The following is a 72,089-nucleotide window of genomic DNA, read 5'->3' on the forward strand; positions in this document are numbered from 1 at the left end:
ATATAATGAGTTGGAATTGTTTATGTATTGAGCATGATAATGCTTAGAAGGCACTAATTAAGAGAGAATTGCTTTTGTACCAAGGGACAGTTGTAGTTGATCCCATTATAAAATCCCCCTGGATTTTAATAATCATCTCTTTTTGTGGAGGGCATATGTTGATTCTAGACAAACAAATAGCAAAAGCTGAAGAACGGGTTTGCAAATAAAACCTAAATAGTCAGACATGTTGAATCCTTCATGGCACTTGCTCATCTTGCACCTTTCCTCAGACAGCAGACTTGTCTTTTCCTGATTGTACATTCATGCAGTACTTGGAAAGGAGCAGAGAAGTTGGAAAAGCTTACTAGGCTAGAGGAGCATTCCAGGTGCAGTCATTGTTTACCGTGGGACTGAATAGCATGCCAGTTCTGACACCAACTGCAGAAGAAATGTGCCTGGTGAGTACAGGTATTTTGTAAGGATTTTTCAGAAATGAAGTATTTGTTTAATTCCAGACAAACTTTACTCAGCATACTGTGAGTTGAGAACACTTACGATCACACAAAGTCATCAATGTTGTTCACTTGAAACAGAAAAAAGAGAATCTCTTAATTCTGGATTCTCCAATCTGCATGTCCCATAGAGCTACTGATAGTAAGTGCGGTAGGATGTGTTGCATATGCTCAGGTGGCCTGTCTCTGGGAAAGGAAGCAGATGGCAAGGTCCTTACAGGAGAAAAAACCACTGAATAGATTGGCTTTTGCACATTTGGAGGTAGCTGGAAATAACTGGAATGGGACATGCTCCTTTCATAAAACATCAGTCTCTTATCAGTGAAGTTTATGAGTTTAAAACACAATGTCAACATATATTTATGTGATCGTAAGCTGCCAAATTGCATTAAATGCAAAAAAAAGGGAAAAAGAATGAAAAGCAGACCGAATTCCACTTCTGCCCTCCTTGCTTCAGACACAAGCTTCACTTTCTTCCTTCCTTAGCATCAGTGAGCATACAGTCTTCTCATTGGATTTTCCTGTTGAACTTCCTGCAGAGCTTGTGTAAGTGTAGGATACACAGTTTTTTTCTCTCTCTGTTTTTAAATCTTCACAGCAGCCTGTGAGAGGTGGTTGTATTTCCGTTTTAATTTCAAGGAATGAGCATCCATTGCATCAGCACCTGTTCACATGACATTATTCTTTATGACATACCTCCGGACATTTCAGATTTGGTGTGCAGAATGTGCATACCCAGCTGAAATTTCAGAAGGGATGTGGTGTAAGCATTAATTTCATGATAGGAAAGGAATTTAATTCTGGAGAACATTGAGCTGTCTTAGCAATGGATGCTTCTTTCTTTTCTGAAGTTCCCTGCTGTGCTGCTTTAACTGCTGCAGAAAAAGGGAAGTGAAATGCTGCATGGGCTAAAAGGCCTGTGATTAAAAATAGTTCAAGCGCATAATGGAAGATGGTATTGTAATGAGTGTACCTAGGAGACTGAATACGTGTTGCACAGGCAGCAATTTGATGTTTCTAATAGTTTCTGTGCAGTTTGTGGATACAGACTGCTTTCCAAAAGAATTCTTTGAAGCACGTTCTAAGGTGCCATGGTGAACCCTACTTTTAAGTAAACAGATTTTAAAGTTCAGTATATCGAAACAGTGGGACAGAGATTTAGTGTAACTTCTTGCTGCTTATACCTATAGAGCGAACTGCAAAAAGGATAAGAACACCTTGTTTTAAGTTAAAGTATGTTTTAGCAAGACCAGAAATGTTGAACTCATCTTTGTGCATTTCCATTCAAAACCAATTGCAGTTACAATTTTCTCCCCTTTGTTCTGGGTGAGCCCTTTCCTTCTTCTTATTCTGCCCAGTGTTGGCAGTAGCAATACTGGAGATCACAGGCGAGGAATTCTTCCTGCACTCAATATCATGCATACATGAGGTTGTAGTGGCTTGGAAGAACCATTGCAGTGAGCTTTATTTTCATGCAAATCTTTACTGAGTGACTTCCGTAAAATGCAAATACTGGAGGCAGTGTGCAACTTATCTGCAAGAATTTAATATGCAGTTTTGTTTAAATGGTACTGATCTCAACATCCAAACCATCTCAGCTGATACGATTCTCACAGAGAATCTGGCTGAGGTCAGACACTGAGTATGGAGCGTTCCGCTTCAAACAGCAGGAAGAGGTTAGAGGGAACTGAAGACAATTTCATCAGCTGTTGATGAGCAGCTCCACAAAATAGGTTGGAGTTGCTGTTCAGTTATCAGCCATTGGCGCCTCTATTTACCCAGTGAAACCTGGAGCATAAATGATTCTTCCTGTAAGACAGCAGGTCAAGCCTATCAGTTAATATTTTATTTATCACTTGATTTTCCCCTTGAACACCTAGCAGTAGTAGCCGTTCTTAGGGCTTCCCCATGTTTCTTGTTTTCTTTGGTTTTGCTGGCCATTAGTGTACAATCAGTTTGCTTCCAGGTGGAGGAGTACTAGCAAATATGTTCTTCTTATTTTTTTCTCCTGCACATATTAGAAGGAGTTAGAAAACCATATATAGCTGAGGAAGCCCAAACCTGCAGCCCAGCAGCAGCAGCTGTGAGGGATCCTGCATCTAATTAGAAAAAAACTTCTCCTTGCTGCCTTTTCTTCTGATAAACTTTTATCTTGGAGAGCTTGTGCTCTCCATGCCCTTCTCACCAGTCTCTGTTGCAGGACCGTGCTGTAATCTAGCTCAAGTGGCAAGTGTCCTGGAAACTGCTGCTGGGAGGCACTTAAGGCAGATTTCTTTTTTACAGTGTGAAGGATTTCTTCTCTTAAATAAAATGACATAGTTAAATGCAGAACAGACTATTCCTGTTGGTGACTTTAGGCAGGTTCTAGATCTTGTGCGTCAAATAAGAACAGTGTGGTGAGATGCCTCTGAGCCAAGCTAAGCCTTCCAGCCAGCTGCACACACATCTTCCAAATCTCAACTAAGTTGTCTGGTGCAAGTGCTCCATGTTAGTGGATCATTTGTACAGGAGAGGCTTTAACATCTTTGTAGTATACTAATCTATAGATAAACATACAGGTGAACTTTTGCACATGATGCCTCAACAATATTAGTTTTTCCTTTGAAAATACATGAAGTCTTTACAAAGTAAGAGAGCTTTTAGCTACATACAGCTAGGTAATACTACATAGACACTTCAGCTCCAATGTCTTTAAAGGGCTGTGTGTGTTCTGACTGATATCACATCTGTGGTGAATTTCATTGAACTAAAGTAGTCCTAATTGGTTTTGAATCTAGTTTTTGAAACTAGTTTTTATCCTGCTGTATATACTCGCAACTTACCTGTTGCTTTGTTGTGAATGGTGTATTGAAAAGATGAAAGCTGTGCACTAAGTACATTGCACACAGATACATTGGCCTGTTCTCTGCCTGGAAGTTACATTCTACCTGCATGATAGAGGATGAGTTCTTGTCTGTCAGCTTCTGAAAAGCTGCTGAGCTTCTATCGGGAGTACTTTTGAAACAGAGCAGGGACTTGTCATGCTGGGGTGTACAGACAAACTAACTGGCAGAATCTCCAGACGGGCAAGAAGCAGATTTATCCTTGTGTTTTTAGAACCATTTAAATAATTTCTATTCTTGTGTATAGAAATTATTTCCTTAGAACACTGCGTAAGCAATTGCTTAAGTTTGTTGGCAGAACAGTAACAATGGCATCTTGAAAATACTTTGTTATAAAAAATTTATATGGTTGGGCAAAAAAGGCATTTTCTTCTCCTAATAAGCTTTATTTTAAGAACCTCCATAAAAAACTGAAGGAATATAAGGCAGTTTAGTAATTTGCAGTTTTTATGCACTAGTCTTTTTCCAGTACCCAGAACTGACTACTGGGAGTTTTAGTGCCTTCAGAAAGAGGACTGGGTGAACCTAAATTCTTGCAACTTAAAAAAACAGGTCTTGAAGGACTTTGGTGTGGTTGGAGAGAGAGGAGACCATACTGTTGGGAAGAATCAGGCCCTCAATTTTACCAGTGCCTGATGGTTTACAGAAGTCTGTTTCTAGTCTGTCCTAGTTTCCAGTAGAGTTAATTTCTTCTCATTAGCTGTTACAGCACTGTATTTTGGATTCAGAATGAGAAGGGTGTTGATAACCCACTAATGTTTTGGTTTCTTCAGTAAGTTAAATTCATCCTAAGTCAAGGACTTTTTTTTTTATTTCCTTGTCTCATGTTCTGCCAGTATGGAGGTATGCAAAAACCAAACAAAATGGGAGGGAGCATAGCTGGGACAGGTAACCCAAACTGACCAAAGGGGTTCCACACCATAGAATGTCATGCCCAGTGTATAAATTGGGGAGAGTTACCAGGGAGAGCCAATCTGGGTTCTGGAAGGGGCATCTGGCGTTGGTCAGTGGGTGCTGAGCAATTGCATTGTGCATCACTTGCTTTTTTTTTTCCTTTTTATTATCATTATTATTATTTACCATAATTATTTTATTTTATTTTAATTTCAATTCTTACGCTGTTCTTATTACAACATATAAGTCTTACTTTGATTCTCCTCCCTATTCCACTGGGGTGGAGTGGGATGTGAAGGGGGTTTAATGAGTGAGTGGCTCTGTGGTGTTCAATCTCCAGCTGGGCTTAAAACCACCATGTAGTCTAACCCTTTTTCAGGGCTTTTCCAGTTTGAAAATGTAGCAGTTTACTAGCTGGAGGTTCCTTGTCTCAGTTGAAGCAACTTGGGAAGTTGGGTCAGATCTCTTAAGTGATACTTGATGGCCTTAGACCTGAAACAGTCATGGATTGTTTTTCCAGTTAGTTAAATTAACATTTAGTGCTTGCAGTTGTTAAAAAAAACCAAAGACAAAACAACCAGCCCTTACAAAAAACCCTAAATTGCAAACAAGGAAAGCCGGCATGGCTGTACCCACAGCACCCTGCAGACTGGGCACCTTTTCCTTTTCTCCCTGGGAAGAGTGGAGGAGTTGCAGTAGTGTCCTTGTAGGTAGGTGGTACCTGGTCAGGTTTGAGAAACACCCCACTAATGCAGCAGTTTAGGAACAGCTGGATCATTTTTCAGTAAACATGAGTTATTGGCAGGGATGGCTCTAGTCCAACATCACGTCTGGGGCCTCTTACTAAAGTTTGCTGTGTGCCACTCCAGGAAGAGGAAAAGAACTGTCAATTCTTTTTGCTTTCTGTTTTTGCTGGTATGGCCACTTTCCAGTATTTTATAAATCTGTTTGTGCTGCAGTGTGCGGTCTCTTCCCACCTTGGAAGTATCCTTGATGCAGTGTCAGGAAGGTCAGAGTTAAAAGGACTGTGGTGACGTGTTCACGGAATTCTGCTGGGAATCCAGAGATCTTGTACAGTGGTAAAAATTAAGCCAGGAGAATATTAGCACACTAACATTCCTGAGGACAGCAAGTCATGTTCAACAGGGTCAAAGACTGGAGGAGTGTACATCATAAAAAGGTCCTTTAATAGCCAGATAGCTGAGCAGTAAGCTCATAAATAAGGACAGTCATGCTTACTCCAGAAAGTTGAGCAGCCACCTTTATTCTCCTGTTTCCAAACAGTTCTGGATTCATTTAAAAATTTTTGGTGGACACAACTTTAAAAATTACTCTTAATCATAACCATTTCTGTCAAATTTGTTTTTCTGCCCCACGCATTTTCTTTCAGCTATTATTTAGGGGTTCACTACAAAAACCCTATTAACGAATACCTGGTCAGTCTTTATGCCATACATGTTGTTTTGGATTTCTGTAGCTTTGGTTTTCCAAATTGTTGTACCTTTGCAGGATGCTAATACATTGCATTACATCTAATAAGCAGTCTTTAGGCTTTTTGATAGAGCACTGCTGAGCTAAACACATAGGTCAGAGGCAAAATTAAATTTCATATTGAAGAGCAAGTCTTGTAGCAGTATCTCCTGCTGAATTTGCCAGCAGGATTTCTCAGCTGCTTCTCGTTCAGATTCAAAGTGATACTTGACCATCAGTGCTGTTCCCCTTGTTACAATGAGGCTGCTCTCTGGAAGCAGTTCTTGCTACTCTGATATTGTACAAACCAATGAATACTAGTAGAGACATTGAATTTAAGGTTCCTGAGAAATGAGGACGCTTAAACCCTTAATGGTAGTGTTGTAGCTTCTCGCTTCTACTCTTCCTTTCCTCTCCCATTGTGTGGGTTGGATGTACACCCGTACTTGTCTCCTTATGCAGAGAGAAAGAGGAGAAAATTTGTTCCCTGCAGTGTGGATGTGTTGAGCCAACAAGCTGCTGGTGCAGGTGCAAAGCCCTGTTGCAAGGTTTGATATTTTTTTGAGTGGACCTTGCTGTTTTTCAAATGATTTTTTGATGTGGTATGTAAACATAAAAATACTGCGGGTTTCTTCAGATTTCTTTGATATTATTTCTTGTCTACATGAAGTATGAGAACTTGAGTTACTAATTTTGTCAGTATTTCTAGATGATAGATGTTGCACAGAAACGTAGGCATATGCTTAGGAGCTAATTTGCTCGTAAAATCATTTTGTGCAAAAACCATTCATCATTCCTCATGTCTGTGAAGCATTAGAACATATATTTTCTTTAATGTTCTGGTAAACATTAAATCTTCTCTATGTTTCTTTCATGGCAGTTCATAGAAAACAAATGTGCTTTTTTCCCTCTCATTTTTTGCTTGACTGACTCTTGGTTGTAAAGTTTTAGCCTTTTCTCTCATGTCAAATAGATGTTTTTCATCTACATGCCTTAGGAGTCGATTCAGAAGGTTTTGCAGTGTAGCATGTAAAATCTAAAGGTCACAAATTAAATCTATTTCTCTGGGCCAAAGTGGGGTCCGTGCAGTGAAGGCTGCACCTTCCCCACTGTGGGAGGCTGTGTGGCTGGAGAGGGAGGTATCACCACCAATGTAGGTTGTCTTTTTTCCTTCATTGGAAATAGCTTGAAAAATCCTTTTAGCAGCGAGGCTGAGGTTTAAAATAGAAGCAGCTAAAGAACATCAAATGTGTAGCTGTATCAGTAGAAGTTGCTGAAATGAGATACAAATGTGCAAGTATTTGAGTAGCTCTGTGCGATTTTTCTGGTATAAGATGTGTGCAGTGTGGGATGGGCAGAGTGTTTCTGTTTATACATATGGAAGAAAACTAATGTGGTTGTTCAGCTCGTAATTACTGTGATTAGCTCCACCCCTTCTTTGACTGAGGAATAAGTAATAATGGAAATTTGCATTTAAGGAATACATGAAAAGCAGTGCTCTTCTGTTATAGCAGAAAGTCTTAGAGTCTAGCATAAGGGCTTAGTGTCCAATTTTGCAGTGGGAATAATCATCCTTCTTCTCAGAGGCAACACTTGGAATGTTTAGTTCTTTAACTTCAGTAATTTTCACTCGTTTGAACATCTTACATTAATTCTGTGTTTTCTGTTTTCTAATTATACAATAGCCATATATTTGAGTTCTTGGGATTCAGGTGTGATAACCTGACTTTCCATGAAGATTATTTCTGCAGGGTAGAGTTTTTTGGCATTCTGAAGAAAATTGCTTAATTTTTTTGTAGACTTACCTTGTTTGAACTGTCAAGTGCGACTGCAAGCATGTGTCTGCAGATATGATCTGAGCATTTCCTGCTGAGATAGGCTATTTTCAGTGTTGTTTTTATGTGAGCAAAGAGTGGAAGTGAATTAGCTCAGAAAGTTTTCTACTCAATACTTCTACAGAATGGCTGATCTTTGGAAAAAGAGGGGACATCAGACATTTAGGAAAACAGTTGTACATTAGACCAGTATAGTCAGTCATCTTCACTAATGGACTTTATTCTCCCTTCTGAAGGTCTCTTAGTAGTGAAGAGTGGAGTTTGTCTCAGAGGTCTGTAATTTGTTTGAGCTGGCTGAAACAAATATTTTATGTTTGAGTGCACACAGGTCCTTGAAGTCAAAGCTGACTTCATTAATTTCTCACACTAACACTCTGGTTTCTGGTTTGGACACAGTGCAGGTTTTGTTTAGGATTGGGAATGAAAGCTAGGGAAGGGCCAGGATACTGCTTTTTGTGTGCTTGAGGTAGATGGCTGTAGGAGAATAAATCATACAAAAGGGTTAAGTATGGTGGATCCCATCATTTACCACATGACTTTCCAAATGAGAAACACTTCTGCTAGTCTGATTTTACTGGGAGAGTGTTGGTTACATCTCCTTGGTATTATGTGTGGCCATGTTTCCATACTAGGCTGGCAGCTATTCCGTGCCAGAATGAGTAGCTACATTAAAGGAACCATAAAGAAGTTTCCAGGAAGTGAGCAGGAAGGCCAAGACAGTGAAATACATGAAATGATTTCAGGTGTCCATCTTAAGATGTAGGTGGGTAGTGATGGACCATTCGCCAGCTGAGGGCAACTGCTGGCAAGTTATTTGTAGGTTTTCCTTTCAATTAAAGTAATCTGGTGATAATGTCCATATACAAGGCTAGGAGAAATGAGTGATGCATGTGAGATGCAGATAGTGGCTGCTTCTACTAGCTGTAGACAGGGAATAAAGCAGGTGACACAGATCTGTGTGGGTGAGCCGGGGAATTCCACCCAAAGACTGGAAAGACTTGTGCATTACAGGATCTTGTTGAAGGACTGTTCTGTCTAAGTGTGCTATGGAGTTGTCTGGCAGGCAGCATGCTGGAGACGCTTGCTGTTTGACTTCAATCTCCCTGTAATATCTCTGAAGAACACATTTGGGCTGTGCTCCTGGAGTGGGTCATCTTGCTTTCCCGAAAGTGTGCCCATCACGGACCGGTAGACTCCACTTCTGAGATGTGCATATCCGGCAAGTAAAGTCATCTTTGGTTTTTGAAGCAAAAATGTATATGAAGTCTAAAACCCTGAATTGAAGTAAAAGTTTCCAGAGGAATTTTGCATAGGCAGTTAAAGGACAACTTGCAGTAATATCAAAGTTGCATTAAAAGAAATCCGATGTAGTCTGGTGATGTGGTCTCGGTCTTCTGTGTTATATCTTAAATTTTTCTAAATGTGATGACTCAGTGCAAAGTAGCAGTAGTATTTAGGTAGGGAGAAGAAACCTGGTAAAGTTGCTGGTTGTTTTTTAAGAAAGTAACATAAGCCTTTTTTTTGTTAAGAGAATGCTTGCAGTGGGCTGTATCTTCCCATTTTCATCTTTTCCTCTCAGCTCGATTAGCCCCACAAGGAGTGCACCCTTTGGAGGAAGGATACAGGATAAAACTGCTTTACAAGTGTATGGCAGCAGTGGAACAGCTTTTTCCTAGCATGAAATCCAAATCCAAGGTAGCGACTTGCTTGTAGTCTGGGTAACCAGGAGAGGAGTAGGAAGTACTAACACTAAATGATATCTGTGCTGTCTTCTGTGGCTGTTTCAGTTTGAGCTCCTAAAAGCTTGAAATGCAAAGAAGTTGAGTGTTTTACATCTTTTTAACCATTATGTATTTCTTACAAAGCCTCTAGTAATGAGTTAATTAATGCAGGACAGACCACAGGGATGTTTGGTGTAACTTTTTTTTCTATTCATAAATACATGTTTTTCAGATACTGAGCTGGATCTGGCCATAGAGATTGTGAACTTTGCTCTTGATGTAACAGAAACATGGGGTACATAATTCACATTGATTCTCTATTGTCAGGTACTGTGTTGGTAGATGAAAATTAGATAATGATGCCTGAATTGATTAATCCTCTGGGCCCTGAGAAACTACAGTGTATAAATACGTAAGAAGACCTCCAGGAGGAAGCGTGGGATTGGCAAAGCTAGGTGAATCTCAAGCAAAGACAGACTCCTTTTTGATGCACAGAGCCTCTGCTTGTGTTAGCAAAAAATTCTTCTCTGTTCCAAACTGAGACCACAAAATCTTTGGTGAGAAAAAACCCCACAATTAGACTTGAATACCAAGAGCCTGAGAATGATTGCAGTTACTTACAGAGATAGGATTGCTTGATGAAAATTGAGATATAAGTGTGATTAGATGTTCATTCCGTGTTGTTACACTCATGGTTCAGTCCTGTCGTTAAAACAGTTCAGCCAGTGCAGGTGTCTTACAGGCTGCCTGTAAGAAGATGGCTGATGGCAGAATGAAAGGAGAAGCAAAGCCTGGGGCTGTGTAAATGTGCACTTTTTTTTTCTCTATTAGTTATCTAAATAAGCTATTTTAGAAACTATAGTTATTAACAGCAGTCAGAAATCAGGCTCTGAAAAAGTTAAAACTCATTTTTATATCCTCAGTACACAAGTGCCTGGACCCCTTTATCTACTAATAATGTTTTAGCTTCCAATCTCGTCTCATCTCATCTCATCTCATCTCATCTCATCTCATCTCATCTCTCATAATCCTTGAAGAACATTCATGATACTGTATGAATTGAATTGGTAAGTTACCTCTCCTTGTGCATGTGGAGAAGTTTGATTGTTGGCTTTCCTGAAAGGATTTCAGGACTTCATTTATGCCATCTGGTCTTACAGCCTCTACACACACACTAGGATACTAAAGCTGTGTCACAGTATCAAGTCAGTTGGAGCCTGGATATGCTTTTAAATTTACTAAAAACTAGCAAAATTCCTATTTCCCTGTAAGTGACCCTTCGCCTGTGGCAGTGCTGTGGGTTGTAGCCTGCAGGGCAATGCTGCTCTTCACCTCCTGACTGATGCAGCTGCTGGCTGATGTCTGGCAGAGCAGGAAACAGGTGGAAAGGGATACAATTACATCCTGGATTCTTGGGCTGGGTACCATGCTCTTAAACTTGTTAGAATAGTACCTGGAATAATCAAGCTATGCTCCACTACTCGAATCAAGTTTATTTTTAGCCCAGTGGTTTTTGAATTGAAACTGCTCAGGCAAAACTTGTTTTTGAAGTATGTATCATTGCTTCTTACAGTGTTGCACACAAATTTCAGCTGAATCTGGACTGAAGGAATTTGGGCATACCAGTAGATGGCTTCTCGGTGCCTCATTGTGACCTTACACTGGGGAAAAATGAAAAAAAAAAAAAAAGAAGAAGAAATAACTGACAAGTAGAGAAGTTGACAGAAGATTATATGACTCCTCAGTTTCTTTTCAATATTTATTGTTACATTTTTTCCTTTTCTAGGTGTTTTCTACGTTTCCTGGACTTAGGCTTTGTCCCTCTCAATCTCTTATGGTTCATCATGCACCAATAGTCAGCGTGGTCAGAAGGCTTGGCTTGTACTTACCTCACAGTTTAGAACTGATTCTCCTTGAAAACATTTAGGAAGCAAAAAAAAAAAAAAAAAGAAACTAGTAGTTCACATTTTTCTGGTTTTCTATATATTAAATTGAAGTGATTTGGAAGCTGGGTTTTAATGAGCTTTTAGTAGAGGTGAGATAGAGAAGTTTTTGTGAGACAGAGAAGTTTTGCTCACTATATTTGTCTGAAAACACCTTTCTGGGTGTCACCTGACTCAGTGCCTTCTCAGGTACCTGCTGCTTTGCAAGACTCAGGTAGAATATTTGTGAGACTGACACAACAAGAGAGGCAGAGTAGGATGAAAATCAATTGCGTTCTCAGAAATGGGGCTCAATGCCTGCTTTTTTCACATGTGATTTGGGTTGGGAGAAGAATTGAACCAAATAGTTCTGGTGTTTTGTTCATTGATAGCTGATGAAGAGCAGCACAGAGCTGCATGACCTGGCTGAAGGAGGGCAGCCCTTGGGAGCTGGAGAGAGGTAAGGCATTGGTACACCTTTTCCTTGTTCAACCCTTGCTTTCCTTGTGTTTGACCTATGCCCATAGCCTCTCTCTCTTTGGTCACAAAGGTGTCAGGCCCCATACACCTGCATCCTTTCCAGTTTCTCTCAGGGAAGTTCCTGGTCTTGCCAAAATCCAGACAAAAAGTGTAGCTTTGCCTGCAGCTTTTCAGCTGTTACATGTTTTGTTGTGGAGGTCTGTGCTTGGCTCTTTGTGTTTCCACTGTGTGTGACTCTTTCCCCTTTGGGCTCGGACCTTTTTCCCTTTTCATGATGGCTCTTCAAGACTTGGTCTTCCAGCCTCCTACCCAGCTTATGTTTACAATATGTAAAATATTTTCAGTCCTTTTATTCATTTTGGTGGGTTTTATCCATGAATAGGACCTCCTGACATCACTCAGAATTTAGGGTAATGTCTGAGGTGTGGAAGTAGTAGGTGATGTTTGAGGTGTTGCTGATAGAGGTGATTCTGCTTCATTGACTCTAAAAACCTTCCCATTCTGTTGAGGTGTTCCCATCTCTGTAGTACTGCCTTCCTAGCGCTGCTGAGTTGGAAGAGTTTCCATCTTCCAGAGCAGGAAGGACAAGATCAAGCCTTTTTTGGCTTTAGGGCTTTGCTCTGTTGTCTGAGCCCTTTCTGATAAAAATTGCACGTCTTGTGACCCAAGAGTTTTAGGTCCAGAAGTCAGCTTGGTTTGAGTGAGCTTTAGAGCTTTATATCGGCACACTGATGGCAGGACCCCATCAACCTTCCCTGTTTCTTGCAACAGTGTTATTTGTTGGTTGCATTTGAGGCGAGTGATTTTTGTCTGGGTTCTTTGGTCTCTGGAGTGTGCTGGATCATCAGCCTGGCTTAGCTAATGCCTCTTAATTTCTTCAGGGTTCATTCATTTTTTAGAGAAACAGGACATTGTGATCACAGTTCTTGAATCTTAAAATCTCTGGTTTCTCTGGAATTGGTGGCTGTTTGGTATTCATGGCTTTTGGCTGTTGGTCTTAGAAAGTGCTCTTGGGGAGCATGGTAGTGCACTGCCTCCCGCAATAGCACCTTGTTGGTGACACCTTGACAGGTATCATCACTTACACTTGCATAAGCAACATGAAATCTTGCAGCCTGTTTATTCATCATTCATGTGAGTAGATCAGAGTAATTTAGGACTTCAAATCCTTGCCTTGTCTTGAAAAAAGAGTAAGTAAACACCATTTAATGTCACTGCTGCACAACGTTATGAATTGCCTGAGCAGATGTTAGTGAAGTGACTGTTGCATTTTATTTCATCTGCAGGATGTTCAGGTTGATCCCTCTTTGAACAGTTTCTCTCTCCTTAATAGGCAGTTTGGAAAAGATCATGATCTGTTCCAGAATAGCTGGGTTTTCTTTTTATTATGCATGCTTAAGAGAAGCATCTAAAAAATTGCAGGAGGAACAGAGTTAAAAAGAAGAAAGCCTTACTGCTAAACTCAAGAAACATGGATATACATTACTTACCATGGACCAAACCTCCAAACTGGTATTCAAAAACTGAAGTGTCAAAATAGCTGAAATCAGCTCTGGCAGTATTTCTTTTAGTGACCTGAAGCAGTAGCTCAGGTGAGCATCACCTGCATTCTTGTTTCCAGATTGAGTCCTAAGTTTTAGCTTATAGATAATTGTACAGGTGCAAGGAGTTGTAGCTTATTTTGAAAAAAAAAAAAAAAAAAGGATTTTTCCAAGTCTGCCTCAGTAATTTGGGACATTTGGTGGCATGTGAAATAGGTGACTTTGTTTCACTTACCTTTGGTTTTATAGAGAGGCAGGAGGATGGTGTAACACCTGCTCATGCTCACTGCAGTTCTGTAAACAAGTGTGTGTGAGAGTTGATTAACTATTTGCATAGTAATATTACTACCTAGCAGTCTCAGATAATTCACCATGTTAATGAAGAGCCTTTTCTGAGATTGTGAATTCTATTTTATTCATGTTTGCTGCTTTTGTATCTTCTAAATGCCAGCTCTGTCTTTTCCATGGGGTAGGATTGCAAGATCTATGCTCTTTGTTTTAATAACTGTCTCCTCCTTGAAATGCCATTATTTCTGGTCTGTTTTTAGATGATGAAGGATAGACACTGTGATGGGCACTAAAGCATGGACTTGAAGTGTGCACTCTGGTGGCAGGTACTCTTATCTGGTCCCGATGGTCTGACGTATGTGCGGAAGGCTTAGGTGCTGTGTGTCTTAGCTGTGGTTTTCTCCATTTATTAATTTCAGTGTTGATTGAAATATTTGTCTTTATTTATAGCATATCCAACAGCTGTGTTGCAACAGAGAAGGTAAGTTTAGAGCTTGGGATTGGGGGCAAAGGGGTTGACAGCCAAGCTCTGGACAGTTAATCTGTTTCGAATTTTTTTCTGATACAATCCTTAAAGTTTATGGACAGATGTTGGGTTTATGGGCATTTGTCAGATTGATCAGACAGCTGCTAAAACTATTACAAAATGGCAAGAAACAGGGCATTTATTATACATTATATGGGGAGGAGAAGAGACTAATTTAATAAATTAGATTTTTAACCATTCTTGAAGTATTTATTTGTCCTTTAATTTACAGATGCAGATGCAAATTCACCAATCTGTTCAGTGAGATATTTTTCTTGTTCATTTTCCTGATTGAGAATTAGCATTAGTGTCGCACTTGTTGCTAGAAACTATTGAGCTGGTCGTGCTCATTTTTCTCTGTTGAGCTCAGTGAGTTGTGCTTCCCACTCTGTGATGGGGAATTGCTGGTTGCTCTTAGCTTTGCTTTAAAGATATGAGTTCCTGGGTTTGGTCAAGTTTAGGATATGTTTTTTCTAAAGCCTAATAAAATTAGCTAATACATATCTCGATTCTTTGATGTGGGTTATAAAGGACTTGCCTGTGAATACGTATGAATTACCTTGTTTTGACAGGTAATTAAATCTGGATCTCTTCCTTAGGTAACAAAGCAAACAGTCTCAGATATGCTTTGCTAGGCTGAATCATGTGTAGACAGCAAGGTTTTATTACCTGTGGGGAAAAATGCATTGTAAGAACATGAAATCTGGATGACCTTGAATGAAAACAAAAAAAGAAAGTTTTATGAGATACAGTATATTAATGCCCCGGCTTGGATGTAGGAATTCCTGAATATGAATTTTGTTTTAACTGTCATTAAAGCTCTGTGTACAATCTGTACTTCTGCAGGAAATGTGAAACATCCCAGGGATTGGCAGGCTGCCTGAAGAACCCCAGCACCTGCCTTTCATGGCAAGGGACCTGAGCATTGACATGCCCATGGTAGCAGTTCCAGGTGGGTGTGTTATCTGTATTTGCAGACTTTTCTTGTTCTCTGCATTGTACAAGAAACTGCACGTGCCTTGTACAATCTGTTTGGTCCTCTTGTAATGTCCAATTTTCCTAATAAACATCTTTTGAAGTCTTTGCTTTGTGGCTGATTTCCAAGGGTCCAAGTGTTCCCATGTGTTAGGTACATCCTTCTGATGTATTCTTTGGATCATGCATGCTTCCCTTGAATAAAAACCTTATTTAAGGCTGCTACGTCCACACAAGACCTTTGCTAGTAGTTTCTCTGTTTTGAATATTTTCTTGGAGTGTCCTGATGCTTAAGATCAGACAGAAAACCATTGTAAGCAAAATCAAAGAGATTTCTCATTAAGAAAAAATAATTCTGAATTTGTTTGGGAAATGATGGTGAAACAAATGGGAAGTTGTGATCTTGGGCTTTTGTTCCTGTGAAGTGCCAAGTCCTGTGGGAAAACTTCAGCCATATGAATGTGAGCTACCTTGCACTTACATGAACACCTAAGAGTTTGGGTTCATGCTGGCTTGCTAGTTTTTGTTTCAAAGGAGGACTGAGAAGAGAGCAGAATGCACCCAGTGATCTTTAATGCACTTCCCTGTGTTTTCAATATGCTTCCGTTTGTTTCTTTCCAGGGAGGAGAGAAGGTAGCCTGTGTGCCTGTGCAGATCTGTTTTCAAGAGGTGAAAATTTGTGTGTGTGCATATGTGTATTAACTTCAAAATCCCTTTCTTCTATAGCAGTGTTCTGGCATGTCCTGGAGTTCAGTTTGGCTTTGTTTTTCAGTTCAGCTGGGCAGACATTACCAGAATCCCTCAGAAAGACACTCTTTTTTCCCATGCTTAATCCTTTTTACATGCAGTATTGTACTAATCTTGCTGAATAGCAGGAATGTACATTTCCTAACAACAGCTACTACAGAAGTGTAAATTAAGAAGCTGGCATGAGATTATTTTGGAGACTTGGTCAAGAAAACAGGACTAGAGTTAATCCTGTAACAAATATGTATGGCAGCTTAAAAAAACATCCAAAACTAAACATGTTTGTCAACTTAAAATCCAAAAGTTTTGAAGTTTGATCCAGCTCTAACCCTCCTCAAACAAACAAAATCTTCTCAAATGTCTCATTTTGGCACAGTGCGGTGTCAGTGCTGTGTGTGCAGTCCCTGAGCACAGCTCCCTGCTCCTCCCTGGTGTGGCCTGATGGCAGGCAGCTTGCTCCCTGGGAACAGGATGGTGTTGATGTTGCAGTCAATCAAAATTCAGTGAACATCTCCTATTACGGAAAATGCTTTATCCTGTGAATAACCAAGCAAGTCACTTTCATGGGGAGAGGGGAGACACTTTTCAACTAGGAACTGGCCTGAAGGAGTCATTGGCTACAGATGAGGAGCCATCCCCAGCCCCGCGAGGCCACCAGAACAGGAATAAACTTGCTTTATGTTTGTGTTTGATTGTGTGAATTCCTGCTTTTTCTAAAGGCACCTGTGATTTGGAAATTAATCTCGTGTGTAAGTTGTATTCATGTGAGACCCTACCTGCAGTGCTGCATCCCCATCTGTGAGGTCTCCAGCACAAGGAGGACAAGGAGCTGCTGGACAGAGTCCAGCTCTTGAGATGCTCTGAAGGTTGGAGCCCCTCTGCTCTGGAGCCAGGCTGGGAGAGCTGGGGGTATTCACTTGGAGAAGGCTTGGAGGAGACTCAGAGCCCCTTCCTGTGCTTAAAGGGGCTCCTAGAGAGCTAGAACAGAGTTATGTTCTCTTTTTTTTTTTTATGTTCTCTTTTTTTTATGTTTACCTTTTTTTTTGCCCCCAACAATTTAACTTGGTCAGTCATAGCCAAAATTCTTCATGGCATGCAGCTCTTGCATTTTAAAAATTAAAAAGCAGTGCTTTACAGGGGATTTTATTGCCACCTGCTGGAGTTCAAATAAAAATTCAGATTTTTTTTTTTATATTTTGGCTACCTGAAATGCCCTTGGATGAGGGATGTACTTAAAGAAATGCAGGCTAACCTGTCCCTTTACCAAACCACTCATTGACCCATTATTCTGTTTGTAAAGATCAACTGACAAAACAACCGAAGGCAATATTTGCATTTTATCTTTATAAGGAAATCCGAAAAACTTGACAGTAGACAGAACTGGAAAATAGTGTGCAAATGTCAGTGCTGTCAGCTGAGGTGGCAGATGCAACTTGGGCTGCAGCATTGGGAATGGGGACAGCACAGAGACAGGGCAGTGCTGGGAAACTCTGACCTGCAGCTCCAGAAACAAATGTTTCCAGACAACTGCAGCAGCCTTGGTGATAATTTTGGGGATTTTTGCATTCCTGGGCCTGCCCTTCATCCAAGAGGGGCTTTGGAATGGAATTGGACAACTCTGCAGTATAAATTTGTTACTAATCCTTTCTCCTGATTTGCTGCTCTTAACTCCGCTGGTCAGACTCTGCAGGAGCCAACGCTGCTGGCAGCCTGGGTCACTGGGAGTTGGTTATGTTGGTGCCGTTGATTTTTGGGTGGCTGTGGAAGATGTGCTTGGAAAGCACGCTCTAGCCAGGATCGCTAAAACTTAGCTTGTCCCATTGTGACCTGGGGGCATACCAGGAGAGTGAGTGCAAAGTTTCGTGGCATGGATGGCTTGGAGAAACCTGAACCACCTGCAACTGATGTAAAAACATTAAAGGACAGCAGCTGACAAGGATTACTTTTGTGTTGATAATGTAATGAACTGTCAGTTGTGATCTGGTTTAAACATGTGCCCTGTGATCACTCCCAGTGCTCCAAAAATTTTATGCTTGGTTTCTGCCTTAGACTTCACTGTTTCCGCTAATGATTTCTGATGCTTTTTCATGTATTTTCTCCCTATGCAGCTTCTTTTTGCTTTATGATGAAATTGATTTCCTATAGAGTCTTGCAAAACAAGAAAAATAATTAAAATCTCTTTGGTCATGACCCCCCCAGAACACACCTCAGGTTTTAGCTGTAGCTACTACAGTCCCCTCTACCTGTCCCTCATGGACTGTGTTTCCAGAAATAACTGTGAGTGGGCTGTGCCCAGAGATGGGCTGGATTGGGCAAGGAGCTGGTGTGAAGAGGGAATGCAGATGAGGCCACAGAGATGCTCTGAGGGCTGGAGCACCTGTGCTATGGAAACAGGCTGGAAGAGCTGGGGCTGTTCAGCCTGGAGAAGAGAAGGCTCCAGGGAGAGCCCCTTCCAGAGCCTAATAGGGCTTCAAGAGAGATGAGATGGACTTTAGACAAGGGTCTGGAGGGACAGGACAAGGGGAATGGCTTCCCACTGCCAGAGGGCAGGGTTAGATGGGCTGTTGGGGAGGCCCTGGCACAGGTTGCCCAGAGAAGCTGTGGCTGCCCCATTCCTGGAAGTGTTCAAGACCAAGCTGGATGGGGCTTGGAGCAACCTGGGATAGTTGAAGGTGTCCCTGCCCATGGCAGGGGGTGGAATGAGATGATCTTTAAGGTCCCTTCCAACCCAAACCATTCTGTGATTTTATGTGGTACAGGAACTCCGGGGCTCTCCTGGATGAGGAAGGCTTTTGGAGATTTGGAGTATGTTGTGCATTCTTAGGACAAATGCATAAGGCAGCAAAAACAAGGACATGGCATCCTAGGGCCCATGCTGTGATGCAGGGTGGGAACTGGGACCACATCTGCTTTCCAGGGCTTGCCTTGTCCTGGCACACAGCCTGCACCCTTCCTGCATGGCTTCCCCTTACCTGGAAGAGAGGTGCTGGAGCTGGGTGTCACTGGGCCCTGCTCAGGTGCGGTGGAGGGCTTTCTGTGCCCAGGAAGGCACTGCCTTGATAAGATATATTGCTGGGACTGATGAAAGATTGCAGGGAATGAGCTTTGAATTATGAAAAAGAGATTGAAAAAGCCTCATTATGTGTGTTAATTAATTAAAGTGGGAGTTAAAAGCATTCCCACCAGAGCAGCCAAGCCATGGGAGTGTTGTGCTCTGCTTCCAGAGCAGTATCACACTGCTGGACCCAGCTGTAGGATGCAGACTGGTCCCATCCTGCCTTTGGGCTAATGGGGAGGGATGGGGGCTGCAGGTGAAACGTTGGGTGGGAGTTGGCTCTGCAGGGCCCCCCACACATGCCCCCAGGGATTGCAGGCTCTCACCATTGCAATTCCTCAGGATGGTGTTTGTTCCCCCTGTGCAGCTGTGCAGCCACTGCAAAGAGCCAAGAGCAGGGGCAGGAGATCTCCAGGTGCCCACCTATCCACCTGGTTCAGGTCCAGGTAGGACACAGAACCATCAACTCACATTTTTAGTTGTCTCCTGCTTTGTGCTTTTGGAGACTGCAGCTACATATGGTTGACCTTGCATGATGCCTCCTGAGAGACAAAGGGAACAGTGGAGAGGGATCAGTGTAGGACCTGTGTTGTGGTTTCTTTGGCATCTTGGTACAGGTGGTGCTGGGCAGTGGGCCTCAAGGGAAGGAAAGATATTTGGGTTATTGAGGAATAATATTTTTCTTTATGCATCACAAAGAAGCTAAACTGGATATAAGCCATTTCTTTTCTATCTGCATTGAGTCGAATAGCTGATAGCATTGTGGAAGTACGTGTAGCCCAACCGCAGCATGAAGTACCTATCTGTCCTGTGGGCCTGCTTGGAGCCAGTCCTATATCATCCTTCCTGTAATTCCTAGATAGCTTCAGGTTGGGGATCAAGCTTAAGCTTTGGTGCTGTCCTGTGCAGAGCCAGGAGCTGGACTTGAGGATTCTTGTGGGTCCCTTCCAACTCAAGATATTCCACGATTTTAAGTTAACTCCACAACAGACAGCTCCATTGCTCTTTATTGTACCTCATGTACAAAGTTTGCTGTTGGAGTAACCTCCATGATTAACTGGAAGCTGATCATTAGTAACATCCAAAAGCTGGCAGTAAAATAACTGCACATGCATGCGTGCATGTGCATGACAGTCTGCCAGTCCAGGTTAGAAACCAGAGCACACCTGGTCCTGAACTTCAGTGAACTCCCATCATCCCCTCTGTGAAACCACCCACACCCATGTGACAGCTCTTCCACCTGAGTATTGCCTGCTGTGATGATTTGTCTCATTATCTGTCTGCCATGGCTGCTGTCATTACCTCCCACATCTGAGTTCTACCACTGAGCTCCCTCCTACATCTAAACTTTCAGAGCCTTCAAGGGAGGTCTTCACACTGAAATTCTGTGAAGTCTGGTTATTTCTGTGCCTTGGCTGCCTTGGCTGGGACCCTGTAGCTCTGCCTGCATTTTGCTTTGGGAACCTCCAGTCTGGGGGTTTCCTGGCTCCTTGCACCCCTGTGCAAGCTGGAGCCACCTCCTGTGGGGCAGCAGGTGTCTCAGATTAGAGATCCTGAGGCCCCTTGAGTGCATTAAAACACTTGGGGATTCATGATTTAAGTATGAAATTGCCCTCATCTTCCTTGTGGACAATGTGGGAATGATTTCATGCACCCTGTGTACCAGTACCTGGTGCTGTGGGAGGTTGGGATGCAGCAGGGCTGCTTCCCAGCCCCTCATCCAGGGCTCACAGCTGGCCTCCCTTGAGAGCAGCCCTGGAGAGACCCACTCCAGCCCCAGAGTAAATCCCTGCTGGGGCTAGTGCTCTGGTTTTTCTCTGTTGCTTATTAGCAAAAATAATTGTTTTCCTGGTGGGCAGAAGGTATGGCCTCCAGCTGCAGCAGGCAGAGGGGCTGCTGTGGGATCTGCCCAGAAAGAGATAAATATATTCAGATGTAGATCTGATACGCATGTGCTAAACCCAGAGAGGCTCCTGTTCCAGGCAAAGCTCAGCTGGTGGCTGTGCCTGGAGAGCTGCCCAAGCCAGGCCCTGCAGTCAAGGACCGCCTCTCCCAGTGTGCTTCCCTTTCAATCGTGCTGTAGTAAGTATTCTGTGACTGAGTGGACTGGATGGTCTAGATGTCCTTGTATTTCTAAAAGCATGGGACATACTGTGTTCCTACAAGATGAATGCTGGACCCAACTGTCACCTCTGAAGCAGGGGTATCCTTGCAGTTGCTGGTCCAAATGCAGCCAGTGGTGACCCTGCCAGACCTCTTCCCCAAGGACCAGTTTTCCTCAGAGGCTAGGCTGGGGACAGCTGTTCCCACCTGCAGGCTTTTGGAGGACTCTCTTTCCCTTTCCTGGTGGAGGTGTATCCCTTTGCACAGGTGTGGCTGTGGGAGGGCTTGGGACTGCAGAAATGGCTCTGGACTGCAGTCCTGAGCAGCAGGGTCCTGGCAGGAGGTAATTGCTGATGGGATAATGTGAGCAGTGAGGATGCTCTTTCCAGAGACATACGTGCAATGGATATGCTGTGACCTGAACACACAACTCCAGTGCTTGGCTGGAGGCAGGACATGACTCTGTGTTCTCCAGCCAGGCTGAGAGCTGCTGAAGAGAATCAAGTGGGGAGGTTTTTCACCTGGGATCTGACTTCTTGGCACATTCAGAAACTTCTGTATAGGACAAGAAGTATACGCAGGGTCTGTGTGTCCCCTCAGAGATACTGTTTCATTGAAGCATGGCCTTGGCATCTCGCTCACATATGAGCACAGGACCCCTGCTACTGCTCTCCTGGCTCTCCAGGGCAGAGGAGCTCCACCCCTGTGCTGCCCTAGGCCTTTTGGTTACAGGCTTGGAGGAAGCCACACTCCTGCTTTGGGAGGTTTGTGTGAAACATAGACATATCCTGGTGGTACCATTCCTGAGAACTGGCTCAGTTGGCAGCAGCTGGGGTTGTTGCTGCTTTACCAGGCATTCCCACTAAACACTTCTGTGCAGAGGAGAGGAATGGAGTACGCTGGACTCACAGCCTGAGTCCCATGTTCGTTATCCCTGTACGAACTGTGCAGGACTGTTGCAGCCATCACATGTCATAGATGTTGTCCAACTGTAACAAATACCATTTGCCCAAGACAGTGAGGCTAAAGAAATCCACCAATCTTGGCTGGTTAGAAATCTTCAATGATTGCTCCTAGTGAGGGGAATGACTTTGCAAACTCCCTAGGACACATACAGAAAAACCTCTGCAGCCTGCAGGACCAGGCATCCTGGCACTGTGCATGGTGACTGCTGTGAGCAGCCAGCAGGAAGTATCCTAATATCACCCTTGCACTAGCTAGACTAGTGACTGGAGGCTGTATCCTGGGGAAGGCACGAGCCCTGTCCTGTTGCTGCCCTAGAGGCACTGGACAGGACACAACTGGCCATCTGTGTTCTTGGTGGCTGTCAGGATATGCAACACTTCCTGCAAGAGTCCCTGGGTCCTCACAGCTTGTAGCAATCACTAACCTACCTGTTCAACTGCTCAAAGGTTGTGGAATTCAGCACAACAACCCACTATTTGGCTACAGTTTTCTGCTTTCAGTTACTGGTTTCTGAAGTTTCATGGTAAATACGTATTGGGGGTGAGACAGAGCTCAGCCTGGCTGCAGTCAGCTGGGCTGTGCCAACTGTAGGCAGCACCAGCCGGTCAGTGCTCATTGCAGGCACAACACCCTGAAGTTTTGCTTTTTAGTATAATTTTTTCTTACTTTTTAAAAAAGTTGTACAGAAAAGCTGTAAAATAAAACATAGGTATTGTTCATGTTCATATTTTGCCTCTTCTTAGGGCTCTGTCCAGGTGATTTGGGGTGAAGTGAAATCAGAGCAGACGTGAGTTTGGGGGAGTTCCTGACGCAGGGTAGGATCTTAAAATATTTTCTGTGTGGTCCTGACATACTCTGCTCAAATGCTGTGGTATAGCATCCTGGGGAGGGTGGTACTGTATATCAGAGAGGAGGAATTTGATGATTTTTAGGTCTACAGGAATAGAAGTAGGACAAATGCATATGTGCTGAGTGAAAGGATGGTCCCTTCGCAGAATGATTTTTGCACCATCCTGGGTTGGGAATGTGACACCTTCCAAACAGGCACTTTTGAAAACAATTATAAAATGCATTTGCCCACAAGGCTTATGCTACAGCCATCTTTGTACTGGCACATCTACCTGATCTAAGGTTTACAGAGACCCTTGGGAGCATTCTGAGGAGCTCATGGGAAGGTTTGGGTCATTGATGTTAAACAGCAGATAAGGAAGGCTCTGTCTGAGCAGTATCTGCAGTGGGAGAAAACTGGCACAGTGGCCAAGGGGTGCGTGAGTTGCACAGGAAGGCTGAGGAAGCCCATCCCATGGAGCCATGCCCTCCCACGTGCCGCTCCTGAGATGACAAGTTGGCAAACTATGGAAAAGGTCTGGGAATTGATGCAGAAAGCAAGCATCAGCAGAATTAGCTGCAGATGAAACATGAAGAAACCATTCCTTGTCCTGTAGCTGCTGTGTGCCTTGGGAAGAGACTGCTAGGTGCACTTGGGCAAAGGAGACCTTTGCTGTCACTGTCTTGGACAACTCAGGTGTTCCTGTCACCTCTGCTAGTCTTGTGCTAGGCCAGATTGTTCTCGGTCATGGTTCTGGCCATGGGCTTCAGGATTTCAGACTGGCTTTCTGCTGTGAGCAAGAGTCTGTCTTTTGCCAGGATCGGGACACGGTGTAGAGACTTGTCCCCATGGTCTGTGTCCCAGTGGGTCAGGTATGGTTGGGTCTGGAGTGCTCTGCTGCCTGGGGGTTCCAACAAGGACTGGGGAGATCCTGGCTCTGGTGCATGCAGGGATGTGATGGGAGGACAATGACCGAGTTGCCACCGTAGAGACTTTCCAGCAGTTCCTGGGCTGGTCTGGGAGGTGTCCACAAGTCAGGCATCAAATAGCACAGGGTTATGCTGCATCCAGAGGAAGAGGTTTCCGTATGGGAGAGGAGACAAACTCACTTGGAACTTGCACTTAGATTCAGGCTGACATACAAGCAGAGTCAGGAGACAAGGAAGCGCCAGGACAGGGTCTGCAACCATGGCACACGCAGCCCTCCAGAGCCCTCTAACACGTGCTGGGCCACCAGTGCACATGCCCTGCACAGCACACACATTCTTCACCTTTTATGCCAGGTGGGCAGTGGGAGGGCTTTTATCTTCTATTTCCAAGGCATTTACTCTGCTAATGCTTATCCCAGGCAGATACTTATCTGTCGCCCTGGGGTATTCATGTTGCTGTGCTGAGTGCTGTGGTGAAAAGCTGGCAGGTGCTGGGAGAAAAAGGAGTGGCTATGATTTCCTGCACTGAGGAATGAAAGGATGGTCGCAGGGAGGAAATCTCCTGCTGCTTATGCTGCAGAAATTGCTAGGTCTGCTTTAGGCAGAGCAAGTGTGAGGGATCAATGCTGAGGACAAATTTATGTGGTTGTAGTTCAAAGTCAGCCACTGGGATTTAAAAAACTTATTTGATTTAGGAGCAGCACTCTATGATGGCCAATGGAATGTAGACAGTCATGTGAGGCTCTTGGATAATGGAATCCCAAGTTACAGGAGCTGTGATGGTTCACATTTCACAGAATCACAGAATAACGAGGTTGGAAGAGACCTCCAAGATCATTGAGTCCAACCCATGTCCTAACACCTCAACTAGACTATGGCACCAAGTGCCATGTCCAGTCTTTTTTTAAACACATCCAGAGATGGTGACTCTACCACCTCCCTGGGCAGACCATTCCAGTACTCTATTCTTTCCATGAAAAACCTTTTCCTAATATCCAGCCTATGCCTTCCTTGACGTAGCTTGAGACAGTGTCCTCTTGTTCTGTCAATTGTTGCCTGGTGGAAGAGACCAACCCCTGCCTGTCTACAACCTCCTTTCAGGAAGCTGGAGAGAGCGATAAGGCCCACTAGCCCCTGAAGTGTCTGATTCTTCCTCACAGATGTCAGAAGAGAAGAGCTGAAATCCTACTTTTAAATGAGGACACCAGAAAGCATATTACATCAGCCACCTGGTGCAAGGAAGTCACTCTGATGCTAGGATGCATGATATGTAACACATCTCATGTGTCATGTGGTGCCATCTACTAAGGGAACATTGAAGTCACATTAGTCAAATAAGTGGTTCAACAAATAACACAAGGCCCTTTTGGAATGAAGTTACAGGCCTAAAATCTAAAGGAACATTTAGAGCTGGCTCAGGACACAGAGGGACATTGGAAAGGCTGAAAGCAAGAAGGGTGACTTCTTTGTAGCACAGAGTATAACCCACAAGAGAAGTGACTTTTGACATGGCCTGGTTTGGCACAGGGTTTGATTCGCCTTGTGCAGGGGCAGTGAAATGACAAAGTCATATGCAGTAGTGTTTGATGAAAAATGAAAACAAAAAGTCTTGTTAAAGATGTAATGAAAGAACAGACCAAAGGGTACAATACTTACAGAAGGTGTGAAGCCTGTTTGAAGATAACATAGTGGAGACCTCTGCCTTTTTTTATTAAAGCCCTGATGACTACGCAGCAAGGCTAGGAAAGTTACTGCAAGTGAGATGCTATCAGTATAAGAAAAGTGATCCTGATTTTGCCCAGACAGCAAGGGCTCTAAATTTGACTCAGATGCTAGAAACTAAGAAAAGTGCTTAAAAAGAATATAAGACGTGTTTGCAATGCTCTTTAAATCCCTGGCCTGTCCATATAGTGATGCTGTCTACAGAATCTGTTTGAAGGTAAACTTGGAGGGGGGAGTTCAGAAAGGAGCAGCAAAGATAACAGAAATTAAGGAATAACTTTTGTGAGAGAAGCGGCTGAATAGATCAGGACAGTTCAAACTGCACAGAAGATGCCTCAGGAGTGTGGTCAGAATTATCCCATTTAGACTGAAGGACTCAGACCTCCCAGAATAAGAGCTGGCGATGTCAGAAGAAACTAGGGGATGTGGACCAAACCACAGCTAGTCCCTTCTCCTGGCACACAGTGAAACACGTAGACATGGCTGGTTGGGGTAATATGGAGGGTGAGGGCTCACATGTTCTTGGAAAACAATTTGAGAAGAAAACCCTGTTACACAGACAACATCTCCAGTCCAGGAGCCCCTGAGCCCTAGATGGGTTCCAGAGAAGGGTCCTTTGGGGAAGCATCACAAAGTGCTGCCTACATGATACTGGTCAGCTGAGCTGCTTCACAGAGGCAGAGGATGCTGCGACCCACATGTCATCCCAAGAGAACACTGTAACTTGAAAGCTGACCATTGCCAGTGGTGGGGGAAGAAAGGAGCCTGTGCAGCCATGAGCCAGATGAGAGAAGCTCCTCCAGCTGCTTCCTCTTCCAGCTGATCGAGGAGGTCAGTGTAGCATCTGAGAGGGAGGTCTCCCAAGTAGCCTGCATGCTAGGGGAAGGTTGTCTTACTGGAAAGTGGGTCATGCTCTTCTCTGTGATCTGGGGGCTACAGCCCAACATGTGGCAGGGCACGATGTCTAGATGTGCAGTAAGAACTTGGAGAAGAAAAGCTTCTTCTCCAGGGAGTGCAACGCTGGGCCATCCAGAGCTGGGTTAGACAACGCCATGGCCAACCTGAGCTGGTTTGGGGGATAGACCTACTCCACGTGGGAGGGTAGACTGATGACCTCCAGGGTTCCCACTACAGCACTGCTGTAATTCTGTGACTTGCCCCTTTGGGTAAGACTCAGTGGGCTCAGAGGATTGTGTGAGAGGGAGAATGGAGGGCTCAGCTAACCTGGGTTAGTGAAGATCCTCAGGCAGCTGAGACACCACTGGATGTTGGTGTACAAGGGTGTTTTCAGGCTGTCCCCTGCCTGCTGCCTGGTTAGAATCAGCCCTGAACACATCCTGCAGTACCAGACCCATGTCTGCAAGTGGCACCTGAGGTGTGTTATTTCCAGGCTGCAGAGATGGTGCCTTGTGTGTGAACCTGGGGGACACCCAACTCTCATGTCTCAGTCCCTCAAACAGAAGCTTTAACTGGATGTTTTCCACAATGTTCCTCTGTCCCAGACATCTCCAGAGCCATAGGAAGTTGGTTCTAAGATGACAACTTGGATAAATGAAAGTGTATTGTAACCGCACTATGTTAAATAATGCAGCATATGGACAGCATGGAAGTTAATTTTTAAAAGGTTTGTCTGCACTAGTTCCTGATTGCTTTCTCATCTGTGGCATATTCTCTGACTCTCTTCCTTTCCATGTTACTCAGATGCTCGTTTCATGAGAATTTCTCAGAGTTATTGCTACTTTAATGTATTTTTTCCTATATATAATCACCGTTAATTTCTTTCTGCATTAAAAATAAGATAATTTTGTAATTTTTCAACATAATATCTTGGTTTCTTATGAGGGAACAGTCATTGATTTAAATTATTGATGAAGGTAATATTACTCCTGCTAGAAAGTGCCGTGACAGCCAGTGAGTATGTCTGAATTGCTTAGAATTGATAATGGGGTTTTGTCATGCTGTAGTGGTTTGGTCCAAAATACTCATTACTGTTTATCTTCTGTGAGATAAGAATTAGGAGAAATGCAAAGCAGGCACCAAACTTGAAAGAATATAAAGAAGTTTATTAACAGACCTAAAAGAGGGAAAAAAAATTTTACCATACCTTCAGAACTCTCCTCCTCCCCCCACCTTCCTCCCTTCTCCCACTGACAATGTAAAAAGACAACCCTTAAGATGTTCAGTCTGTTACCACTTCCATAATAACCTTGTTCAGTCCATTTGGAAAAAGAAGTCTCTTCTTGCTCGTGCTATGAAAACATTATCACAACGAGACAGCCGCCCACTTCCAAATATTGTTCAGTCCATTTAGGAAGAGGAGTCTCTCTGCCTGCGTGTGAGTCCTTTCCCCCGACTTGCAGCTTTTCCCACAACTGCTTTCGAGGGTCCACTCTTGAAGTTTTTGGGGTACAATTTTAAGGTTGAGCCGTTCAGAAACAAAAGTTCTCTTCACCCATCTCTGGGAGCATTTCATCTCTAAGAACAGAGGCCCTTCGCCTTCCCTGGGAGCAAAGGGTCCTCCTCATCTTCATCATTAGGACTATCTCTGGGAGCATCTCTAGGAACTGAGGTTTTCTCCTTTCCCCTGTGGAGCAAAAGTCCTCATCGCTTCCATCTCTCCCTGTCCAAACTTCTCATCAAATTACAGCTGCGTCAGCATCTGCCTATCTCAGTGCAGGTGCTTTTGCTTACGAGTTGAACACTCCACCCCCCATATCTTCATGAAATTACAACGGGATACTCTGATACCTCACAGCTTCACAACAGACTTTCAGCTTTAAGCATCTCCTCTCTCTCTTCCCTCAGGTTTTCAGCTCTTCACAGCACTAAAAGGGTTAATCTCGCCTCAGCCTTGCAGCTGGAATGTCCCTTATCGCTGTTGGTTACCTGACCTCTGCCGGACAGAGGTGCGGCTTTTGCTGAAATCTTGGCCGCAGTGGAGGGGGGTGGTTCCGAGCCGCTCTGGCTGCCCACAGCCCTGCTGGGGGGGTCATCCTGGAGCCGTGGCCCGGCCCGGCCTGGCCCAAGCAGGGCCTGGCCGGGCCCGCTGGCCCCTGCATTGGGCCTGCAGCCACCTGTCCCAGCGCCGGAAACGAGAGAGAGCTTGGGGGGGAGTTTGTCTATTCTTAAGTGTGGATCACAGAGGCGGTCACAACTTTAAGTGGCTTAAAGAATTGTCCATATTCAAACTGGCCAGCTGATAGGTTCTATCAGGTCCCAGAGGAAGCTGTAAGCTTCCTTACAGCTGTAAGCTGTAAGGTGGACATCCCTTCCAGGACTATGCTTGCTAACCTATGACACATGCCCTCAGTGTTCAGTGTTGACCTGGAGCCCAGGAGCTGTCACATGCTGGGTAACTGTGGGACAATGTCAGCCCAGTGGAGCAGCAGCTCTGCTCCCATCACATCTCTACCCTCAAAGGTTTGTGTTACCACCTCAGGGTCATGCGAGCTTCTGAAGGAGATACTGGGATGAAAGGAGGAATGGTCCAAGAGCTACACCTTGGGAATGAGCAGCCAGGAGGAGAGGAGGTAACGGCAGCATGTGGTCTGGTCAGCTCAACCATCCCAGCTCCTGCACTATCAGGGTCAGTTGCTGCAGATGTTTCAGCCCTTGGCCAGGCCTTAGTGGAGAAGCTGTACTCCAAGGGTGGACACTCATGGCCAGAGCAGAAGGGTGCATGGAAAAGGGTGGCCTGGATGGGTTCATCCCTCATCCACTCCTGTTAATAACCAGTGCCATTGCAGAAGATGTAATATGGAGCAGGCAGTAATTTGAAAAAGGCATTAAGTTATGAGAAACTGTAAAGACAAGATTAAAGTTCCAGCTTACATGGACAAACTGGAGATCTATCTGAAAGCAATTGGATGATCTTTGGGAGATATGCAGCCTGTTGTCTTCCCATCACTGGAGTAATCAATGCATAAGGACAGAATAGGAAACACTGGTTTGGGGAGCAACCTGATGGAAAGCATAGATTTATTGTGGACCTCCAGTTGCAGATAAAACAGATGGATCATGCCAATGTGGAAATGGCAGGCACAAAATTATCTTCCTTTGCAACCAGAAGGGAACCCAGAACCTGCCAGTGGGCAGCTTTTGTGCGCCCAAGGACATGGCCTGGGGAGCCCCTCAGCATAACTGGGGATCCCACAGCTCTGGGGTGAGGGCTGTGGGGTGAAGGCCTGAGGGTTTCATTGGTTGAGCTAGTGAGAGGGAAAGGGCAGGTGGATAGTTGGATCCATCACGTCCTTGCTGAGTTAACTAACCCTGGTCACAGCTCCTGGGCTAGAGAGCTCCAGTACTCTTCCCCTCAGTAGTCCTTCAGTGCACATCTCAACACAAAACCAGGTCAGGGTTTGCTGCAGGCAAAGCACCAATTCAAGCACAGTGACACCAATTCCATGAAGTTTGCAAGGCATGCAGCCCTTCAGTTTGTTTCATTCAAATATTAATATCTAGTTTATTTTAACATCCACTTACTGAGTCTGAGGAATAAGGACTTTTGAGGAGAGACAACAGTGCCGTAGGTGTGATGGCTCGCGTGGTGCGGGCAGGGAGGGACAGGGCTAGGGTGGGTGCTCTGTGCACAGCTGGGCTTGGGGACAGGTGATGGGCCAGCAAGAGCTGGTTGGTGAGGCTCAGAGGATGGACCCACGCAGATCAAGGAAAAGAAGCAAGTGAAACCTTTGGTGCTGATCAGGAACCTCGCCCACCCCAATGGTGCAGAGGGGCAGCGGGGCTGGGTGCAGTCAGTCCAGGAGACCACCTCTCTGTGCTGGGAATCAGTGAGAACCTGGAATCAGTGAGAACCTGGAATCAGTGGGAGCCAGGAGATGCACTGCTGGCTCTGTGTCATGGTTTAGCACAGCTTGGGTTTTAGTTAAGGAGAACTCCACGGAAGTGATTCTTTTACAAAGGGGTGCTGACAGCTTCCTCTAGACCCGACAGAACCAATCAACTGGCTAGTTTGAATATTGGCAACTCTGTTAGGCCACTTAAGAAGCTTGACATGCCTCTGTGATCCACATTTAAGAACGAACAAAGCCTCGGAGAGCTCTCTTGCTTCTAGCTTTTGGACAGGTGGCTGGGGTACCCGTGCGGTCCGGTGCAGGCCGGCACCGCGGCGCGGCTCGGCTGAAAACCTCAGCCGCTTCTGTTCCGTCAGAGCAGCCCCCAGCGCGGCCGCTGAAATGAAATGCTGCACCGGAACGAGCTCCGGCCGCCGCCGGCAAAGATCATGTGACAAACAGCGAGAAACAAATTCCAGCTGCAAGGCCCGGGTAAGATTAACTCTTTCAGTGCTGTAAGAGTCCTCAGAACAGATGAAACTTGCAGACATCAATCCTCTCCCAACTCAAAGGAAAGGGAAAGGTGAAGGCACGTAAAGAAAACACCATAGAGGCACCAAAGTCAGTGAGGAAGGAAGAGCTGAAGCCCAGAGGAGAAAGGAGATGCTTCAAACTTAGAAGCTGAAATTCTTTTGTAAGGCTGTGGTGATGGACTATAATACCTCAGAATACCCCCTGTAATTCATGAAAAGCATGGGGGGATGGAGTGTTCAAACAGCAACCATGAGCAAAGGCACCTGTGCTGAAACAAGCAAATGTTGAAGTAGCTGTGATCTAATGAGAAGCTGGAACAGAGAAAGATGAGAGTAATGAAGACCCTTGCCCCACGGAAAGGGAAGACCTCTGTTCCCAGAAATGAAAATGATCCCAAAGATAGATGAAGAGAACCTTTGCTTCTGAACAGCCCATCCTTAAAATGGTACCCCAGTAGCTCAAGATTGAACCCTCGAAAACAGTTGTGGGGAAAGCTGTAAGTCTAGGGAAGGGACTTTCACATACAAGCAGAGAACCAACCCAGGCGGCTGTCTTGCTGTGATATTAAGGCCACGAGAGAACTGTTTCTTGAGGAGATGTCTCCATAGCATGAGCAAGAGACTCCTCTCCCTAAGTGAACTGAAGAAAGACTAGTATAGAGGTGGTAAACTGAGTGGGAAAATCCCAAATTTTGTCTCTTTACACTGTCAGTAGAAGAAGAGAGGAGACTTGGGGAGAGGAGAAGTGTTCTGAAGGTTTATTCTGACTTTTTTTTTTCTTTTCTTTTTAGTTCCATTAATAAACTTCTTTATATTCTAAGTTTTGTGCCTGCTTTGCTTTCTCCTAATTCTTACCTCACAGAAGAAAAATAAGTAAGTAATGGATTTTGAACAAAACCACTGCAGTCTGTCACTTGGGTACAAGGAAGAACTGGTGGAGATCAGCCTTTGCAAATAGCAGCAGAATCTGTAAGATCATGGAGTTTAACATCCTGAGAGAAGGGAGCAAGGCAAATACAGAATTACAGCTGTGTACATGAGCCCTGTGGAAAGTGTTTTGTCACAGCATGTTCTTTGGACTCATGTGACTAATTAAGGAAGGATTTATTCCTAGGGATGAGATTCCTTGTCTTTCTCATCCTGTCTCTGATTATCTGGGACTGTTAGGCTGGGAAAGCCTTCCCTCTGGTAATGCTCAAGTGTAACAGGAAATAAGAAGGTCCAAAAGGTTCCAGGGAGGTATGGGCTTCCGGTCCTCCAGGCATCTCTAGAGGGAACCTTGGGTCTTGGAAACAAATTCAGCAGTTTGGCTGCTGAAAGTCACTCTGATTTTCCACTTGAATGGTTTCACATTGTTAAGTTCAGCTGCCGCAGGTGCTGCCTGGTGTCTGACTGCCTCTGAAACAGGACCAGATGCTGCCACTTTGGGCCTGAGTGTAGCATTTACAGTGGAAAATGGTGGTCTTGGAGAGGCAGTGGATATGTGGTAAAGAAGTGAAGAGCTCAGTAAAGCCCCAAATGGGTTAGCCTTGTCACAGTTTGCCCAAAGTAAACATGGTTAAAGAGCACTGCTCCCCTTCCCATGCTCACATCCTCATGCTTTTCTCTCCCCAGGCTGTGCTGGGACCTTTGAGTCCCACGGACTGCAATGCTGTTGGTGGGCTTGCCCCAGGGTCTGCCTCACAAACAGTGCTGGCTTTGGTGTCCCCAAGTCAAATTGAGCCTGGAGAGCCTGGTTGCTCAGTGCCCAGATGCTGCAGGTGTGGTGTGGGGGTTGGCGGTGGGGAAGGTCAGTGGGGGCTGCATGACTCAAGGGTTTGTGGGGGAGGAAGAGACCTTGGTGTGAAGAAGACCAGGCAGCATGTCCTGAACCACAGTGAGTACTGGGGTCCAAGGACTGATCTCTTCTTTTGGGTAGAAATTACTGTTCTTCACCCTGCTTTCTCCCCAGAGAAAAAACTGTGCCCAAGGCAGCTGTAATCACCATGAGGGTGGAATACAAGAGTGTGTCTGAGAGACAGTGAGGGGAAAAAACCCTTGGAATGAGATGCATAGGTGCATCCACAGGGGAGAAAGGGGTATTCGAGGACCCTGCCCTCTTCCTCCTGACTCAGCATCCCAAAGAGGCCAGAGCAGACTCTGCCCAGAAACATCTCTTCTCCTGGCTGGGGCCCATGGGGCCAGCCTGCATTGGGGCTGGAGCTTTCCAGTGGGCAACCAAGAACACAGTCTGAGTAGTAAAGACAGCAGATATAGAAATGAAAAAAAGCAGGAAAAAGAAAGAAATGGTGACTACCTCTTAGAGTCTAGTCCTTGAAGGGGACATGTGATGGCTGGAAGGAGCATGCTTGGCAGCAATGGGGCCAGTGGGTGCAGCTCCTAGAGCAGGCTGCAGCTGGCATCACTTGTGAATTCAGTGGGGGGAACCATTGAGCCCTTCTTTTGATGACTGGCAAGTATAAGCAAAGAGAGGCAAAACAGAAAAGAGCAGCACAACATAAGTATTGAGACAACTGGTGCCTGAGGGACACCTGGAGGGTCAGATTCTGTGGGCAGAAAGGGCAGAGAATATCCCAGGTGGATGCTGTCCTCCCTGCTTTGGTAACTGAGTTCAGCTCAGGGACAGTGCTGGCAGGTTTGGATTAAACTCACAGGCACTTTAAGGTGTATTTAAGTCACACATATATATTTCTGAAAACCAGTGTCTAGGTTTTGAAAGACAGTTGTCTGCTAAGGAAGGCAGAGGCCCCCCTTGAAGTGGCAGATATAACCCCTTTTCCCTCCAAGTTATTATATTTTGAAATCAAGGGCCTTTAGGCAAAGATGTGGGAAATAGGAATAACAGTTCTTTACTCTCTCTCTATATATATGTATATAACCAGTCAAACAAAACAACAACAACTATGGCAGTAACAGCAAACAATCACAAACCCAGTCCCAGCCTTCTCGGCTGTCAGGCCCTTTCCCCTCGGGTGCAGTTCCGCTCGCAGCCGGCAGGGGCGCTGGCGGCTCCCGGTGAGCAGGGCAGGTGCGATGGTTCCCCCGCGGCTGCAGGGGGCGCTCCGGAGCGAGCTCGGGGAGCACGCGGCACTGGCGGCCTGGGATCCCGGGAAGGGATGGAACAAAGGCTTCACAAACCCCTGGGCAGCCGATCCCGGACTCTCAGGAACAGCAGGTTGGAACAGCAGGCTGGAGCGGCAGGCTAGAACGGCAGGCTGGAGCGGCAGGCTAGAACGGCAGGCTGGAGCGGCAGGGACGGACGCAAATCCCGGGTGGCAGACGAGATGTATCCAGATGGGAAAAAAACCCACGGAGGCCCAGGCAGGCAGGGCGAGCAGGGCTACAGCGTAGCGAAAGCTCGAAGCAGCAGCGGGGTAGGGCAGCCACAGCTTGGCCTCCAGCAGGGCAGGGAAAGCGGCCTTTTAGGGTCCCGGCATTGCTTCCAGCAGAAAGAAAGAACGGCCAAAAAGAAAGAAGCAGCAGCTCCTTTCTCTGCAGCTTCTCTCTCCAGACGCTCAGAGCGAACTGACCCCACACCCAGGTGTAGACAAAGGAGTAGCCAGGCCCACCCCACTCCCCTTTTTGTCTTTCTTAAGTACAGCTATTTGTCCCCTAGCAACATGCATATGGGAGAAAATTCCTTTAACAGGAAAAAACTAAGACTAAACTAAAACCCCAATATTATCCACCCCGAATTTTTTCCCATACTAACATGTTACATGAAACTTAACTTTTTTAACCATATAAATCTATGCATTACCCAAATTATATACAAATATACATGCTGATACTGATACAAGTACAGAGCCATGGGTAGTTCACCCTAAAACAAGGTCCCCTTGAGGTAAGCATCGAGTCTCTCCATCCTTTTGCATCACCCACCAGGTGCAACCTGGTCCCTGAGCAAAAACAACCCCATGGATGGGTTTGTCTTTGCTCAAGGCAGACTTTACCCAAACAGTTTTTCCAAGCATACCTCTCATGTGCACCACTGGAACCTTATCTCCATCTGTTGTTTGTAGGGGTTCGGATTGGGCAGGGCCTGCTCGGCTGGTGGAGCCTCGAGTGTTAACTAACCAGGTGGCTCTTGCTAAATGCATCTCCCAGTTTTTTAAAGTCCCCCCACCCAGTGCCTTCAAGGTGGTTTTAAGCAGTCCATTACACCGCTCAACCTTCCCAGCTGCTGGTGCATGGTAAGGGATGTGGTACACCCACTCTATGCCATGTTCTCTAGCCCAGGTGTTTATAAGGCTGTTCTTGAAATGAGTCCCATTGTCAGACTCGATTCTCTCAGGGGTGCCATGCTTCCAAAGGACTTGCTTTTCCAGGCCCAGGATGGTGTTCCGGGCAGTAGCATGAGGCACAGGGTAGGTGTCCAGCCACCCAGTGGTGGCTTCTACCATTGTGAGCACACAGCGCTTGCCTTGGCGGGTTTGAGGCAGTGTGATGTAATCAATCTGCCAGGCCTCCCCATACCTGTATTTGGACCATCGCCCACCATACCACAGAGGCTTCACCCACTTGGCCTGCTTGATCGCAGCACATGTCTCACAATCATGGATAACCTGGGACATACTGTCCATGGTTAGATCCACCCCTCGGTCTCGTGCCCACTTATAGGTGGCATCTCTGCCCTGATGGCCTGAGGCATCATGGGCCCATCGAGCTAGGAACAGTTCTCCTTTATGTTGCCAATCCAAGTCTATCATCTGGGACACCTCTATTTTCGCAGCCTGATCTACCTGTTTGTTGTTACGATGTTCTTCATTAGCCCGGCTCTTGGGGATGTGAGCATCTACATGACGGACCTTCACGGATAGCTTCTCTACCCGAGTGGCAATGTCTTTCCACTCTTCAGCAGCCCAGATTGGTTTTCCTCTGTGCTGCCAGTTTGCCTTATTCCACCTTTCCAGCCAACCCCACAGAGCATTGGCTACCATCCATGAATCAGTGTAGAGGTAGAGCTTTGGCCACTTCTCTCTTTCAGCTATGTCCAGAGCTAATTGGACAGCTTTGAGCTCAGCAAATTGGCTCGATCCACCTTCTCTTTCAGTAGCCTGTGCAACTTGTTGTGTGGGGCTCCATACAGCAGCTTTCCATTTCCGGCTAGCGCCTACAATTCGGCAGGAACCATCAGTGAAGAGGGCGTATTGCCTTTCACTCTCTGGTAGCTCGTTATATGGTGGGGCTTCTTCGGCACGTGTCACCTGCTCCTCTTCTTCTTCAGAAGATAACCCAAAAATCTCACCTTCCGGCCAGTTCGTAATTATTTCCAAGATCCCAGGGCGACTTGGGTTTCCAATTCGGGCGCGCTGCATGATGAGGGCAATCCATTTGCTCCAAGTAGCGTCGGTGGCGTGATGTGTGGAGGGAACCTTTCCTCTGAACATCCACCCCAGCACCGGTAGTCGGGGTGCCAGGAGGAGTTGTGCCTCTGTGCCGATTACTTCTGAGGCAGCCTGGACTCCTTCATAAGCTGCCAGGATTTCCTTCTCTGTGGGAGTGTAGTTGGCTTCAGGTCCTCTGTAGCTTCGGCTCCAGAATCCCAGTGGTCGGCCCCGAGTCTCACCAGGCACCTTCTGCCAGAGGCTCCAGGACAGACCATTGTTCCCGGCTGCAGAGTAGAGCACGTTCTTCACCTCTGGTCCTGTCCTGACTGGGCCAAGGGCTACGGCGTGAGCAATTTCCTGTTTGATCTGGGTGAAGGCTTGCTGCTGTTCAAGGCCCCAGTGGAAATCATTCTTCTTGCGGGTAACCAGGTAGAGAGGACTCACGATCTGGCTGTACTCGGGAATGTGCATCCTCCAGAAACCTATGGCACCTAGGAAAGCTTGTGTTTCCTTCTTGTTGGTCGGCGGAGACATTGCTGTGATCTTATTGATGACCTCAGTGGGAATCTGACGTCGTCCATCTTGCCACTTTACTCCCAGGAACTGGATCTCTCGGGCAGGTCCCTTGACTTTGCTCTTCTTGATGGCAAAACCAGCTCTCAGGAGAATTTGAATTATTCTCTCTCCTTTCTCAAACACTTCGGTTGCGGTGTTCCCCCACACAATGATGTCATCAATGTACTGCAGATGTTCTGGAGCCTCACCCTTTTCTAGTGCAGTCTGGATCAGTCCATGACAGATGGTGGGACTGTGCTTCCACCCCTGGGGCAGTCGGTTCCAGGTGTACTGCACGCCCCTCCAGGTGAAGGCAAACTGAGGCCTGCACTCTGCTGCCAGAGGAATGGAGAAGAATGCATTGGCAATGTCAATAGTGGCGTACCACTTTGCTGCTTTGGACTCCAGCTCGTACTGGAGCTCCAACATGTCTGGGACGGCAGCGCTCAACGGTGGAGTCACTTCATTCAGGGCACGATAGTCCACAGTCAATCTCCATTCCCCGTCAGACTTGCGCACAGGCCAGATGGGGCTGTTGAAGGGTGAGTGGGTCTTGCTGACCACCCCTTGACTCTCCAGCTCGCGGATCATCTTGTGGATGGGAATCACAGCATCTCGATTTGTCCGATACTGCCGGCGGTGCACTGTCGAGGTGGCAATTGGCACTCGTTGCTCTTCCACTTTCAGGAGCCCAACTGCAGAAGGATTCTCAGATAGTCCAGGCAGGGTGTTCAATTGCCTAATGCCCTCTGCCTCCACAGCAGCAATCCCAAATGCCCACCTGAGTCCTTTTGGGTCTTTGTAATAGCCATTCCGGAGGAAGTCTATGCCCAGAATACACGGGGCCTCTGGGCCGGTCACAATCGGATGCTTTTGCCACTCCTTCCCAGTCAGGCTCACCTCAGCTTCCAAAAGGGTCAACTGCTGTGATCCCCTGGTCACCCCAGCGATGGATACAGGTTCTGCCCCCACATGTCCCGATGGCATTAAAGTACACTGTGCCCCAGTATCAACCAATGCATCATATTTTTGTGGCTCTGATGTGCCAGGCCATCGGATCCACACCGTCCAGAAAACTCGGTTCTCCTGTGCCTCTTCCTGGCTAGAGGCAGGGCCCCTCTAGCCCTGGTTATCATTCTTTCCCTGGGCGTACATGCTCGAGGTACCTTCAAGGGGATCCGACATATCATCCTCCCTTCTGTAATACCTGGCAGCTCGGTCACGGGAGGCTGAGGCTACTTTCACCTTAGCAGAACCCCCTCGGTTAGTGCCTCCCTCCTTGAGTTCACGCACCCGCGCTGCCAGGGCAGAGGTGGGTTTCCCATCCCACCTTCTCATGTCTTCCCCATGCTCACACAGGAAAAACCACAGCTCAGCTCGTGGGGTGTACCCTCTCTCTCTAGCAGGGGGACGACGGGCTCTGACTTGGGGGCCTGTGACTCGCACTGGTGCCACACTGACCCTCCTCATCTCCTCCCTCATCTCCTCCCTCATTTCCTTCATCTCCTCTTTGAGGTCCTGGACCACAGCAGAGACATGAGCTTTCAGTGGGCCATTGATCATGCTGTCATAATGCCTGAGCTTGTTGGCAACAGAGCCCACTGTTTCTCGGGTATTGTCAGCATCAATCGTTGCAATGAAGGTGGTGTATTGCGATGGCCCTAGCCTTGCCAGGTTCCACATCATCTGTCCTGTGCACCTGACCTTATCAGGGTCATTATCATGCTGTCCATCCTTCCCAAAGAGTACCTCTAATATTGCCACCTCTCTTAGCTGTTGGATCCCTTGCTCGAGTGTCTTCCACTGCATTCTATGATGATACTCCTGCATTCTTTCTTTGTGAATGAACCTTTCTCTCACACTCGTTAAGAGCCGCTCCCAGAGAGAGAGAGGCCCTGGCTCCCTCACAAATATCTGGTCCACACCTGGGTCCTGGGTCAATGATCCCAGATACCTTGCCTCACCACTATCCAGTTGCACACTTGTGCCCATAAGGTCCCAAACCCGAAGCAGCCAGGTGGTATAAGGCTCACGCCCCCTTCGCACAATGTCGTTTCGCATAGCACGGAGACTGTCGTGCGACAGGGACTCAGTGATGATTTCTGGCTCTGGCTCTCCTGCTGGTTGTGAGGGCCCTGGTTGCCCATCATCATTAACTGGTCGTACTGATTTGGTCTTACACTTCCTCCTTTGCACAGGGGCGACTGCTGCTGGCTGTGGTTGTCCTTGTGGTTCAGCTGAAGCCTGGACGGTTGTAACATCCGTGGGTTCCACTGCTGCACCATCGGACTCACCCTCTTTGGGGCAGGGAGAGGGTTTTTCACTAGCTGAGGAGGTGTATTCCCTTAGCAATTGGCATATCTCCTGGCACACCTGGCCCATCTCCTCGCGCACCTGGCCCATCTCCTGGCACATCTCCTTGTGCACCTGGCCCATCTCCTGGCATATCTCCTTGTGCACCTGGCCCATCTCCTGGCATATCCCCTGGCGCACCTGACCCATCTCTTGGCACATCTCCTGCATCCCTTTTGCCAGTACCCCCACCCAATTTGGGTAGTCCATTTCTGAGGTGGACTGTTGGGCGGTATCAGTCTGTGGGGCGGGATCTCTAGTGTCTGGGGCTGTGGCAGGCTCTGGCTCTGGGGTAGGATCTCTAGTGTCTGGGGCTGCGTCAGGCTCTGGGGTAGGATCTCTAGTGTCTGGGGCCGTGTCAGGTTCTGGGGCAGGATCAGGCTCTGGGGTAGGAACTCTACTCTCTGGGGCCATGTCAGGTTCTGGGGCAGGATCTCTAGTCTCTGGGGCTGGTGTCCGGGTAGATATCCAAGCCAATCTCAACTTATCCTTGAGTGCTAAATAGAGTAGGCCTATCAGCAGCAGATGGTTAGTATTCAGAGGGAATTTAAACCCTTCGAAAATTGATGGGGTGGGCCCAAAGAACTGGTTGAGGGGTTGGGGGAAAACTTCCCCTGGTGTCATTTCCTCACAGAAGGTACCATTGTTAACATAACCCCAAAAACATGTGCTCAGTGTGTGATAGCTGTTTATCCATGTGCCCACATTCCGGAGGAAGTTAAAAACCTATGAATTCCTCACCTTCTCGACCCATAACGCAAGCTGGATAACAGCAATGGTAGCCTTAGTCAGAGGACCCATATTCAAGTAAGGAGCTGCAAAGGGGAAGAATATAGCCACGGCTACATGTCACCCGAACCAGGGTAAACTAGACCACATAGTGCTGCCTAACAAGGTTCCAATATCCAGCACACAAAATAAAGTTATCCAGGAACTGTTATTCCTTTTTCACCTCTATCATCTCTTAATGCCCTCAGGCCCCACCTTGGGCGCCAAGATCTGTCTAGGTTTTGAAAGACAGGTGTCTGCTAAGGAAGGCAGAGGCCCCCCTTGAAGTGGCAGATATAACCCCTTTTCCCTCCAAGTTATTATATTTTGAAATCAAGGGCCTTTAGGCAAAGATGTGGGAAATAGGAATAACAGTTCTTTACTCTCTCTCTATATATATGTATATAACCAGTCAAACAAAACAGCAACAACTATGGCAGTAACAGCAATCACAAACCCAGTCCCAGCCTTCTCGGCTGTCGGGCCCTTTCCCCTCGGGTGCAGTTCCGCTCGCAGCCGGCAGGGGCGCTGGCGGCTCCCGGTGAGCAGGGCAGGTGCGATGGTTCCCCCGCGGCTGCAGGGGGCGCTCCGGAGCGAGCTCGGGGAGCACGCGGCACCGGTGCCCCGGGATCCCGGGAAGGGATGGAACAAAGGCTTCACAAACCCCTGGGCAGCCGATCCCGGACTCTCAGGAACAGCAGGTTGGAACGGCAGGCTGGAGCGGCAGGCTAGAACGGCAGGCTGGAGCGGCAGGGACGAACGCAAATCCCGGGTGGCAGACGAGATGTATCCAGATGGGAAAAAAACCCACGGAGGCCCAGGCAGGCAGGGCGAGCAGGGCTACAGCATAGCGAAAGCTCGAAGCAGCAGCGGAGCAGGGCAGCACAGCTCAGTCTCCAGCAGGGCAGGGAAAAGCGGCTTTTGGGGTCCCGGCGTTGTTTCCAGCAGGAAGAAAGAACGGCCAAAAAGAAAGAAGCAGCAGCTCCTTTCTCTGCAGCTTCTCTCTCCGGACGCTCAGAGCGAACTGACCCCACACCCAGGTATAGACAAAGGAGTAGCCAGGCCCACCCCACTCCCCTTTTTGTCTTTCTTAAGTACAGCTATTTGTCCCCTAGCAACATGCATATGGGAGAAAATTCCTTTAACAGGAAAAAACTAAGACTAAACTAAAACCCCAACAACCAGCTAAAAAATAAACTCAAATGCCTAGTCCACACTGACCCCCCTGACCAGCACTGCCAAATCCAGAGGGAGCAACACCCAACACCCTCCAGGCAGATGCTCTTGATAACACTAACTATAGTCATTAATAGTGTTAATCTCACTGCAGCCATTCCTAATGGAGGTTTAACTTGCAGACTGGGCAAGTTGCCTAAACCATCACCCTTTGTATGAGATGAGGCTGGTTCCAGCCATAGATCAGCAGCATGTGCTGAAGTGTGAAGGTCTTTTATTGCTTGGTGGTGAGGATGGTGGTGTCTTCACTGCACCAAGAGGAAGAACCTGGTTAATTTGCTAAGTCCAGCTGAGGGCCTGAAAGCAGGGGCTTGCTTGGCTCCTGCCACATGCTGATTTTGCTGCATGTTACAGAAAATAATTTGGCATATTATTCATGCCCCTGCCACCCAGAAGGTGGCAGGAAACTCATGTCGCTGCTGCACCAGACACATCCCTCTGGCCTCCAGATGTGCAGGAGGTGGCTGTACCTGCCCCGGCCAGGTCCCTGGTGGAGCTCTGGAGATGAGGCTGCCCCTTGACATTAGCAGGAGACAGTTATGTCATGTGAAATGTTAAGGCTATGCTAATTCTATTTGGCTCCACAGGACTGTAGAGAGAGCAATGGGCAGGGGAGAAGACCTGGGCTACCTGCAGGGAGATTACAGTAGGTGCCTGCACAGCGGCAATATTAGGGGATGCTCTTGTGGCACACATAGTTCAAGTATAGCAAGCACTTCTAAAGGGCTGTTTGGGGACCAAACAAGTGCATCATCATGGTGGGTGGTTCGCTGAGGGCGGTAGGTGGATGTGTGATTGTGTGACAGCACACAGCTTTCTTCAGGTCTCTGGAGATGCAGAGAGCTGAGCATTAGCACTGGACGTGTGCTGGACACAGCTGCCCACATAGACCTGTGGGATATAGAGCCTGGCCAGGCTTCATAGCCACAGCCTGGCTTCATAGTGTCTCTGGCAAGAACAGTGACGAGGTGAGGGGACAGTGAGGGTCAGAGCATTGCAGGACGGCTCCCCCTTGCTGCAGGTTGCCTTGTACTGCCCCTTCTCCCCTCGGGAACTGCATCCACCCTGTACCTCACTTCTTGCTGCCTGAGGTGAAGTGTGTTCCTGTGAGAGACTGGAAGGACTGCTGGCTTGAAACATTTTGGGGGTGTATGTGGGAAGGGGCAGGTTGGGCCTTGCACAACTGCTCTTCACACCCCACCCACCCCCTTAGAGCCAGTATCCCAGCCTGGCAGTGGCTGCCAATCCCTGGTACACTGGAGGCAGTGCTCCACACCCACCCCTGGAGCCCCTAACCCAGCTCCTGAGTGCCCACCAGACCAAAGTCCCACCTGGGGGAAGGGCCCAGGAAAGCCACAGGGTACTTAAGCCAGAGCACAAGACAAGCACGTATCTTGACTCTACCTTCTCTTGGAATTAGTATCAGCTGAACACTGCTGGAACCACGAGTAGTAGCTATATTCATTCTTTTCTATATCTCTTCTTCTCTCTTTCTCTTTCTTCTTCTAATCCTTTCTCAGAGTTTGAGTAACTTAAAATTGGGTGGGTTTGGAGTTTGCTAAGTTGAATGGGCTAAGTTAATGCTTTGTGAAATGCTTTATGTTGATCAAATTTTGCTCTAACCTTTTGCCAAAGTCCCCATATTTTTCTAAAGTTTACCAGTAAAGTTTTTGTTGCTTTGACCTCTTGCGGAGTGTCTTGTCAATATTTCCTCCTGCATCTGACTCAAGGTACATAAAAGAATCTCAACCCTTTTAAGAGACTCACTGAGCAAGATCTGGGGCCTTACAATTCCCCCCAAGTCCTCCAACACCAACAGCCTGTCATGACTCCACAGCCATGAACTGAGCACGAATGACATCTCTCCTCTAACCTGGTCCTGCCATTGGAAAGGACAAATGCCACAGCCAAGCTCATCACCCCTTGCCATCCCGAGATGCCTGTGCCACAGCATGGGCTCTCTCTGGGTGGGCTGGAGTGCAGCAGCATCAACGTTGCCTGCAAGGCCGCTGAAACATCTGTGGCACCACAGGGCATCTCACAGCCTGTTGAAATATGGAGTTCAACATGCTGAAGCACAGACATTTTATGTCACCCACAGAGACAATATAACCCAGGACAGTCTGACAAATACAGTCTGACAAAATGTATTTTTACATCCTTTGGTGCTTTCCCCAGGGTGGGAATCTTTGGGGTTGAACAGGGGGTTCACACCATGGTCAGCATCTCCACTCTTAGATGTAACCAGTGTAGGGAACATATCCTGATGGTTTTCCTTAATTCAGGTGCTGCGGTTCCCTTTAAATCACACTCAGATGGACCAAGCAAGGTCTCTGGACAATAACCACAGTGCCCTAAGAAAGGAGGCTTAAAATGTGCCCTTCTGGCCACTGTTGCAGAGTATCTGTTGTATCCTTTGGTGTCTCTGATTGCTCAGAGAAATCACAGGATGTACAAAATTAGACAGAGATTTTTCAACACCAAAGGACAGAAGCAGCAATGCAGAGGCAGTAAAAACACAATACTTAAGAAAATGTTCCTTATTTGAAAACCATTTTTAATTTATTATATTTAAAACTTACAGACAAAAAAGATTTGGAGAGGGTGTTTCTGTGATTCATCTGCATGAAATTTCTATTATTACAGTCTGACCAGCTTTCCAGTTGACCTTTGCATCTTCCAGGAAAAAACTGCATACACGGGGCCAGAATTTCTAATGGAAGAGCAACCAGAAAGAACAAGTGGGAAAAGTACTGATTTTTCTAATCCTTTCAGGTCTTCTTTAGAAACAGAGTAATGCACAATTTAGTTATTCCCCTCTGTATTTCATTAAATGCTTGTGACATATTTAAAGATAGTAGAAGAAAGTTCTTTATGGTGACACAGTTTTGTCACTATTTATAATATGGTAAATAGACACTGAGTTTTTTCCCCCAGACCAGATAGATGCCATTAAACCCTGACACTTTGTAATGATGAGATGGCCCTATGCAATCAGGTTCCAAGTCCCACACTTGAGTTGTTCATGGTTTTAATTTTGGTCTATAGATCCTCTCTGAAATGGAGAGAAGTGACTTCCCAGCAGGGAAGTGCAGAGGGTTAGACAGCACCTCCACATCCAGCTTCCCCGGGTTAATCTCCAGGTTAGAATTACAGAATCACAGAATACCCTGAGCTGGAATGGACCCACAAGAATTATCGAGTCCAACTCCTGGCCCTGCACAGACACCCCAACAATCCCACCCTCTCCCTGAGAGTGCTGTCCAAATGCTCCTGGAGCTCTGGCAGCCTCGGGGCCATGCTCATTCCCTGGGGAGCATGTTCAGTGCCTTACCACCCTCTGGGGCCTGAACCTTTTCCTGATATCCAGCCTCACCCTGCCCTGGCCCAGCTCCAGCCACTCTCTGGGTCCTGTTCCTGGTCACAGAAAGCAGAGATCAGAGCTGCCCCTCTGCTGCCCATCAGGAGGAATCCACAGACCCCAATGTCCTCAGTCTCCTCCAGGCTGAACAAACCCAGTGATCCCAGCTATTTCCCACATGGCTTCTCCTCCAGCCCTTTCACCATCTCTGTAGCCCTCCCTGGCTGGTCCTGTTTGACCTCATCACACCACTTCCAAGTCTCTGAAACAAACGGCAAAACCAAGGTGTAAGCTGAAGGGCTCACCTGGATCAGGACACAGGGAGTGGGAGGTTGTCCTCCTTAGTGCCTCTTCCCTTCTGGTCAAGGACTGGAGCTCATGGAGGAGGGAAAGTGGATGCCTACTGCTGGGACCATGCCCTGGGACATTGGGATTGGAAGAGAGAATATTTATGCTCAGGGGAATGGGGATAGCAGAGGTGAGTACTGGGAGAAGGGAAAGCTGCCTTGTAGCTCAGGGCTTCAGTGTGGTTTTGTCCTTTTGTTCAGTGGGTTCCCCCCTCCCCAGTCTTGGTACTCCACATCAGGTTGGGCCCCCTCCTGTCTCCATAGCAGGAACATCACCACCCCATCCCTGCAGAATTTCTTGTCAAAGCATACCCTCTCTGCATCTCTCCACATCTTCACAGCCATAAACTGTTAAACAAATGAGTTATGATTTGTTAAACAACCCTTGCTTCTACTATCAACTTCTATGTTAATATGGACTTAAATCTGAGAAGCCATGCCAGTAGGTCAGGAATGTGTCAGAAGTGGTGCAGTCAGCCCTGGAAAATACAGCTGTCATTTAGAGATGTCTCAATAAACTGGAAGAATGAGTCAATAGAGATGTTAAAAAGTTTAACACAGGGAAATATCTGCTCCTGCCTGTGGTATGAATAACTATGCAACCAGAACAAGTAGGGGACAACTACATGGGGATCAGCTCCCTTAAAAGACCTGCTGCACAACAGCGTCACCAGAGTCTGAAGAGCAACCACGTGATGAAGATGGCCAGGCACATACTGAGTATTAGTGAGAAAACTGCCAGAAATTTATGGAAGTGATTAATACCCTTAACTTTGCACCTTGGAGATATATCTCAGCATTGTGCCCTCCTTGAGGCTCCCCAGGTCAAGGGAGGTCTGACAAACTGGAGAATCTAATGGAGGGACAGTAAGATGATTGGGAACGAGAGCGCACAATGTACAAGAAGCTGAAGTAAAGAGGTGTTAGGGACAGTCAAACTTCTGTCTTCAACTACCTGAAAGGAGGGTCCTAATGAAGACTGTACCAGACTCATCCCACAGGTGCACAGCACAAGGATAAGAGGCAGCTCACACAGAGAGGAACTGTGACTGCGCATCAGAAAAAAATTGTTAAACAAGAGGACATCAGCTCCTGGAGGAGGTGCCCAGAGCAGGTAGAGTCTGCATCCCTGGAGATTTCCAAAACCTGACTGGAGAAAACCCTGCCAGAGATGCTCTGGCTCCAAAGTTAATCCTGCTTGGAGGAGGTTGTACAAGGTGACCTCCAGAGGTCCCTGCTAGCCTGAATCTGCCTGTGATTCTATAAGAAGGTCCAAACACCTTAGGCAGGTGTACGACTGGTTCCTTATTAAATATCAAATCTGTGGTGATGCAATACCTTTATTGTATTTTTATATAAGTTTTCTGTACCCCAGTGGTTCATCCCTACCTTCCCCACTCCTATTCCCAGTTGGTTTCCCCCAGACCCAAGCCTCTCCCCCGGTGCTCCCTACATGGTTGTTCTCCTCCCCTTGTTCTAGCTCTTTCCCTATCAATCACCCAAACCCCTCCTGTTGTTCCCGAAGGTCCAGTGTCCATCATCTGAAACCTCCCAATTTACCCTTATATGGTCCCCATCAATCCCCTGAGACCCTACCCCTCTAGATACCTCCCCCTTTCGAAATCCCCTAAACCTCGATGCCCCATTGGGGCATGTGATCCCTCCTCCCCTTGGGGCTATTGGCCCAAGGAAATGTCTATCCTCGTCCACATCCCTCCCTTAGAGATTTCTATTGGTCCCCAGTTAAGCCATCCCCATTGTAACACCTCCCTTTATAAGGGGTTCCCTGGAGCTGCTGGAGGCTTGTCTCCTGGGAGTTGCCTCCAATAAACTTGGATTACGCCCTGTGGCAAGCCTCCTTGCTACTTTTTATCCTCTCCCTCGTCAGGACTGCTGACAGCCACTGTGCCTGGAGCTTCAGCTCCCCTGGGCAGAGCTGAACTCCTGAGGAGCAGCTTTAAAGCCGAGAGCCTCCAGCTGCTCCCCAATCCTGTCGCATACCGTAGGAGCTAGCCTGGGCAGTGGTCAGTGGCGGTCATTGCGACACAAATCATTAATATATATACAGCATCAGCCACTCCATTCTGTCATGGTGGCAGACAATAACTGCAAGAGTTAAAACAAGTAATGGGAAAGAGCATAGCATGAGTCAGTCCTGCAGGGATCAGTGTGGGAATCAGAGGAGTAAAAACTTCTGCAGTTAGTGGTGGGATTGATTTATAACCCTGGAAGAAACTAGGTCTGGCATAATTGACAGAGATTTATAGACGTTAAGCAAGAGAATTACAAACCTATGTTTCTATAGTTGTAAGTAAAAATATGTGTTGGGTGTTATGGTGAAGGGTTTTAAGTATAATAATGTGATTTTATAGTTTAAGTTAAGAATTTGGATGTTATAATAGAAGTACCTGTGTGTACGTGACCTGACAAGCTATTGGTCAAGACACAGCTGCATTGCAGTGAAAAAGTATCACAGGTGATAGGTCATAAAGCCAAAACAAAGTTTAGTTTTAAGGGCCTATTGGATTAGAAAGTTATAAATTGCTATGTAACCCTGAATCTTGTGATTATATGCCATTATTATGATTTATTGCAAATCTCACACCTTGAGACTGATGTCTTATTTGTTATTTTAAGCAATAAATCCTGTGTAGTTGCATAGTCCCATCTCAATTAAATAGTCCGACGGGAGAAAAGGAGTGCCGGATAAGGCATTCCCGAGAAGAGATTTACAATGTGCCAATAAATGGAGCCCCGCTGAGTACGAGATCCAATAGATCAGGAGCCCTGAAATGGTGTAACATAATTTTTCATGCACACTTTCTGTTTTTACCATCTGCAGAGCAGAGTTGAAGCTCTGTGAGGTACATAACTGCAGTGACCATTCACCTATGGATCTCCCTGATAGTTCTGCATGGGCCTTGGAGAGATGTACTCAGAGTAAGATTTAAGAAGACTAGTCAAGACACTCTCCCATGTGGCATCTAATGCCTGAATTGGGTTGGATGAGGCAGTTTGCCAAGGCATTCTGTTGAAAGGAGGGTTCTTCATCAATGAGGACCCTTTGACTTTAAAAGAAATGAAGATTTGGAGAGGCATTCAATGTTCTGATGGCAGTATATCCCCTACACTCCAGAAAGAGTGGCTGGAAAAGGTTATAATAGAATGAGACAGTACAGTAAGGTGTTAACAGATGGGAAGAATGTATGTGCTAAAGGGAGCAGAGAAGTGAGCAATCCAGCCCCTCCAACTGTGCTGCATACCTATACTCCATTCTTTTCCTGTAGCACAACATGCATCATTTTCCATTATGTGCATGTATGTCTCAAGACCTGCTTTGATGCCTTTTCAAGGTCAAGTTTTGCTTGTATTTCAGATAGTTTAGGAGGAAGACATTAATCAAATGCACCTAGTCTGGTGAAGAGCCAATGGATAAATGTAGCTAGCTGAGGCCATCAAAGTCCATAATTTCCTAAGAAGACCCTTTGGTTCTCAGGCCATGCTCCTAGCTGGGTCCCTCCACAGTGACCTTGGATTCCTCCTTCTCTAAGCCTTCACATGCCCACCTTGGGCAAGTCCCACCCAGAAGTGTCCCTCCACAGTGTGTGCACAGGCAGGCACCAAAGGGGAATGCAGCAGAGGAGGGTATCAAAGGAGACATGTTCAGGACAGGATTGACAATTTGCAAGGAAAAAGGAACTTGTGGAGGGCAAAAGGGGTGAAATACCAGAGGGAGTAACAGATGTATGAATTCACCATTGATCACCTACACTGTCATCTCCACTTCTGCCTTCAAGTCCCTATAGGTGAGCTCCCTGCCCACTCTGCATTTCCTCTACAAATCCCTATTACCGCAGGCCTGGGCCCTAGGGTATATCACCGTGTCCCGCAGCCATAGGGAGGAGGAGGAGGAGAGAAGATCCAGCAGGCAGGAATTGTGCAGCAAGATTGATATATTTAATTATTTTACAAACTCTTTTATAGACTTTTTTCTTCATAGTCTAATTGGACAAAGGATCAGCCATCCCTTGGGATGATTGGCTAAAATCCTAAAACATCCATTGTCAAAATATTTTTCTACTATACCATAAACAAGACTTTTCAAGGTTGCAGGTGGCTTGGTTGTTTACATTCCCTGCTACCTCTTCTCCGTGAGAGAAAAGTCTCTCACGGACTTAGAAAATAGCAAGAAAATCCTTGCTAGCAGCATTTTTGTATCTACAATTCCCCCTTTTTGTTTTATAAGATAACAACTCTACTATTAATCCTAAATAGAAATCTACATCAGTTAATAATTCTAAATATGTCCTTAAGGCTTTAACTATCTGACTCCATTAACAAGAATTTTAAAGTTCAGCCTCTGCTTGTGGAAGGACCATCTGCCTGATGGTTGACATCTTGGTCATCAACAGAAGAGTCATTAGGCTGATGATCTACATTCTGGTCGCCATTTGGATGGTTGGCGTTCTGGTCATCATTTGGAGGTTGCCTGTTCTGCCTCTGGTGCCGTAGGTCAGGGCGAACACATTTTGAAGGTAGCCACTGTATCCCAGTATCTGTGGAAACGCAAGCATACCCACGACCCCAAACGATAAGCTCATGCGGGCCTTCCCACTGGTTAGTGAGTAAATTCCGCACCCAGACTTTTTCCCGGGGCAGTTGTGTCTTCCCTGCAGACTGCAATGAGAGAAAATGATTCAGAATAACAGGATTATTTGAATTTTGTGGTACTGTAAGGTGATTAATTGTATACAAAGCTTTTGCTAGTTGGCCTCAGTAACCAAATTCAAAGGTTCCTGTGAGAATCGTTGAAAAGCTATGATAACAGCCCTTAATTCAACTAACTAAGCACAGTCTGACTCGGATTGGTGTGTTAATCAACCACTGCAAAGGCAGTGTGGGATACTGTGCGCCCTCACGCGCAGTGACCCCTGCTAAAAATTTGTCCCAATCTGTACGTCCCAAGCTGCCAACACGTCCCATCCCCAAAGGTTAAGGGAAGTGGTAGCAACATAAGGCCTAATCACACCTCTGAGTCCTTCACCACCACAAGCCGTTCGCTTAAATAGCTCTGTGTGGTTCCTCCTACTCCTGCGATGGCCGATCCCACCGGGGCTAAAGGCCATGAGGGAGGCCACGCAGAGAAGGAGATGATAGTTACATCAGCACCCGTATCAATCAAACCTCGAAGCTGAATCCGGGGTGGATGGGTGTTTGGCAGGATCAGGGTACATGTCATCTGTGGCCTTTGGTCAGAGATGTCTGCAGTCCAGAAGGCCTGCGGAAGTCCCGTAGATCCACTGCCGTTATCTTCGTGAGTTTGTTGTTCTATCCTGGGGACACAAGACTTAAAAGGCACTAATTTAGCAAAGCAGGTCTTTTCAGGAATAGTTACAGGGGGTTTTTGCGTGGAGACCATAGCGCAAATCTGACCTTTAAAGTCAGCGTCACTAACTCCCGAGTGCACTAAGATTCCTTGATGGGCAACATCAGGTTTTCCCACCAGCATCACACTGGATCCCTGGGCTAAGGGTCCATATGCATCCAAGGGAACCTTATAAATACCGCTAGAGTCTAAGACACCTGCGGCTGAGGTATGGACGTCAAAACCGTCTGATCCCTGGGTGCCGTCTCTAGGGTGGCTGGGTAGGCCTGTGCCTGTACCTGTGCCACTCTCTGGGGGAGCAACTGCATCGGAGAGCAATTCCCCCTCCTTGCACCCTGGCGGAAGTTTCCTGACAAAGGCTAACCATCGACATGAGTCAGGGATCTACAATAGTCCGAGCAATGCCCTGGCCTGCCACACCTCTTGCACTGGGGGATCAGTGTGTTTTCTTTTTGGCTCGGCTTAGGCCGCTTCCGTTTTTTCTCCTGTTTTGGTTGCTTTGGTTCACAACCAGAAGATGCGTGAACAGGCTGCAGGAATGCAGCCAAAGCAGACCTTCTCTGGTTCCCAGATCCCACCTTAGCGCAGGCTTCGACCATGTCTGTTACCTCAGGATCCCCTGGTAAGGCATCTATGATTTTTCTGCACTCCTCGTTTGCATTATCTCTCACTAACTGCCTTAACAACATCTGTCTTAACCCGTCATCCTCAATCTGCTTCTCGAGAGAAGCAGCAACTTTCTCTACAAAAGAGAGGAATGACTCTGATTTGCCTTGAACTATTTCAGTATACTGCTTTCTGGGCGCAGACAACTCTACGGTTTTCAACAGGGCAGCCATGCCGACCTGTTGAGCTTGCTGCGGGACGCTAGAGGACAAAGTACCCTGTAGGCTGGGATCAGAGAAGGGAGCAGTCCCCATCAAAGCATCCATTCCTGCTGTCCGTCTAGGATCGGCAGCAGGGAGCTGCATATTCCCTAATGCAGCCTTGCCAGCCAGCTTTCTCCAGGTTTTCTCAAAAACTGTAAATTGTACAGGTTGAAATAGAATTTGACCTAAGTGTCTGATATCAAATGGAGAAAGCAAATCTGTATTTATCACCCTTATTATCTGCATAACCTCAGCAGAACCTAGCCCATGTTGTGCCACCTTGGATTGGAGGTCCTGGGCAACCTTCCAAGCAATTACCTCATGCTTGTCATGCTCTCCTGAATCTGGGAAAGCCTTATACACTGGGAAAGCTTGGATCTCCCCTTTTGGGGAGTCACTACCATCCTGAACTACTGGCACAGCCCGTGGATGAAGTGTAACAGCTCCCCAGTTACCCCCAGAATCCTCAGATCTATTTGGCATTCCAAGTGTTTCCAATAACCTCCAGTCACCCTCCTCCAATGCTCGCATCTTAACTAAGAAGCGCCTGTAGTGGGTTGGACGCACTGTTACCGTGCAGTACTGAAAGGTCCAGGGGCGAGACCGGTGCAGCCTTTTTCTTCACCGCGCAGCTACAGCCGCCTGACGACCTGGGGCCAGAACCTCATCTGCCTCACTGCCTGACGATGAATCATCAGGCAAAGGCAACTCTGAGGTGCTGGGAGTGAACAGAAATGGACGGGGAGGGGCACTTTGGCTAAGTTCGCTAGAGGCAGAACAGACAGCACAGACTGCAGCTGGCTGCGCTGCAGTTTGAACAGCAGCCTCTTTACGGGATGCCACCTCGGCCAGTTCCAACCGAACCGGTACTGGGACTGCTGCCGCCATCTCTGGAGCTACAGCTGCGCTCGGCGCCGCACTTGTCTCTTGCACCGCGGCCGCGCTCGGCGCCGCACTCGTCTCTGCTCCTGTTTTGCACTCCCCAGCCACATTCGGCGCCGTCGCTGGCCTGTGCTCCATGGCCGTGCCTGGCGCCGCTGCCCCCGGCCGCTGCTCCGCGGCCGCCACCGCTTCCGGGTTTTCCTGCGGCAGCGCTACTTCCGGTTTCACTGCCAGCCACATGGCTTCCTGGTTTGGAGCCGCGGCTCCTGCAGGCGGCGTGGGCAGTGCTGGTGACGCAGGCTTGGCGCACCCCGCACGGCAGGGTGGCTCTGGCATCCGCTGCAGTAGTAAGCCGAACAGGTCCTCCACCCTTTGGGATATGTTCGGTAACTCTGTCAGCAAAGGCAGATGCTGTATTAAAAGGTCGATGGCTCGGTTCTGCGACTGCGCAGAACAGCCCAGCGCCAAGGAAGGCAGCGGACCACACCCAGGCAGTCTTGGCGCAGTCTCGCCCGGAGCTACGCCGGCTAAGAAGTTAGATCCAGGTGCATATGCAACCGGGCTAGGAGCCGCTCTCAGGGTCCAATTCGCTAAGCTGCTAACTTGTGGCCCTGGATAAGCCGTGGCCACTGCTGAGCTGAGCAGCAAGGCAGGCTGTGCACCCTCCCGCTGCCCCAACCCCCCTGCCTCTGCCAGCACGGGGTACCTGGGGGCTGTGGAGTCCTGCGATTGTGCAGGGTGAGGCAGCGCAGGCTCTGCCTGTGGAGCGGGGGGGGGTTTTCCGAATCCACCATCATTTGCCCGGAAGCCCGGTCAGCGGGGTCCCCCTCGGACATTCCTCTGTCACTCATCACCGAAATAGGCGAGCCAGCCCTGCTGTCACAGTCAAGGTCTGTCAGCAGAATAAATAACGAATGCCAGGTTTTGTATAATTCTAACACTGCCGGCTCCCCAGTCGGGAGCTCGTGTCGGACAGCACAGCCAAGTTCCTGCCATAAGGCAAAGTCCAGGGCAGTATCTCTGTCCATGGAAATCCCTTTTAAGGTAGCCCAGTCTAATTAAATTCCCGAACTGAGTTTTCAGGAATGGAGGTTTGCATTATACTGAACACACATTTCCAGACCAGTACCACAGCGTTGGTTTGTGAGCCGCTGTTTGCCATTTCTCAGTCATGTTGGACTTCCCGGTCCCGGGGGCGAAGGGGAACAGCGTACCTCTAGAAAAATTCGGCTTGGCTCGCAGCGTGCAGGACATGTCAGAGAGTGCAGATCACGTCGGGGTCACCAAATATTACCACAGGCCTGTGCCCTAGGGTATATCACCGTGTCCCGCAGCCATAGGGAGGAGGAGGAGGGAAGATCCAGCAGGCAGGACTTGTGCAGCAAGATTGATATATTTAATTATTTTACAAACTCTTTTATAGACCTTTTTCTTCATAGTCTAATTGGACAAAGGATCAGCCATCCCTTGGAATGATTGACTAAAATCCTAAAACATCCATTATCAAAATATTTTCTACTATACCATAAACAAGACTTTTCAAGGTTGCAGGTGGCTTGGTTGTTTACATTCCCTGCTACCTCTTCTCCGTGAGAGAAAAGTCTCTCACGGACTTAGAAAATAGCAAGAAGATCCTTGCTAGCAGCATTTTTGTATCTACAATCCCCATCTTTCCCAGCTTAATTATTTAGTTCTACTTCAACAAGAATTTTAGTGAAGTCCATCTGGAGTGTATTGTTGCAGTGTGAGAGATTAACGTATGCTGTTCCTGGTTTTTAGATTGGCCTGTTGGCCTTTGTACCTTATCTGGTCCCCATCTGGAAAGTTCCCTTCTCCTGCTTCTCCTATTAGTTTCTGTTCTCCTACCTGCCCCTCTCTCTTCCCCATTGGTAGTTGCACCCTTGTCCCTCCCTTACTCTGCCTCTTGGCCCTCAGCCCATTGGTTCTGGTTTCTCCCTGCCCCTAGGAACCCCAATGAAAAGTTGTACCCCTGCTCTCCATTTTGTTTCTTCTTGTTTGCCTGGGAATGCTCCACGTGTGGAATAAACCCTCATAGCTGGAACCCTGTACAAAAGACCCTTCTCATTTCTTTTCCACTGATCGCTGCATAGTGGATGTGTGAGTGAGTAGCTGCACCACCTCGAGTGTGTGTCTGCACCTTTGTTTGGCCCCAGCACCGAAGCGACTCCCCCCCCCGCCCCGGCTGGGGATGCTTTTGGAAGGTCGCGGCATTTCACCATCACATTCCGCCTGCGGCAGGGTATTTTCCATAAAATTAAATGGTGAAGTGTCAGGTTCAGTCAAAGGTCAATTTCCCTGAGATGTTCTTTCTGCCAAGTTGATAGATGTCAGCAGATGAACAGCAGATGGGACCCGGTATGGGAAGGAGCAGAGATGCCTCATGCTGGACTTTCCCCTGAGGTTACTGGGAGATTACATGGAGCTGCTGGGGATGTCTGCATGAATGGGGAGCACAGATGGATAGCACCACCTCCTTACCTGCTTCCTTGGGGGGCTGGGCCTCCTGGCTACAACAGAGACATCCACCACTGTTGGGGTTTTAAGAGGTCTAGTTTTTTTCTGTTAAAGGAATTTTCCCCCATTCTGTTACTAAGACGATAAATCGCTGGGTACTTAAGAAACAAAGAGCTGGGGGTGGGGTGTGCCTGGCTACTCTTTTGTTTCACCTGGGTGTGGGGTCAGTTGGGTCTTGGCGTTTGGAGAGAGAGGAGCTGCTGGTTCTTTTTTTCGGCCATTTTTCTTTCTGCTAGAAACAACGCTGGGATCCCAAAGCCGCCTTCCCTGCCCCGCTGGCGGTCGGGCTGTGGCCGCCCTGCCCCGCTGCTGCTTTGAGCCTTCGCTACGCTGTAGCCGTGCTTGCCCTGCCTGCCTGACCTCCGGGGGGTTCCCCATTTGGATACATCTTATCTGTCCTCCCGGATTTGTGCTCCAGCCTGCCGCTCCAGCCTGCCGTTCCAGCCTGCTGTTCCCGAGGATCCAGCCGGACACCGAGATCGGCTGCCCAGCGGTTTGTGAAGCCCTTGTTCCATCCCTTCCCGGGATCCCGGGGCACCGGTGCCGCGTGCTCCCCAAGCTCGCTCCGGAGCGCCCCCTGCAGCCGCGGGGGAACCATCGCACCTGCCCTGCTCACCGGGAGCCGCCAGCGCCCCTGCCGGCTGCGAGCGGAACTGCACCCGAGGGGAAAGGGCCCGACAGCCGAGAAGGCTGGGACTGGGTTTGTGATTGTTTGCTGTTACTACCATAGTTATTGTTGTTTGTTGGACTGGTTATACATATAATAGTAAAGAACTGTTATTCCTATTTTCCCACATCTTTGCCTAAAAGCCCTTGATTTCCAAATTATAGTAACTTGGAGGGAAAGGGGTTACATCTGCCATTCCAAGGGAGGCTCCTGCCTTCCTTAGCAGACACTTGTCTTTCAAACCAAGACAACCACTGATGTCCAAAGGGAAATGGATCCTACCACCTTGTACCAACATCATTTTCATGACTGTGACTGCAGGAACCCCCTTGTTACCTTGGTCACTACTGACAGCCTCAGGTGTCTCTCAGGCCTTGTAATAGACTGGATGTGCTGGCAGCCAAGAACTCGCAGCTGCCCTGTTTACACTGTGGAGCAGAGCAACCCACCTTCCTGCCAGGGCCCCGCTGACTTCTCTGCCAACAGCACAGAAAAGGGTTCCAGAGAAGGAAGGGGAAAGCAGGACCCCCTCCATACACTCCAGCTTGGATTTTCCTATCCCCATTTTCCCCTTCGATTTCTCTCACCTCTGCTCTAAAGAGGAGGTTTATTGTCTGCATCTTAAAAGGGGGAGATACAGTGATCCTTACGAATGCCTTCCAACCTGAGATACTTCCTTATTACACCATCCTAGTCCCTCATACAGTTCTCTTTCCAAAGATCTCACCCCTCCTTTCCCCTGAGTGCAATTATTTGCTCTCTCTCATCATCCCCCCATTACCCTTCAATAACTCCCCCAATACCCTATACCCCCACTCAGCAGACACTGAGGACCCTACCCCAACCCAGACCCCTGACCTCCATCAGTGCCTCCAAGCCCATCATTCTCCTTCTAAACTAGTGATCCTCTGGGAGTGGTGTTGTGTACCGTTGGCCTCAGTGTTGGGTGGGATCATGTCTGGGGTGAGGCTGTCCCAGGGGCTTGATCCTATTGATAATGGGGTGGCAAAGCCCAACACAAAGGCCACAAGCTTATTTAGAAGAAGCAGCACCTAAAGGGGGAGAGTCCTTGAGCTGAGATGTGGGTGAGATGTTCAGTCTTCTGACATATTTAGAGGACTTTCATGGCTAGAGAGGTCTCCAAGGGAGACTGCTCTCCTGGTTATCTTAGCCAATGGCATGGGGCAGAAACAACAAGGCACCAGGCATGGCAGACCATGTTACTGATAACTCTATGGTAGTGCTCAGGAAGCCAGAAGGGAGCCTTGACTCATCCAAGATGTCTCCTGGCACCAGCACTGCAGTGCGCTATGGATTTGGCCCCACATGCCTCTGCTTTCTCAGCAGGGCGAACAAGGGATTAGTTCTTTTCACAGCACATCATGAGACTCGCCCACCTGTGTAAAGCATTTTGGACTCTCTGTGCTCACAGCACTGTTTTTAGTATTTAATGAATGAGTCTTACAGTCAGTTAGGTTGTTAGGCTCCATGTGAGGGATCCAGTTTTCTTTTCCTGTTTTTTTTGATGTTTTTCATCAGTGCTGCTCTAAAAGCTAACTGAGGTCACTGGAACTCCAAAAGAAAGCAATAAAAAGGCCCTAAGGAGGATGATGTTCCTTGAGGTGTCTTTGTTGCCAAGAGAAACAATGCAGGAACACAGTCTATGTTGAGAACGCTCCTTGGTAATTCAAATTATTTAAAAATACAACTTAGATCACTAAACTGAAATTAGAGCTCATCAGATTTATGTTTATTATATTTACATTTCTGTTGACAAATATGCAAGTTTTGAGGTAGCAGAAAGTCACCAAAGTAGTTAATGTAAAATGACGATAAAAATGTGGAATAGTGAAGCGGACTCCTTGGGCAGTCTAAAAAATATTCCACTTGACTTGAAATAAAGTGTTTGCCTTTGAAGTATTTGTTGAACTAGTTAAAAAACAGTGATGGGATGAGTTCCTACAAATGCTTAATAGCCCAAGTCTTCAGGAGAGGCTGTGGTCTTCCTTTATTTATGAGAGGATGTCAATTTTTTCCATGTCAGATAAGATAGGGGCACTTTTCCTCTCCTAGCAGAAGTGATTTCCATATTTCTCGTTCTTCTTTGAAACAGTAGTTTTTCATTTATCTTCTGTTAACAGAAATTTTTCTGAGCTCCCAGACCTTGTTGGTCAGCCCCCTCTACAATCAGAGTTCTTGCAGGGCATCCTGGCAGTACATTTTAGCAAGTACCTTTTGGGGAAGGAGATAAAAAAACCCAACCACTTTCTCACAGAATGGAGGCAGACATGATTTTTGATGGCCTACTCTACCTGAGCCTTGTTGTAACCTTTTATAAATCAGATACTTGTCAGGAAACACCGGAGTTCTGTGCCTATGGATAACATCAGTACGTTGCAGGAAATGCAGGTTGCTAGACACTCTAAAATGCAAAATACTCTCTATTAGTCATGCAAAGCCTCAGTCACTTAGTGAAGTACACAGGGTTTCCCTTCCCAGCCCACGTCAGCAGAATTAAATGACAGCTTCTCAAACAGCAAAACTCTTCACAGGATGGCTGCTCTTGTCATACCATGGCAATTCCATCAGTACATGGTCCTCTTCTGGCAGATTTAGCAGTCAAAAGCAAGTCATTAGTTGTACTAGCTCTAGTGAGATCATCAGTGTAACTGTATCAGCTTCCACTGGGCTTTACTGTGCCATCTTCTGACTCATGCTCTAGCTGGGCAGCGAACAAAGGCTGAAATCCCTTTTGCCCAGCTTTATCCCTTTGCATTTCAGAGTGTTTATTCTCTCTAAATCCAACCTGTTTGGCTCCCTGAGCACAGAACAGGTTTCACAGGGATATTAGGCTCACAGGAATGGGGAGAGATGTGAGCCATGCATGGTAGAATTTGCAGTCTTTATTTTTTATTTCAAAATCTGACAGATCCTGTCCCAAAGATGAGGTGGGAATAAAGTCTAATTTGTGAATCCTGTGGAGACTGTGACATAAAAAAGGTGCTGCCTGTGCATCACTGCAGGGGCTTGGTGGTCATGTATGCCTGGCAGTGGGAATGTAAGTAGGTAGAGAGATGCAAACCTACAGGCTTGTGTGCTGTTTTAAGGTATCTAAGTGTTAAAAGTAATTTAGCATTAAGTTACCACTAAAAATCCACCCTGAATATGATGAACTGCCATGACAAAGGAAAACAAGTTTTGATTTCTCTTGCCATGACAAATGAAAAACAACCTTTGAATTCTTTTGAACCCTTTGCTGGGTCTTAAGACCCTCATCAGAGTAAAATTCAAGAGCTCTAACAAGTGGTGCAACTATGGGTCTGAGTATTTCAGAAACATTGGAGGCTGGTTCATAGAATTCTAGAATCCTAGAATCTATAGTTCCTCCAGGTTGCTAAGAAGTCATTAGTAGGGCCAAGCAAACTCACTTTCTGTGGATGGTCTGGAATTATGTTTGCTCTTCAGTGTAGGAAATCAGCTTATACCTCTAAGGACTTACTGTGTCTGAGTCTGACATGTTGATCTAATTTTTTTGCTCAAAGGTAGTAATGAAGACTAAACTCCAGGAACAACAACTTGCCTAGGGCTTTTCTTATCTGTACTGAAACTTCCAAGCTCAGTTTCCAAATCTGAGCTCTCAACATGATATTGCTAGAAAACTCAAGTTACCTGCACTAGGAACTTTGTTTTTCTTCTCCCATATATCTCATGTAATTCACACACTGATCTTTTTCTGAAATGTTCTGTGGTCTATATGCTTTGCACAATCCTGTTTATTCCAAGTTGGTCTCTACAGCTTGAATATATTCTACAGCAATTTAAAGCAATACAGGAAAATAATTATTTTTGGCAGCAAGTTCTCCCAGTCTTTTCCCGGAAGACTCTGGCATCCTACACCTTGGTGAAGAGCCAGGAAGTTCAGTTAGGAAAAGCTTTGTATCATGCGAAGTGGTAGCTCTGAGAGAAGGTTTCATCCTCTCTGATCTACTTGAGCCTCCCACACCTCCTTGCCTCACCAGGCAGTGTTTTCACACACAGGCTGCTCTGGCAAAATAGCAGCCAAAGGCAATGGGCACACTTACAGAAAGGGAAAGTTTGAACAGGCAGAACCAAAAATAGACTTCCTTGAAGTAGCCAAACACAAGGGCAGAAGCCTATGGAGCATCTGGGGGTTCCATCAATGGAGGTGTACAAAACTTGACTGGGTCCTTAGTGACCTGCTTTTTCTTCCAAGCTAGCTCTGCTCAAAGCATCCATACTGGGACCCCGGTTGCAGTTTTGTTTCCAGCCCTGCCTCTGGCTCCACCTCCTTTTGTTCCTGTTTGAAATAGAGGGATGGACCTTGGACATCATTCGCCACTTGCCATGTCTGTGACAAAAGACCCTGTTACCAGTAGACAGCCCTGCCCACTGTGGTCAGACCCTGTTGGTAAGGGGATGGCTGGCCTGTGCTGGAGTCACCTTCTGCTCCTGGCATGCTGGCCCTCAGAAAGCAGCATCTTCTCCAAAACCTGCAGCAAGCAGGCAGCCCAGAACTATGAAATCTGGTGAAGTGTCTATCTTGGATGTTGGAAACAGAAGAAGAAAACCCATGCTACTGTCACACTCTGCTAGCTCAAATGGCGGGTGATTGTATCAAGACAAATAACCATTTATCCTTTTTTTTTTTCAGGTTGCTTTTTCCAAATGTGTAGGAAATCGTATTCTAAATAAACTACATTGAAAGAATAACTAGATTTAAACACCTAAGTGAGGTTTCTGCAGAGATAGTAGAAATCCCTGGTATTTTGAGTATGAAAAAATGAACTTTCTTCCCACTAGGCAGTTCCTGATGCCTCCTGCACTCATCAGCATTCTGGAGATTATCTTTGGGTTCATGCTCCCCTTTAACCACCAGAAAAAAGAAAGCCTTTGCAAACAAAAACCCCCTTATTGTACATGCTTTGTTCCAGTCCCTGCATCCTGGTTTGAAAGACAAGTGTCTGCCAGGGGAGGCGGGAACCTCCACTGGAATGGAAAATATGACCCCCTTCCCTCTGAATTGCTATAACTTTGAAATTATGGGGCTTTCAGGCAAAGATATGGGAAAAGGAATAACAGTTCTTTACTAGTGTATATATATATATTATGCCCAAAGCTGTGATGGCTCTTTTGAAGAACAGGAGGAACGTAGTGGCTGCTGTTGCCTAACTGTTGCATGTCCTTGTTCTTCCCTTTAGCACTTCTGCACATGTCATTCATGGTTCCATCTTGGTTTTGATCTTCCTTATAGTCTGGCCTTCATCTTCCTGTCTCAAAATATTCTCTTTCATTTCCTGTGGGAGGAAGAGACTAGTCCATTCCTGTATGTGGAAGAATCAGATATAAGTTATTGAATCTATTTGCTTTCAGATTGCCAGCGTGATGGATTTTAAGGAGAGAAATGCCCAGTGTGTCAGGCTTTTGGAAGCCTTGGTTCCATAAACAAAGGTGAGAACCTTATGTTAGTAATGCTGTCAGGTGAACTAAAGCCCTCCAGTACCTGCTCCAAAGCACTCTGTGATGCTGCCACTTCATTTTGTACCATATAAGTATTTGGTCTGTGCCAGACTGGAAGAAGATAATGCATAATGACTAACTGATAGTTTGTCTTTAGAACATCTTGAAGTGACTTGCCAAGACTGCCATGCTATAATCACTTCTCTAGCATTTCCCAGCCTTTAGTCAATAGCTTGCTCTTCCCCTTATACTGCACAGCAGGACATGGAAAATCAATCATGTGTTTCTCAAGAAACTCACCTTGAGAGACAGAGCCCCAAGAGCTAACTCTGTCCAAGGTCTCCGTAATTTACAGACTTCATGACTAGAAAAAAGTGATGACAATTTATTTTCACTTGGCAGCAAAGTCATCAAATATCCTGTTGTTTCATCTTGTGGCCCATTGTCAAAGGGAAAACTAAGCATGGTTGTGGACCCATGGTTAGTGTGGAGCTGTTTAATATTTTCCATTGAAGAGACTCTCTGGAGAGGAGGGTTCTAACCCTGCTGCCCAGACAGCCCCCTTGTGCATATGCAAAGAGAGAGGCAGCATCTCTGGTCCTGGCATGAGGTATAGCTGGCCTTCCTAAAGCATCACATCACAACCTTAGTCCAAGGGACAGGGTGCCTCAAACAGTGCTTCAAGAACAAGCTGTAAGACGTCCAGAAAAGCTGACTTAGTGCCAGTGGTTCATTGGGTGGAAAATGCTCAGTAAGACTGGTTCTGAGTGCTACTGTAGGTGAAAGGAGCACGTTCTCAGTTGAGCACTTGTGTTTTGCATTCTGTGTCATTTCCCATTTTCTCCTTGCAAGGTTTCAACGTTCCTGTTTTACTAATGCAAATACCCACTCAAAGCACTCATTGAGTTGGCTTTAATGAGCACTTTAATGAGCTGCTGAAAATTAAGGATTGCATTTGAAATGCTAACAAAAATACCTGTCACTTTATTCCACAAACCTTAAAGGACTGTTTAATAGGTCATGTAATCACAGAATGAAAGGACCTGGAAGGGACCAGTTGTAACAGTTTGCTTGGGACTTCTTCCAGTTGGGACCTCTTGACAGGCTAATTCATCTATGTGGCCACTCACTCAAATGACAAAGGAAGTCTTTCACATATCCAAGCCAAAACCAGTGATTTTTGACTTTACAGTCTTCAGACTAACTTTAAAAGTGTATATTTAACTGTAAGTGCTATTATCAAAATGCTCTGGATGATCAATCTTTCCCTAGGAAATTCATGATATCACCTCTGTAATCCATTTGAGAACTTCTTTGAGTATGCTTGTAAAATTCCAAGAAAGAAAATAAGAGAACCACCAAGGACACCATTAGTCCTCCAACTATCCTATTTTCTGAGCATCAAGTGCAATACATTGACCCAGTGAGTATGTGAACAGGAGGATTTATATGCAGGGAGGAGTAGGAGGGTGTCTCTACCAGTAAGGAATATGACTATGGAGGCAGTGAGTGGCTAAACAGGACATCAGTTGAATGGTGCTTTGCAAAGAAAGGGAGCATCAATTCCCACCTCTGTGACAGCTTGGATGTCAATCTCTGAAGAATCACAGAAAAGTTTCACCTGGTGAAACAGAGTCATTTGAAAAGAAACTTCAATTCCCTTTTCCCCTGGACAAAGGCAAACAAACCTGACTAAAGTTATAAAATAAAAACTTTTTAAAGTTATATAATTTCCAACAAGGTAGCAGATCAGTCTCCAGACAGGTGCAAGAAAAACCCAATCAGTTAGCTGATAACATCTTCCTAAGCTTCTTCTGGGTAGAAGCTCTCCAGGATCCTACAGTCTCCAGAACTGCAGGTATTCCCTCCATCCAGTCCTTCTTTCATATGATCCTTTTCCGCTTGTGGCTTCTTCAGTTGTTTACCTTACTATGCTAGGAAAACCCTTGTCTAGTCTTACAGAGCTGCTCTAGAAGTTTTAGCAACTGGCAGCTCTGCAGGACTGCTGAAATAGTCATCTGTTAGACATAATAAATGCTGACGCACCAGCAGTGGATCAAGGCTCTTCCCAACCTGGCTAAGAGGCTTTTGCCCTTTAGTGATTGAAGTGTGAATGGACTAGCAAGGCAATGAAGCAACCAGGTCTGGACAGGTGCAAAATACATACTGGTTCAGAGATTCGTAATAGAAATATGAATGGGAATGTCTTGTGTGTGTGAAAGCATCAGGAGAAAACCAGGGTAAGGACCATGCAATAAAACTGGTTAGCACTGGGAAAGTGTCATTTGTATAAAAAAATAAATGCAGATGAGTTCAGCAGAGCACATGCACTCCTACAGCAGATAGATGACAAGGTACCACAGATCAAATACACATTTTCTCTTCCTGTTATGCTGACTGGGAGAGAGATGCTGGTCAAAAGATCTAAAATGAGGAAGAACAAAGAAAGGGCAGCAACTTTGGCTGAGACACTGTCTTGGTTTAAGACAATTTACAGGGTGGAGCCTGGGAAATGAGTTTTAGTTTTATTTTAATTTAGTTTTAACCACTCTCTTTTCACCAATAAGGAGAGATAAATGAGAGAAGATGTTAAGTTAAAAAATGACAGTTTACTAAAAACTAAAACAGCAACAACCAAGATAACAGCAATAACAACTAGGCACAAAGGTACTGAATCCTGTGGACTCTCTGAGAACAGAGAAAACAAGATGGCAGAGAAGGCCTGCCCCCCTCACGGAAGCCTTTGCAGCCGACCACTGGGACCGTGCACAAGGGCAAGACGGGGAGAAGCTCCGGTCACCTCAGCCTTCCCCCTGCGGTGCCAGTTTGCCCAGAGCTGGTGTTGTCTGGGACAGCTCTGGACCTGAACTGCCAATGTCTCTGCTTGTTTTCAGCCAGCTGGACGCAGTTGGTATCAGCGCTGCAGTTCTGAGTCGCTGCTGCACTGGGGGGAAAGAGAACAGACTCACCGGGCACCAAAACTTGCAGTCCTGGCTCCGGCAGCTCCAGCTCAGCACTGTGGCTGTGTATTGCGAAGTTCCTTCTGAAACAGTTTAGGATCATGGAATGCAGTTTCTCGGAGATCTGTGCCAGACAACCTGCCACGGAGCTCGGGGAGAAGCAAAAGAGGGCTTCTGCCTCCCTCTGAGAACCTGCCCTAGGCAACTCTCTTGGCAGGCCGGTGAGAATGAAAGTGAGAGCTCTGTGTGCCTGTTCCCATCTTGTAAAGGGACCCCCCCAAGCCCCTGCCCCTACAAACCTGGGGTAAAACCCTGCAGTCCTGCTTCTGGCCCCTGAGTCCTAAAGGGACAGTAACACAAACTGCAGGGATTGACATAGAAGAAATATGGAATACAATACACATTTTTGGGGTCAACCAGGACAGATACATGGAGAGTGGAGTCAGGACAATAACTCTTAAAGGGTCCTTTGTGTGGGCACTGTGTTAGTGAGGTTGCATGGCAGAAAATAGAGGCCCTTTCTTGGCTATAGTAGAAAGTTTATCATCTGAGAAATCTAGAGATGATCTGGAGTCTGGGGGCTGCCCCACAAGCCAGGCAAAGGGGATGCTCTGCCTCACTCTGGTGACACTACAGAGGCAACTTGTCCTGTCTTCCTGAGCATTGTCCTTGCACACTAAGGCTTATTTATGAAACACCTCTGGGGTTGGTCTCTCCTGTGGCCACAGGTACCAGCCTCCGACACCAGATTTTCTCAGCCTTCATGGATGGCACAGAGCAAATCTTGTGCTCTCTCATGCTTTGAGGACTCTTATTCAGGTGCTCCAAGGCACCCTGTTCTGGGCAGTGGCAGCATGTGCATAACAGGGTCTTTCACAGCATGGGAGTCTGAGTTTTTTGAACTACCCTATTTCCCTTGCATCAAGGCTTGGACTGGACACTTGAAATGGAAAACTAAGCAGCAAATTCTTACAGTTCCTGAAACAGAGATAAATGGTTCTGTTGGAACAGAGCCCCAGCATGACAAGTGGTTTTTTTCTGACATTTTGAAACAGAAGCTTCTCTTTTTGACATTTTCAAAAGTACGGCTTTCCCTCTCCCCCCAGTTTTTGTGTTCAAATTTTCAATTTAAAATTTTAATTAAAAATCAGTGTGAGTGGAAGGCAAACTGTGTCAACAAAAATGGACAAATATGCCTCCCTGTACATCCTTCCCACCCCACCACTCCTGCAGGAGGCAAATACTGTATTTCAGATAAACCAGAATATTTTCTGTTGGTCCCAAAAGAAAACATTCTGGTTTTCCAAATAAAATTAAATCAAATATTAATCATAATGAATGCTGAAGCCACAATATCTGCATTCCCTCCTGTGCACAAGCAGATGCTTCAGAGAAAAGTGCAGGAACCTCTTTATAGCAGTGGTGCCCCAGCTCTACCAGACCAAACCATCTCCTTTTGGGCTGAATCTTGAGAGTCTCTAAAGAGCAATATGCAGCTTATCCCCATGAGCTCCACACAGCTGCATCTAGAAATCCCAGGAATGTTTTGGTGCTCCAGAACTTCTCTATTTCTTCAAACTGGTCCTCTCCCTACAGCTCTGTACACTGAGCTGTATTATTCTTAATCCACAGATTAAAGAGCGCACTACATACAACTGTTTGCATTTGCCTGCTGCAAAATTTCTCAATTCTACCTGGACCCTGCCGTCCTATACTCCCAGAGCATGGTCACTGAGCCCCTCTAGAAGAGGGTTGGGCTGGGTGAGAGAAGCTGAAGCACTCAGGGAAATACAGCCCCATTCACACTGTCAGGATAAGGACCAAGGTATCCAGAGTTCTCCAAGTGAGACTTTTTCCAGTAAAAATTTTGCTGGTTAATTCTGTCAGCTGAGTCTTGCAGAGAAGGTTTCTAGCAGAGGCGAGTCCTGTGATGCAGCACTGAGTCTATATTTGTGCACAGATAGGAAAGTTCACCCACTCTATGTATAGAAAACCTAAATGTGTCGTGTGTTAACTACTTTTTCTGTATGTGCTCACATACCCGCTGTGACAAATTTAGGCTGCGCTACAGAGCCATCCCTTCTCCAAGACTCATGCTGATGTCTGGTTCCCACAGTGGCTGCATTCCACAAGAGAGAAGAACCAACACAATCATTCCCCAAAGTGTGTCTACAACTAACCCTACATCACCCTCTATGAGTCACCATCACCCAGATCTCATCACACAAAAGACCATTTTTGACTGTGTGGTCAATCCAAGCATCTAACTGAAAATTCACCCCAGATGAAAGTCCAGCAGAACTTTTAAGGTGATTTTAAACTTTTGAGTAAACCTGGAGTATTTTTCTCAAGCCATAATAAAAGTTCAGCTTTATACACTGGAGTTATTTAGCTCTTTCACTTACACGAAGTTCATATGTCTAAGCAAATGTTGAATATTTTCCTTTAGAAAATTTTTGCACCAAAAACTTTACCAGTTTGTCTTCTTCTGGTCTTAGGATTTAGCCTGCATATTAAATGTAAGTAATGAGATATTATGTAAAATATAAAATTTAATCACCCTAATGATAACTTAAACAATAAGCAGATTTAATAAACAACATTTCTTAAAGCCTAATTTCATAAGCATTCCAGTGATCAGTTTTAAGTAGCTTTTCCCTTTCAGCTATTCAGCCACGTGACCACGCTGCCTTCTCTGCAGTGCTGGTGTAGTGCAGTTGCACAATACTGAGGGATTTCTTTACAGATGGATTTGTGGTGCAGCCAAGGGAGAGGGGGTGTTGCACTGGCATTGCTGCCAAATACAATACTCCTGGAATGACACCTTGCTGTTCAGTGAAGGTGCTCCTGACCTGCAGGGTCCAGCAGGCACAAGTCTATGACTGAGACTGAGAGTGAAGGGCAATCTACCAAGAACCCTGTGAAAGGAGCAGAAGGTATATTCCCTTTGTGGAAAAGTGGAAAATGAACAAGAGACCCATGGGAAGGTCCCAAATGTAACAATATTGGACTGGAGATGACTCCAGTGGTCATCTCGCCCAGCCCAGCATGCTGTCTCCAGCAGCAGATGCCACCAGCAGGACATGTGTGAGCCTGGGCACCTCCACCACTCCCCACTCAGCCCTCCAGCAGCTGCAAGTGTGGGACTGAAGAACGGACATGCCTCCCTCATCCTCCAGCAGCCACTCAGGGACCTGTTTCCCAAGAATTTACCCAGTCCTTCTCTGGACCTGCTGCTATCAGCAGCTCCCACGGCAACCCAGGGCAGCTCACAACCTGACCTGATGCTACCAGAATTCCTTGGTTGTCTTAAACCCATCTTTAGTGAGTTTCTGAGAGCTTTCAGTCCTGGTACAGCAGGGCTGGGTGAGAAACTCATCTCTCACGCATCCCCTGCCTTGAGGATGTTGTGAACATTGATCACACTACCTTCCTCAACAGTCCCCTCTTCAAACTGGATCCCCCAACCTTTTTAGCTTTTCCTTGCTGTAGTGGGTTGAACCTGAGTTGATGGACAGACTGTTAGACCAATAACACTTCTAATTTACATATGTAAACCACATGGAAAGGCAAGAATTTCCTTTCGTTCTAGCTCATCTGCCAGAAGGTTGGGGGGGCCTCTGAGCCTCTGGGCCCTGCCCCCCACCTTCCCCAATGCCGCAGCATGGACCCTGGGTCGCTGGGGTGGGGAGAACTATCCCAGGGCTGCAGGCAGCTAAAACCAGCCATGGACTTCTACACAGCTAAATTCATCCATCGTGGCTTCCTGGGACCAGTGGGTCCCTTTCCTCTCCACACGCAGAGCCAGCGGAGCCATCAGGAGCCGGCGTAGCCTCCTGTCTGCAGCCAGCGCACTTCGCGCTGAAGAAGGCACTGTGCAGCCAGCAGCACAAAAGGAGCGAGGCTTTCTCCACCGTAAAGCCTGAACAAGAACACTCTTCAACATGGCGGCTTCAGAGTCAGAGAGGAAGAGAAAGTGAGTCACGTGAGATGAAGCTGAGCATGGCGACGGGAGAAAAGAGGGCGGTGTCGTGTTTCTCATGCGTAGCTTAAAAACCTTCTTGCGTGCCGTGGTAAGAAACTGTAATATCACAAACTGTTTGTCTCTTTAATCCATTTGATGTACATGGGGGGGATGGAGAATTTCCACCCGGCCTTTAAAGATGTGAAGAGTGCCTATGCCAGGCTACATAGAAGCAGTGAAAGGCTTTTAGAGACTTATGAAGAAGAAAGCCTTTGTGTTCAGGCCAAAATAACTCCTTAAAAAGACTAATAAACCCATGTGATGGCCCATGTCTGGCAGTGTGAAGGAACTGCGAGATTTTTCATGGGACAGATATTTTTTTTCCATGGCAGCAAGTTTCTGGGCAGGTCTGCTGCTGGTAGCAGTTTGGGAGCCACGTGAAGCAGAAGAAACCCTTTTTTTTTCCTTAAGCATAAGAAAGAGACTTTTCAAGAACTACAACACTGACTAAAATCCCATGTTCTGTTATCCTGTGTGCGATTTGGGTAAAAGGAGGGGGTGCTGGAAGAGAGGGGAGGTTTGCTTTAATTTTTTGTTATTTCTTTTTGCTTTTAATTTTGTTAGTAATAAACTTTTACTTTGTACAGCAGCTATTTAAGTTTGAACCTGTTTTCCCTCCCAACTCTCTAGTTTTCCTCAATATTTTCTTGTTTTCCCCTTAGGAAAATAACAAATTTTGGGTGCTTGACGCTTAGCTGCGTCAAACCTCAACACTTGGAAGGCAGCTTCTCTCTCTCTCCTACAGCAGTTTGCCTCACCATTTTTGTTGGTTTGCACAACATTTCGGAGGTCCTCACCATCCACCATCAGTGTCACATTAGACTACTCATAGAGCTTAAACACAGTTACTTGCATTTTGTTTTATGGTATTTGCAGTCACATCTCTTAAAGGTGCAAAAGTTTTAAATCTTTAATAACATAAAAGGACAAAGCAAGCTTTTGAAGTTGCTGATGTAAGTGATCACCTTAACCTTACTGGTGTTGGAATGCAATTTTCCCACCTCAGAAAGAGTAGTTTTTGTCTGAGAATCATTCCTGATGTAGGAATGACTGAGTGTGGTCCCTTGTGTTGGGAAATTCAAACTAAAGAGTGTGTCTTTGGAGCATCCAGAAGAACTCTGGGGAATTCTGCACTACAGGGTTGGAGCAGTGAGAAACTCTTGCTGTCTGGTACAGGCAGGCACACAGTTTGTCACCCATGGTAAGTAGGGTGACTGCAGAATGTGGGAAGCAGCTATTTCTCCAAACAGTTCCAAAATTGAAAGATCGACAACAAACAAAGATGACAAGTGCTACAGCTATGTGTTGGAAAATGAGCGGCTGCTCATCACAGAACACCTTGTTTATCTTCCTGTTCCCCTTGTCTCTAACAAGCCACAGTGCTTTGTTAAAACACTTGTACAATCATTCCCAAGCACATCTAGTTCACAGACTTCCCAAACAGCTGAGTTGGTATGCTAGATGTGGACTTGGGACAAATCTTGGACTTGAAAATACTAATTTATAACAAAAGAAACCCAGCCCTACACAAAACTGAACTGAACTTTCTGAGGGAAAGGGACTGTTACTTTAGCCAGACCCAGAATCAATGTCAGCCAAATACACTAGTTCTATAAATGATGATACTTGGAAAAACCTATCAAGAGCTATAAATAAAGCTCTGAAGCCTGTACTGGGGAATCAACATGCTTGGATGCCTCTCTGAAATGTCCCCACGCTGATGCACATAGGGACCAGAGAGGTGGAATCAGAGGGTGTGTGCAGCTACAGGGCCATGAATTCTTGGGATCATGTAGAGATCATGGGATGGCTCATATGCCTGGAGTGCTGCAATGGATGGACAGAAGCTCCCTAGGAAGGTGTCCTGGGAAACCTGAAAAGTGGGTATTATATTCCATACCTGTGTTACATCATATGCCCAAGGTTGTTACTGCCCCTTTAAAACCCAGGGCCAGGAATGGAATTGCAAGTGCCAGGGTCCCTTTCAAAGTCAGTGACACTCAGGCAGAGCCTCCTTATCTTTTTTTTTTTTTTTAATCTTTTGTTCTTGCCAGGCTGCCAAGAGAGTTGCTTCTCCTTCTACGAAAAATTATGCAATGAAAAGCCAGTGTCCATAAAGGAGACGGAGGAGTCCTGCATCTTTATTCAAATAAAGGGAGAGAGTCCACCACAGCACGTGCAAGCACAGATTTCTCTCGGGATTTCAGAGGGCACAGCCTCCTTTTGTCCTAAGCTCCCGGCTGTATGTTCCCCTTTTCCTTTCCCCATTGGCGGAGGTACTAGGAAGGTACAGCCTTCCTGAACCGCCTACCACATATCCCCCCTTGAACCTGTCATTTTACCCCAAAGTTTGGAAACTCAGGCATGTGCAGACCCACTTGTCTGTTTCAGGAGCCAAGCTGTCTGGGCTCTGCAACAAACCTGCTCCTTGAAATTAATAGAGACATCAAGACCCATTTCAAGGACGTTAACACCCATACCTTCACCCACAGAATTGTTTGTAAAGACATCAGCACACGTCTTTCCTATCATCCAAGACAATGCAGAAGCCTTCTTTTGTTTCTTTCTAAGCTCCGTGCTTGGCACAGCTCTCCAAGAAACTACATCTCACAATCCTAAACTGTCTCAGGGCATATTCCACAAATACCTGTCTGCAGCCACAGCTGCTGCCACCAGTCAGGCAGGGTGGGAGCTGCCATTTTTGGTGCCCAGATTTGATGCCAAGATTTGGTGCCCTCGTCCAGTGCAGTAACAACATGGAACTGCAGTACTGACACCAACTGGGTCCAGCCGGATAAAAAAGAAGCAGAGAAATTGACACTGCAGGTTCGGAGCTGCCCCAGTTCCCAGCTGCAGCTGCCATTGTCAGTGGAGCTGAGGCTGCCAGGAGAGACCCTGTCGCATGACATGGAGCAAATGGCTCAAGGGGCATTTGGCTGGTTTTGGACCGAGGTTCCTTTTTGTTTTGTTCTTGTTCCCTGTTGATTGCTGTTTGGGGGAAGATGGAGTTTTTGTAATTGCAGATGTCTGGCTTCTGTGTTGTTTTTTCTCTCTTTGTTCTCTCTCTCCACACATGGTCAGGAGAAGGGGGCCTCTCTGCCATCTTGCCTTTGTCCCTTGGAACACATGGTCATCTCCAGAGGCCGCCATCTTGGAGAGGGGTTTTCTTTGTTTTCTCTGTTCCTGGGGAGTCCATGGGATTCAGCACATCTGTATCTGGTGGTTATTACTCTTATTTTGACTGTTTCTGCTTTGTTTTTTACTAAACTGTTACTTTTTCACTTACATCTTCTCACATTCGTCTCTCCCTATTGGTGAAATTAGAGTAGTTAAAACTAAAAGGGAAGGTAACACATTTTGGAGAATTTCACTGTAAATTGTCTTAAACCAAGAGAGAAGGATAGGCCAGAAAGGTGAGGACAGGATTGCCCTTTATGTGAGAGGAGTGGGAAGGCAAGGAGCTCTGCCTGAGGATGGGTCAGAAGCAAGTTGAGAGCTTATGAGTCAGGTTTAGTGACCAGAGCAACATGAGTACTGTAGTAGTGTCTGTTAGAGACCTTGTGATCGAAATGAAGTAGATGAGACCTTTGAGCAACTGGAAGAAGCCTCACATTTGCAGACCATGGTGGTCAGTTTTGAGGATTCCTCTGCAACCGATCTTGCACTCTCACCTTCTGCCCACACATGAAGAAGACACCCATGTTTCCCCCCATTTGGGATGAATGTCATAGAATCAAAGAATGGTTTGGGTTGAATAGAACTTTACAGAATATCTTGTTCCAACCCGCAACCATGGACACCATCCACTATCCCAGGTTGCTCCAAGCCCCATCCAACCTGGCCTGGGACACTTCCAGGGATGGGGCAGCCACAACTTCTCTGGCAGCCTGTGCCAGGGCCTCCCCACCCTCCCAGGGAACAATTTCTTCCCAATATCCCATCTAACCCTGCCCTCTGGCAGTGGGAAGCCATTCCCCCTTGTCCTATCGCTCCAGGCCCTTGTCCAAAGTCCCTCTCCAGCTCTCTTGGAGCCCCTTTAGGCACTGGAAGGGGCTCTCCCTGGAGCCTTCTCTTCTCCAGGCTGAACAACCCCAGCTCTCTCAGTCTGTCTCTAAACTGAAGAGAGAGGGATTTGACGAGTGGACTGTTAGATGGATAAGAAAGGGATTAGATGATCACATCCAGATAGTTGTGGTCAATGGCTCAGAGTCCCAATGGATATCAGTGATGAGTGGTGTCCCTCAAGGGTCTGTACTGGGACCAGTGTTATTTAATATTTTCATTAATGGCATAGAAGGATCAAGTGCACCCTCAGCTAATTTGCAGATGACACCAAGATGAGGGGTCCAGGTGACACACTTGAATGATGGGAGGTACTTGGAAAAGCTTGAGAAGTGGCCCATGGGAATCTCATGAGGTTAATAAGACCAAGTGTTTGTGCTGCAGCTGGGTTGGGGCAATCCTTGGTAGCAGTCCAGGCCAGGGGATGAACTGATCCAGAGGGGCCCTGCTAAGAAGAACGTGCGGGTGCTGGTGGATGAGAGACTGGACATGAGCTGGCCATGTGTGCTGGGACCCAGAAACCAACTGTATTGTGGCTGCATTCCCAGCAGCACGGTAGCAGGGTGAGGGAAGTG

General features: G+C 46.5%; 1 long non-coding RNA gene across 1 annotated transcript; it reads left to right on the forward strand.

Moving 5' to 3' along the window:
• Window positions 1-446: 446 nt before the first annotated feature.
• Window positions 447-15,138, forward strand: LOC116455185. The gene is made up of 2 exons (XR_004244326.1): window positions 447-11,678; window positions 13,788-15,138. It is a non-coding gene; the product is annotated as an uncharacterized LOC116455185 (long non-coding RNA).
• Window positions 15,139-72,089: the final 56,951 nt, after the last annotated feature.

The sequence above is a fragment of the Corvus moneduloides genome, chromosome 23 (assembly GCF_009650955.1).
Source record: "Corvus moneduloides isolate bCorMon1 chromosome 23, bCorMon1.pri, whole genome shotgun sequence".
NCBI lineage: Eukaryota > Metazoa > Chordata > Aves > Passeriformes > Corvidae > Corvus > Corvus moneduloides.